Source organism: Felis catus, chromosome C1, assembly GCF_018350175.1.
Source record: "Felis catus isolate Fca126 chromosome C1, F.catus_Fca126_mat1.0, whole genome shotgun sequence".
Taxonomy (NCBI): Eukaryota; Metazoa; Chordata; class Mammalia; order Carnivora; family Felidae; genus Felis; species Felis catus.
The window spans coordinates 162,076,524-162,137,471 of record NC_058375.1 but is presented as its reverse complement, the minus strand read 5'-3'; the positions used below and the strand labels follow the sequence as shown (position 1 = coordinate 162,137,471).

Sequence of the window (60,948 nt, the reverse complement as noted above, 5' to 3'; positions counted from 1 at the left end):
GACTATGGAAGAACGGGATGAGGAGTGAGGAGAGGAGGTAGAGTTTGATTCTGTGCCACCATGAAGACGTTAAGTTTCATATTATTTTATCAAGACCAGATGTTTGTGGGAGTCAAATTGATTCAAATGCAAAAAAAAAAAAAAAAAAAAAAAAAAGCCAGATCTGAGATGTATTAAACTCTTTGGGAAAGCTTTGGGAAAACTGGAAATTTTACAATCTATTGATTTCAGTGCCTCATTGATGTAGTAATCTTATGGAAGAAATGTGTAATATGAAGTCTATTTTATCTTCTCATAAAACTTAAGGATGAAATGTATGAGGGAAGACAACATAGGGAATCTTTTTTGTAGAACTTGTAGTAAATTCAAGTTATCCTACTGCACAGCTGGCTATATTCATTGGCTGGACTCCAGAAAGTTATAAAGGGAATATGAGCAAATGCAGCTTTTGCTCCTCAGAGTTCATCAAACTCCAAATCTTTTACAATTCTTTTTATGTTGGCCCTAAAATGTTACTTGACTCAAATAATCTTCCCCTCGATGGCAAAGAATGTCTCACAAGCTACAGATTCATTGGTCAAACTTGACATTCCAGGTTCCCAATAGCTAATGTTACCCCCCCTCCCCCTTTTTCTAGAACACGGATCTTGTGGGTGATTTATAGGTGGGAATGATTTAAGGCTCAATTACCCTCCTTTTAACAACTCCTATAGTGCCTCTTACTCTGAATTGTATAGCATTTCTCATTTGGTTCCCTGTGCTCCAAAAATTTTTCCTCTCCGTTTTAATGTGCTCACTCCTTCCTTGACTTTAAGACTCACCTTGAAGGAAAAATGAACATTTATTGATGCTTCATATGGACCAGACACCGCACCAGCCATTAATACTGCTTATCCATGTGAAATCAACAGCTCTTTGAAGAAGGTATTACTTTTGTGCCCTCTCCCAACTTGTCCTTTTTTTTTTTTAATTTTTTTTTTCAATGTTTTATTTTATTTTTGGGACAGAGAGAGACAGAGCATGAACGGGGGAGGGGCAGAGAGAGAGGGAGACACAGAATCGGAAACAGGCCCCAGGCTCTGAGCCATCAGCCCAGAGCCTGACGCGGGGCTCGAACTCACGGACCGCGAGATCGTGACCTGGCTGAAGTCGGACGCTTAACCGACTGCGCCACCCAGGCGCCCCCCAACTTGTCCTTTTATAATGAGAAACCGAGGCTCAGAGATGTTAAGAAACTTGCCCGTTGCTGGATATCGTGGTAAATGTGAATTAGGGTGACCGAAGAGCCCTCTACGATTTCCCCTCTTCTGAGCAAAGCCCCCAATATTCAGGGATGGGAGTAAGGACCTCATCCTTGTCAGACCAACTGAATCATTCCCTGGGAGTTTTGCAACAGGAACTGGGGAGAGGGAGCTAATCTTTCCCTGATGGTTGAGGAAGAGCTCAGGGTTTCCCTACAAGGACAACATCAGCGTGGAACATCAGAAATAATGCTGCCTCAGAGACTGATGCAGAGAAAAGAGAGCATGCTGGGGGTTTGTGAGTCCCTGATCCCAGCTGTCTCTGATGTTCAGTGGCATTCTTGCTTTTCCCGGATGGGGAGGGGACACTTCAAATAAGTTCGTCTTTTTGCTCAAGCTAGCTTGGGTTTCTATCTTTTACAGTCAAGAGTTCTCATTTTCCTGGGGAGGTAGATGGAAATTCTAGAACACATGCTTTTCCTCCCTGCCGTATGATATGATCAGAAGTGGTCTTTATCAGACCTTCTGTGGCCTAGTCTCATGGATAACCTGTAAGTGATTTCATCTGGTCACTCCCACCCCATGGCCCTCTTCTTTGGGAAACAAGGAAGAAAGGCAAGGGTTTGACAATGCAAAACCAAGTTCTATGCCATGACCAGAACACGTGCTATGTTCTGTTCTCTGTAAGTTACCCGAGCACAGAGACCAGGCCTACTGAATTATTGTATATGGTAATAGAACATTTTAACTGTGCACACATTTAATAATGTGACTTTGAAACTGAATCCAAATGAAGTCTTCTAAGAAAAACTGGAATCGAGCGAACAAATGTCCAGGCTCACAGAATATGCACAAGGCCGCGTTCGGTTGAGAGAGAGAGAGAGAAAAAAAAAAAAAAAGCACAGTCGTTGGAAAGGAAGTAAGCAAAGACAAGAGTTTACGGAAGAATGTGTGAAAACCCAGTGCTACTCCATGAACGTTGATCTGCCTGGTACAGTTACCTGAGAACTAAGGAAGAGAATATGGAAGGCAGGGGTCCCACCTGAAGGAGCTCTCGGTCTATTTTGGTTATTAGGGCGGCGGAGAACCATGGATTCAACAGACGGGCTCAGTGTTTGGAGGGTGGGAATGGAGGGACCTGAGCACGCCACACCTTCTCAGTCGCATCCCTTAACCTCTTTTGGCCCGGGGCTCCTCCTGGGGAATATGGAGGTAGTCATAGAAGTCCCCCGCCAGCTCCAAATTGCAATCATTCTGTGAGCAGGAATGGAAAGAAAGAATGGCATATGCAGCTTTCTAATGGAATCCCAGTAGACATCTGTTTAGATAATGTGTATCTTCCAGAAGAGGCAGGGGAGACTCGATTAGCATTGTTGCAGCTCTGTTCAGTCGAGGCTGATGGCGGAAATGCACGATTGGGAGCCCGAGAGACAGTGTGACTGAGTTGTCTTTGTCATCTGCTTTTAATTAAAAAGAAAAAAAAAAAGTTTCTCCCTTCCCCATCCCTGGCCCTCTGGAAGGAGTAAAATCAAATCTAAAAATAACAGGAGGGGGCAGGCTTAACAGACAAGGAAACCCTGGAGATCAGAAGTGGAGCACGGAGGAGCTCTAGCTGGAAGCATCTGCATGGGAATTGCCTGAGCTGGAATGGACAATACGATATATGAGATCATCCCTGTGGCCTCAGGCCTACATTTCAGATTCGGGCTTCTGGCTCTCAGTAGAAACTGGCTGATTCCTTCCATGGTAGAAAAGAGAGAAAATGCAGAAATATGAGGGTTCGTCTGTGAACAGAGGGAGAAAGTAGCATCTCTGGCAAGCCCTGAAGCAAGTCTTGGTCTGCTGTTTAGAGAAACCAATGGGGCGCCTGGGTGGCTCAGTCGGTTGAGCGTCCGACTTCAGCTCAGGTCGTGATCTCAAGGTTTGTGAGTTTGAGCCCCGCGTCGGGCACGGTGCTGACAGCTCGGAGCCTGGAGCCTGCTTCGGATTCTGTGTCTCCCTCTGTCTCTGCCCCTCCCCCGCTCACACTCTCTCTGTCTCTCTCTCTCTCTCTCTCTCTCTCTCACAAATAAACATTAAAAAAATTTTTAAAGAGGGGCGCCTGGGTGGCGCAGTCGGTTAAGCGTCGGACTTCAGCCAGGTCACGATCTCGCGGTCCGTGAGTTCGAGCCCCGCGTCGGGCTCTGGGCTGATGGCTCAGAGCCTGGAGCCTGTTTCCGATTCTGTGTCTCCCTCTCTCTGCCCCCCCCCCCCGTTCATGCTCTGTCTCTCTCTGTCCCAAAAATAAATAAACGTTGAAAAAAGAAAAAAAAAATTTTTTTAAAGAAAAACCGAGCCGTGAACTGAATTCTTTGAGTGGATTGGCGAGGAGCCGGAAGGCCAGGATCGTACCCGGAGCGAGCTAGCTGGTGGCTGGACGGGAGCTTCCTGGGAGCAGGGTCTGGGAAGTACGACCTGGCTGCACAGGGATTACCGGCAGCTGTCTTCCTGGAATGCCCATGAATGTGACTGGGAAGACCAGGGGAGGTGTGCTAAGGTAGGCCAGAAGAAGGGGTGCTTCGTGAGGGAGAAGTCACCTCCTGGAGGAATTCTGGATCTGTGCAATTAAATTTGTGTGTCCTTCCCCAGGGTGGGGAAGTAGGATCTGCTGGAGAATGGAACATTGATAAGGGAAATAGCTGGTTCAGATGGCTCAGAAGCAACGCCAGCTAAAGTTATTAGGTTCACCAGGAGACCGCAGAAACAAGTGATGTCAAACTCAGTGTTAAACAACACAGCAATGTTCGTTTCTCGCTCCTGTTGCATGTTCCCCACAAGTCGGCAGGGGGCTCAAAACCATGATAAACAGGGGCCCCCCACCATGTAGCCGTGCCATCTGGAAATGTTGCTTTCTCATAGCCCTGCGAGAGCCCAGAAATGACACTCCCTTCTTCTCATAGCCCGTCGATCAGGACAGTCACATGGCCATGCCCAACTGCAAGGGGGCTGAGACTTGAGAGGTCTTCTGTGCACTGCAAAGAATCGTGAGGCTTCACAAGGCATGCATGCAGCTTCGGTTGCTGGGGGTGCTGGAGGTGTGACATATTAATGGACAGCTTAGCATCGTGTCTGATAAGATAGAAGAGAAGGGGGGATGGGCAAGCAGTAGGAATGTGCACTTACAAATACAGTAGAGTATTCCCAGACGTTCCCTGGCAGGCATCAAACCGGCTGCTTGGCAGGTGACATAAACTGGTTGTGTGTGTGTGTGTTAAAACAGCAGGGATCCAGGCTAGAATAATTCAGATGGTATTGTTTTGGTGAATACTCCTGGAAACTCACATAGTTATTTTGTAAGGCATTACAGCATTTGTCTTTTGTGTTTTTGTGTGTGAATGCTTCTTCAGAGTATGAAGAGTAACAGAGACCTGTTTGTATGAAGAACACATCGTTTACATTATCTTGGGTTGATATTGATTGCATATCCACATGACATGACACTCTGTGGACCTCTCATTTCCCCTCCCCCCCCCCCCAAATAAAGACATAGAGGAGAAACTTAAGTACAAGAGCAGAGATGAAATCCTGAACTAGATAACTCTCCGAAGAAATCGGGTACTCTGTGCGCAACTGAAATCCCACAAGAACACACAGAAGTACAAAGTGTGTGAGTTCATCTAATTTATGGTTGTGTATTTCTAGCCGGAAAGCTTTGGCAAATCTTAAATGTTACAGTAATTTCAATGTAGTTTACATTATCCTTGGATAAAAAAATAAAGCAGTGATGGAGACATTCTATCATTTGGTTGTTTTGGTTGTTCGGTGGATTCTTATTAAAAATTTCTTTTTATGTTTATTTTTGAGAGAGAGAGAGAGAGAGAGAGTGCAAGTGGGGGAGGGTCAGAGAGAGGGAGACACAGAATCCAAGGCAGGCTCCACACTGTCAGCACAGAGCCTGACATGGGGCTTGAACCCATGAACTGTGAGCTATCAGATGCTCAACCGACTCAGCTACCAGGTGCCCCTGTTTGGTGATTATTCAGCAAAGAGTCTATATATTTCCTCCTACTATTTTAGTGGTAATGCATTGCTGGTACCTGGTGAATTTGGTGTCAGTGAATCTAGGTTTTGAAAAACATAATTGGCCATTTAGCAAATCTTTGTTGGTTTCTTTTGCTGAATAAACCCATTTGCTGTTCATTTCTACTAAGGAAAGTCCTCTGTAACATTCAGTTAAACTGACAATGAACATGATCGCTTCTTATTTTTAAAAATATTTTTTAATGTCTATTTATTTTTGAGAGGGGGTGAGGGGGAGGAGAGAGAGTGGGAGACACAGAATCTGAAGCAGGCTCCAGGCCCTGAGCTGTTAGCACAGAGCCAGACGTGGGGCTCGAGCTCACCGACCACAAGATCATGACCTGAGCCGAAGTCAGACACTCAACCGACTGGGCCACCCAGGTGCCCCTTTATTTATTTATTTTTAATGTTTATTTTTTTTTGAGAGAGAGAGACAGAGAGAAAGTGGGGGAAGGGGAGAGAGAGAGAAGGAGACACAGAATCGGAAGCAGGCTCCAGGCTCTGAGCTGTCAGCACAGAGCCCAATGCGGGGCTTGAACCCACGAACTGTGAGATCAGGACCTGAGCTGAAGTCAGATGCTTAACCGACTGAACCACCCAGGCGCCCCTGATTTTCATAAATGTTTAATAAAGAGATTTCCAACTGCCAAGAATACTCAATGGGGAAGGTATAATCTCTTCAATTTTCCCAGTGTTGGGAAAACTGGGTATCTACATGTAAAAGAATGAAACTGGACCCCTATTGGCTCCACTCACAAAAATTAACTCAAAATGGATTAAGGATTTACCCATAAGAATGGAGACTGTAAAACTCCTAGAAGGAAACATAGGGGAAAAGATCTTTGACATCAGTCTTGGCAATGATTTGTTGGACAGGACAGCAAAAGCACAGGCACAAAAGCAAAAATCAACAAGTGTGACACATCAATCTAAGAAGCTTCTGCACAGCAACGGAAGCAATCAAAAAGATGAAAAGGCAACCTACCGAATGGGAGAAAATATTTGCATACCTTATATCTGATAAGGGGTTAATATCCAAAATATATAAGGAACAGCGCACCAACAAAACAACAATGACAACGACAACAAAACAAACAATTTTTAATTGCTCAATCAATTAAAAATGAGCAGAGGGAGCGCCTGGGTGACTCAGTCAGTTAAGTGTCAACCTTCGGCTCAGGTCATGATCTCGCAGTTCGTGGGTTCGAGCCCCGCATCGGGCTCTGTGCTGGCAGCTCGGAGCCTGGAGCCTGCTTCGGATTCTGTGTCTCCCTCTCTCTCTCTTTCTCTCTCTGCCCCTCCCCCGCTCACACTCTGTCTCTCTTAAAAATAAATAAGCATTAGAAAAGTTTTTTTAAACGAGCAGAGGACTTGAATAGACGTTTTCCTAAAGAGTACATACGTATGACCAACAAATACATGAAAAAGCGCTCCATGTCATTGATCACCAGGGTAATGCAAATTGAAACCATAGTGAAATATCACCTCACATACCTGTTAGAATGGCTACTATCAAAAAAATAAGAGCTAACAAATGCTGGCGAGGATGTGGAGAGGGAGGACCCAGGCGCGCTCTGTTGGTGGAAATGTAAACCGGCGCAGCTGCTACGGTAAATAGTATGATATGTCCTCAAAAAATTAAAAATGGAACTACCCAGTGATCCAGCAATTCCACTTTTGGGTGTATATCTAAAGGAGATGAAATCACTGTCTTGAAGATATGTGTGCACTCCCATGTCCACTGAGCGTTATTCACAATAGCAAAGGCATCTAAACAACCCGAGGGTTCAATGATGGATCAGTTGATAAAGAAAGTGTGGCATATTGGGGCGCCTGGGTGGCGCAGTCGGTTGAGCGTCCAACTTCAGCCAGGTCACGATCTCGCGGTCCGGGAGTTCGAGCCCCGCGTCAGGCTCTGGGCTGATGGCTCGGAGACTGGAGCCTGCTTCCGATTCTGTGTCTCCCTCTCTCTCTGCCCCTCCCCCGTTCATGCCCTGTCTCTCTCTGTCCCAAAAATAAATAAAAACGTTAAAAAAAAAAGTGTGGCATATATATACACAACGGAATATTATTTAGCCATAGAAAAGAAGGAAATCTTGCTATTTACCACATGGCTGGAACTTGAGGCTGAGTGATATAAATCAGACAGGGAAAGAAAGACAAATATATGATCTCCTTCGTGTGCGGGATCTAAAACCATCAACCTACGGAAACAGAGTGGAATGGTGGTTGCCAGGGGCCAGGAGGTGGAGGACATGGGGAGATGCTGGTCAATGGGCACAAACTTTAAGTTATGAGATGACTAAGTTCCAGGGATGTACAATGTATAGCGTGAGATGTATCTACGAGAGTAGAACTTTACTGTTCTTACCACAATGACAGCAACAACAAGATGGTAACTGTTCTAGGAGAAGGATGTGTTAACTAACCTTATTGTGGTAAATATTTCACAATGGAGATATGTGTGTGAAATCATCGCATTGTAGGCCTTAAACTTATACAATGTTATAGGTCCATTAGATCTCAACGAAGCTGGAAGGAAAAGAGAGGTCTCCAAATGTGAATCAGGCGTGGCCACATGGTGACCTGGACAGGTCTTCTCCTGGCCCTGCTGGTGGCCCTGTAGGCAGAGAAAGGCCCTGCTCAGTGGTGACTGAAGAAGCCGAGAACCAAGTAGCATTCATTAAAGGGTTCATTCTGAGAGAATCTAGATGGGAGCCAGGGGCGGGCCAGGAAGCATGGCCGCTAGTGGTAACCAGATTTCGTGGTTACGTCCAGCCCTCGGTTTCCATCGCAATGAGCTGGATCTTCACTGTTTGTGCTCAGGGCGATGTACTGGCCCAGATGCGTTTGGTGCCAGCTCACTGTTGACACTTGGCAAAGTCTTGGTAATTTGATATTTTCGTTTATCCTCTTAAGTGGGGGAGGAGGGACCACCTAACCACTTTTTCCAACTAAAGCTAAAACACCACTTGCTCTTAGAACATACGAGATGAGGACATGACACATGTTTTCCCCGAGCGCTGCGCACCGTGCTCTATTGCTCCAGACTTTTTTGTTTGGCCTGCTCTGCCTGCAGCCTTCCCCGTTTCAGATGAGGGCAACTGCGTCTTTCCAGTTACTCGGGCCAAACACCCTGGAGTCCTCCCACAGGAAATCCTCTTGGCTCTACCTTCTCTCAATATCCAGAACCCAGCCTCTCCTCATCACTGCCACCTGACTCCGGGTCCCCGTCCTCTCTCGGCTTGACTCTATCAGCAGCCTCCTCACTGCTCTCCCTGCTTCTGCCTCTCCTCAATACAGCCACCAGAGCGATCCTACAACATAAGTTGGGCCACATCACGCTTCACTGTGAGGTGCCATGTCACCAGTGGCAAAAGCAAAACTTTTGGGTTCTGTAGGGTTGACAGGATCTGCGTCTGTGCTGATTCTGTGAGCAGTTCTCCTCCTGGTCTTGTTTATTCCTCTCCGACCACAGATGGCTCGTTGTTTCTTAAGCAAGCCAAGCACACTCCTGCCCCAGGACCCTTGCACTGGCTGTTTATTCTGTCTGCAATGCTCCTCCCCCAGATAACTGTCTAGCTTGCACACTCATCTTCTCTGGGTCTTGATGTCACATTCTCAGGGGGATCTACCTGTGCCCCACTATCTAAAAGTGCAAACTACCACTGATATCATCCGCATCCTATCCTGCTTTATATTCCTCTGTAGTACTTACACCATCCAGCATGCAGTGTATTTTCACCTAATTTATTTTCTTTTCCTAGTAGAATGAAAGCTTCTTGGAAGGACTGATCTTTGCCTGTTTTATTTGCTGTGGTTTTTCCCTGCAGCTGGGATGGTGCTTGGCTCATAGGGGCCGTTCAATAATGACTGGATGGATGGTGGGGGTGGGATGGGACACACTGCCCCCTAGGCCACAGAATATGTGACAGGAACACTCTCCTGCACAAGGCTTTGCATTCAGTTCTGCTCCTTTCAGGGAACATTGTGGAATCATCCCGTTCCACCTGTCTTCTGGACTTTGATACCTAGACCATGCCCAGAATTGCTGACCCAGGCTCAAACATTTCTGTCTCTTCCAGAGATTTATGTTTTGAAGAGAATCAAAACCGTGTCGCGGCCGTAGACCCTTGACTTTGGGGCTCAAATTGAAGCTTTGGGCTTGGGTATTTTGCCTTCCAGAACAGTGCTTCTTGCCCTTTAAGGTGCACATGCATCACCAGGGGGGGTCCGGTTAACATGCAGATTCTCAGTAAATCTGAGTGTGTGTGTGGGGCGGGGGCAGAGTTCCCTCCCAGGTGCTCCTGCTGCTGAATCGGGGTCACATGATAAATAGCAAGGTTCTAGTATATGCCTTCCCCACAGGCCACACCACAATGGGCTCCTTCCAGAAGGCCTCATGCTCCCCCACCATCACTCCACTCCCAACTTTTCTACACAAACCAAGCCTGGCTATTCAGAGAAAATAAAGGCTGTTAACTTCCTTAGCCCATTATTTAACCTTCCCCGCATTCCCTCCAGTCTCAGAGGAAGAGACTTGGGCTTTTATCTCCTCTCCGTCACTGCCCCTTGCTTCTCCACAACCTGGCATTTTGCCCCAGTGGGGGCAGGTGGTTCAGGGGGTGCTCCTACACTGCACAGCCAGGATCTCACTGGCTGGATGACCTCACCCCGGTCACTCACCAAGTCTAAGCCTCACCTTACTCCTCTGTAAAACGGACATGATGACTGTGTTTACCTCAGTGTCAGGGGAAAGGATTAAAACAGGAAAAACTATTAAGAACAAGGCTTTGCAAATCAATGAAAAGTTCCTATTTTGTTCAATGATCTCTTCCCTCATAGTGTCAGTGTTGGGTAGGAAGGGCATTGAGGACTGAATGTTTTTCCTTTTACCTGGAAGGTTTCGGGGGAAGGTTTAATTGTTCTTTTTCTGGAGAGCAGAGAGATTCTTCACAACAAGGTTGTTCTTTTGTTGGAAGGTATCCTCAAGGTCATTAGTGGGTGGTGGTCAGGGATATCTGCTCCCATCCAGCCTGTCTTTTAAGCCATTCTGACCCATCTGGGCCACCCACACCCTGGGCTCTGGGCTCTTCAGTCCTGTTCTGGACCTTCTTTCCTTTCTCGAAACCTTGCTTTCGGCTTCCTACTTAGTCCCCACATCTCCCTGCCTTTCTTGCCTTTGGTTCTCCATTCTGCCTCCACGCTAGGGCCAGGTTTTAACCTAGATGACGGATTCTGGCTTTTGTAGCTTTGACCCTTGGTACCCCAAACATACTTACTCCCTCATTTTCTGGCTCTTTCTACTTTTGATGACTCTGGGTTCCCCTGCCCACTGAGCCCCAGCCTGCACTGATCTCACGGCAAGGTTGGGTGGGCCCGGCCATCCTGGCCCCGTGCCGTCCCGGAGAACCGGATAGTGGTGTGTGATAACAAAAATGATGATGATTTATGCTTGTTGAACACTTAGTGTTATCTTGAGTGGTTCAAGTGGATTGTGTCATTTCATTTTAGCTGCAAATCCGCAAAGTTTTATCCTCATTTTGGAGGTGAGGAAAGTGAGGCTCAGGGAGGTTAAACTCTGAGCCACACATGCAGTTGAAAGGGAGCAGAAAATGCCACCCCAAAATGTGCCGATTCGGTGTAAGGGTTATTCTGAGCTGGAGGCAGTTGAGAATCAACAGATGGCGGGAAGAATTCTCTGCCTTCCTTTAAAATCTGCCTAAAAGCAGGGCATAAATTTCCCTTTTTGAAGGTACCCTCTCCTCCCACCAGGAAAGGAAGAGCAAGACGGGGAGCTGACACTGAATTAAGTTTGCATAAACAGAACTTCGGAAAATAACTTATCTCCCATTAGTTCACCTCTATGTTTTCTGGTTACTACCCCCTGATGTATCTGCCTCTGAAACACAACCCCGCTTGCCTTTGTTAAAGTGGCACATGATCGCTGGGTCCGACGGCTTTTTTGAGTTTCAGTTCTTCTCTCCTGTGCACGTGAATCCGAACAAAAGTCCTGTGACTTTTCGCCTGCTAATTTGTCCTTTGTTAGTTCAATTCAGGGGCCCCCTGTGTAGTAAAATTAAGAAGGTCCAAGAAAAATTTTTCTTCCCCAACATGGTAAAAAGTAGGTAGTTCGTGGGCCCCGGGGAAGCTTGTCCTTCCTAGGCAGCACCTGTCCTGTCTCTCCCTGCCCCACCGCACCCCCCAAAGTCATCCCCGCCACTGCCTTAACCCAGATCCTCGCAGCTGGCTCAGCTGTTGATGCAGGAGATCCCCAATGGCCCGGTGTCCCTGTCCTCGGGCTCCTTTTCCTTAACTCACCCTCCACATTGCTACCAGGGAGCTTTCTGTGAGGCAGATCTGAACGTGCCTAACTCCTGCGGGAAGCCCTTCAGGGGGTCTTCCCGTCGACAAGGGAGGTCCCCCTACCTGTCCACTTTCCAGATTTCCTTTCTCAGAACATTCTGGGCTCCTTGGGCACTTGCTTTCTCCCCTGCCCAGATTTTTTTCCCTCAAACGTGGCCATCTGCACAGACGATCTATTGAACTCACCTCTCCAGGCTCATGTTGAACAGCATCTCCTCTGTCAGGCATCTCCCAGGGTGGGTTAGTCACTTCCTCCCCCGCCCCTTGCCTGCTACTCCCCCAGAGCCCTCGGGACATTGCGTTCTAGTGATCCGTGTACACACCGGGCTCCCCTCTGCACCCCAAGACTGCGGACTCCCTGAGGACAAGGACTGCAATGTGCTTGCCTTGTGCCCAGACGGTGGCAAGGGGCGTAAACATTTCGGAAAGGAGAGGCTGACAGCTGGCTTTCCTCCAAGCCATTAAACAAATGGCTCCTTTAGATCCCACTCATGCTAACTGATTCGGTTGGAATTATGATATTTCAGAACCGGAAAGCATCTTAAAGTTTGTCCGCCCCAATCCTATCATTTGTGTAGCCGGGGAGAGGATGGTCCGGAGGGCTGAGGTCCCTGGCTGGTGCTAATGGCCACTAGCCTCCTGGTCCTCCGGTTCAGAGTCCTGTGCGTCTGTTGGTAGTGGTGTCGACACCGAGTGGAAAAATCGCCTTCCCGCTGGCTCCTACTGTTGCCCTGTTATGTCTGTGCGCTGGAGGAAATAGCCATTTCCACTAATAACACTTGTTTATGGTACTTTCATTTCGTGTCCTGGGCACTGCTGACGTTGCTGAATTAGGACAATTTTAAAACATTTATTTTTATGTGGAAAGATTATTAATGGCACTCTAAAATTATTAATGTAGCCTGTTGTAACTGATGAGAAAAAGAACCCTTCAATGTTTTGTTTTACCTTTCGAAAGACCTACTTGAATATCAGAGAATGCTAGAAATTAAAAAAAAAAAATCTTCACCTAATGTTACTATAGTATTTATTCCTCTGTGTGTGTGTGTGTGTGTGTAAAAACCTAAAAAGGAATTAAATTAATTGATTTTTTTCTAGATTTCTTGAGGTATAATTGATAAATAAAACTGAATACAGTTAAGGTGTACAACATGATGTTTTGATATATGCATATATTATAAAATGATCACCATAATCAAGCTAATTAACACATCCATCACCTCACATAGTTACCTTTGTGTGTGTGCATGGTGAGAACATTTAAGATCTACTCTCTTAGCGAATTTCAGGTACACGGTACCGTATTGTTAACTAGTCACAATGCTGTACATTAGCTCTCTGGAACTTATTCATAATTGAAACTGCATAACTAAAACTCTGTCCCCTCTGACCAACATCTCCCCATTTCCCTATGCCCTAGAATTATTCTTTTCCATGTTGCATCATTATTAATGATTCACACAATTATAATTTTATTTTGGGGGAAATAAGGGCTTTGGTATAAAATAACTTACGTCGATCTCTGGCATCTTAAGTGTCACCCCAGGGCAAAATCTTCCTGGTAAAGACTGTGGAGTCACGATTGCCGCATAAATGGCATTATTTTGTTTACTTAACATTTTCCTTTCCTTCTGAGACTGTATTTCGGGAAGTTCCTAGTCTAATATATGATTTGAAAGGGAGTTGCACTTTTTAAATTTGACCTCACCTCCCTGGCATTGTGCTTGTCACCGGACAGGAAGCTGGCGGGAGCTGGGCCAATCACAAGACCATATTCCCTGGCAACATGATTGGTCTGACAAGGGGCTTGTGTCCAGAACTAGACTGACCGGTGTCTTTCTGCAGCATTTAGGAAAACAGAAGCCGGTCAGAGGGAAGAAGAGGTTCTTCATGTCTTGCTTTGATGCTGGGAGTTTGCATATATATATAAATATATAAATATATAAATATATAAATATATATATTTATAAATATATATAAATATATATAAATATATATATTATATATTTATATATATATTTATAAATATATATAAATATATATAAATATATATATTATATATTTATATATATATAAATATATATTTATAAATATATATATATATAAATATATAATATATATTATATATTTATATATATATTTATAAATATATATATAAATATATAATATATATTATATATTTATATATATATTATAATTATATATAATTATATATATTATATATATTATATATAATTATATATAATATATATAATATATAATATATACTATATATTATATATTATATATATTATATTATATATATTATATATTATATATATTATATATTATATATTATATATATATTTATAAATATATAAATACATAAAACAGAAGCCAGTCAGAGGGAAGAAGAGGTTCTTCACTGTCTTGCTTTGATGCTGGGAGTTTGCATATATAAATAGGTGCACTAATCATATATATATATATATATATATATATATATATATATGCAAACTCCCAGCATCAAATATACATATGAACCGAAGTAGCTCTGGTTCTAGCCTGGAAGGTAAAGGTGATTTGTGAGAATGATGTGAGCCAGCAGAGAGAAGCAGATAGAAAGGAGGAGAGAAGGAAGAGAAAGCGATCTTTGACAGTGTTGGGGGTCCCGATTCAATTATTGGTGAGGCCCTCTTCTTGGGGTCTGGTATCAGACGAGAGATACTTTTTCTTTTTCGCTGGTTTGTGTTTCCAAGCTTTGCAGTGAACCATTCAAAAAGTTCTAACACATGCAGATTTCGTTTTGCTTTCTTAGATAAACAAGCTGAACAAATACGCCTCCTCTACCCTAGAACGTAGGTCACAGTCTCTGTGTGAGGAAGATACTTACAAGCTCACTACATTATTTTCTTCGAACTTCTCTCTTCCTTCAACATTTACTCTGTATCATTTGTGTAATAGGAAATTGGAAAAATAAAGTTTGCGAAATGTGGCCAGCCACCTGCCTAACCTCAGCCAACTGCCAGGAAGTCCAGTCTTCCAAGGAGACTTGAATCTGGAATTTTCTTTAAAAACTCACCAGTTTGATGCAAAAGTTTTTGTCGAAATGCTCTATAGTACAGAGAAGAACTGGGTCTCTCAAGGAGCAGCCTAGAGTAGCAGTTAGTGCCCTTGAAAATAATTGTTTTTTGTCTCGAGCCCATGATCAAAGGTAATGATTGAACGCTAAATAGGTGCACTAATCAAATCAAATCAAATCTTTACATTTTGTATGAAGGTCTGGAAATTTGAGAGCAGGACAACGGAAATGGATCTCACTGAGCATAGTGTGAATCATAGTCACAGTGTGCTTGTTGGGGAAGGGGACGTAAAATCCCCACGGTTTTGATTTCTCTGAGATTCTTCTGCGGGAAAGAGTTGCGGCCTGGTACGTGGGTAAAAGAAAACGAAAAGAAAAAGAATCGGTACAAGTGTCATAACCCCGGCACGGTGTGCACGGACACCTGAGAATGACAAGGGCAAGGAAAACCACTTTTTCTCAAGTCCCGTCTACAGGTTTTTGAAGGGATTCTTGCCTGACATGTTCTTTCCACGGGTGAAAGGGAAAAGAGTAGACAATGAGAACACCCCTCTCAAGTTCTGCAGAGCCAAGGGCAAATCAGACTGGCATGGTCTGGCTTTTGTATTTAAAACTCTATCTGAATGCATTAGTGTTTAGAAGGTGTACGCGATTTTGGAGACGGACACCGAATTGAAACTCCTCTGTTTGCAACCCTCCTCTTGTCCAGGATTCAACAGACGCCTGATGGGATAGCTGGCAGGAGGCTTGGATGAAGTCATCAGAGAACTCTCTCGCTAGTGAGTCATAATTTAAGTTTGTTTAATTGTTTTGGCAAAGCCAATATGTTGCTCATGTGTAGAAATAGAAATAATGAGGATATTTGGGTTGATGCTGTTTCTGATTTTTTTTGAAGGAGCTGCGATGGAAGTTTGGGTCTTAAACAAACAGAATGGAGATTGGGATCCAAGGAAGGAAGATGTTGGGAGACAGCATCCATCGCTTGACTATAGGTTTTAATGCAAACTGTCTTCCAGGAAAAAGAGAGTCAATCCTCTGGAAAACAGTGTGAGAGAGGAATTGGCAGATTTTTTGGTAACTGTTTCATTTGTGAGTATTAAAAATACTTTGTAACTGGAAAGTGTTTTGCTTGAATAGAAACTTGTTATTTTCTTCTCCTTTTTTTAATTTAAATCCAAGTTAGTTAACATATACTGTAATAATGGTTTCAGGAATAGAATTTAGTGGTTCATCACTTACTTGTAACACCCAGTGCTCATCCCAACAAGTGTCCCCCTTAATGCCCATCACCCATTTAGCCCATCTCCCCACCCGACACCCCGCCAGCAACCCTCAGTTTGTTCTCTACATTTAAGAGTCTCTTGTGGTTTGTGAAACTTATAATTTTCTTGATAACTATTCCTATTTATACTTTTATATTTGTATATATGGTGACACCTACCCAATTTACCAATATTTCTCAGTTAGCTGTGAATCTGCTGAGATTTAGAAAGTGAGAAAGGTGGCCAAACTAGATGTCCCTCAAGCCCATTAACAAAATCCTTTGCACTTTATCCACAGATGTCCTTGCGAGCTCCTGGTATCTTCTGTCTTGAGTGAAACACTAGACCTTCACCGCCCACCCCCTCGCGGGAACCAGAGCGCTAGGAATGGTAAGGTGCCTTTCTCCATCCTCACTCAACCCATCCGGGCCATGCCACACTGACCTCCTAAATAGCTCTCAGACGGTCTACCCCCTTCACCCACGGGAGCTCTTCACTTACTTTGCGCACCGGAAACCTTTGGCAGTCTGGTAAAGCCTCTGGGCTCCTTTTCAGAATGAGACTTAAGTTCATTAAATAAAATACAGAGGATCACGAAGGAAACCCATCTTAAAAATATTGTTATCAACATATGTTTAAAAGTTGAGTCACAATCATGTATGGGCTTCTTTATAAACGCCTTGGGTCCTCCGATCTCGTGGCAAGCCCAACAGCTACAGTAATTTTCCAGTCGTGATGAGCGTAAGGGATAGCTCGATTTGTCTGCAGCAACTGTGATGTGATCTGAAAGTGCCCGAGGTTCCTCTTGGCTGGAGTCACAGGTGCTGCTGACACTGCTGTGGTTTGGCGTTGACGTTCATCGTGGAAGGAAGTACTGCATTTCACTCCGAAGTTGCTTGTTTTCCCACCCAAGTCCACGGATGTCTCCAGCGCCCTCACTGAGAGCCCCCGCTTCTGTCCAAGCCACCATCCCTGGACGGTGCCACGCTCTCCTGTTGGATATACTACACACGATTGCCCACATCCAAACTGTCCTCCCCTTTGCAGCCAAAGTAGTGTTTTCAAATTGCAAAATTGGTTGTCACCTGCCCCCCACCCCCACCCACATATACATCCTTTGCTCGTAGAATGGATACCAAAAGGCCTGGGTGTAGCCACGGGGGTCCTGTGTCACGGGCTGTCTTCATTCTCTTCGACCACAGAGCTTTGCATGTGTTCCCTCTGCTAGGAATGCTCCCGAGGCCCTTCCTTGTGACATTAACTCTTCAGATCAGCTCAACCATCACTTGCTCAAGGAAGCCTTCTCTGGCCTCCCTGGTACTCTCAGGGCCTCTTGCACCATAGCTCCCTCATTCCTAAGAGGTGATGTTGCATTTATTTCTGTGATCCTTTGACTAATGTCTCTGTGCACTCACAGGCTGTGGGTTCTACAAGAACCAGGTTCTATGCTATCCCTAGGACGGTGCCCGGCACATTGTAGAACTTTAATAAATACTTGTAGAATGAAGACATGAGTGAATGAACCATTCTCACAGGCATTTTAGAAGCAGAAAGTGGTGGGGGTGGGAATGAGGAGGAAAGAAAAGGGTTGGAGGCAGACACCTGACAGCAAGGAGAAGTGATCATCTCGGGTTCTCTGGTCTGAGGAGACAGAGATCCTTGAGCAGGTGAAGAAATAACCCCAACTAGACACTCCTCTCCCCAAATTGAAGCCCTTCAGTATAGCAAAAAAGGGAGTCCTAGGTACATTAATAGGCCCTGAGAGCACCACTGTGTTACAGGAGAGAACATTAACTTGAATTTCTAAAGTCAATCCTAAATATTAAGAAAAGGTTAAATTACATTATCGTAGTCATGCATTAAAAAGAAATGTCATAAAAATGATGAAAATTAAGATTTGCTCTTGAAAAGATGATTTGGAAAATAATATATGAGGTTGGATTGCTATGCTGTGTGTGTGTTATATATTTATATATATATATATATATATATATATATATATATATATATATGAATGCTGTGTAGGCATATACATATATTTATTCCTTTATTTTCTGGGTATATATTCTTTGATGTGGATACCTAGATATTTAATTTCCTCATTAGACCTAAAACATATTCCTTCAACAATATAACTGAGAAATAAACTATTCCGTGGGTTGTTGATAGGAGTGGAGAATGATACTAATGAGGTCAAATGGTGGGTAATTTGCTCACAAACTGACTGATGATACTGGGTTCTATGACACAGATTTCACGCCCACCTCCAGCTGGACATGGGGCAAATGTGGGTCTAGGGGGTTGGATGAAAGTTTGTGGATGAAGGCTAAATACTCATCCTTGATAATTGAGAAATAACCCAAGGTTGACTTGAGTAATATAGATTTGAGTACCTACCATGTTCGAGGCTTAGTAGTAGGTACTGGGATGTGTGGTGATCCTATGACGACGGCATTGGATCTATTTTCCTGTATGAATGGATGCATTATTACTGAGGTTGGATTGTCGTATGGGGATTCTTTTAATGGGGAAAGATGTATGACTATTAATCCTTGGCTGGCAAAAGGCAGCCTGTTTTTATCCTGAACACTCATAGCAAAATATGATCGTTAGGCTTTCACCCTGAGACTGGAGCAGGGACTCCCGAGAGACTGCACCCTCCAAGCTGTTCCAGGGAACACTTCTTATCCTTTTGGGGAGCACCCCACAAGCACTGCCCAGAGTTTGGATTCAAATAAAAAGTTAACTGATTGGGTTATTTCTACAACAACTGGTCATCGTTTACTTAAAGCAAAGCTACATAAAATCCTCCTTCCCATGGATCAAGTTGGTGAGCCCAATCTAGAAAACTGATGGACTGTGCTGGCTGGGGCGAAGAACTGGGGTCCAGCCATCAGTGACTCGTTGGGCCTAGTTTCATTCCCTCTTTTCCACTGAGTTTGGACTCAGCGGCCTGAAACAATGCCTATGAAGCTGTCACACTCTGTTGTGTCAAAGCGACTCAAGCACCTTTGGGCTGGGACCATTGAAATGATGGACTGTTATGGTCTTCCCTCTTAATGCTCGCTTAATGCCTGTTCAGGGAGCACTTCATTTACACATCATTTACATGCTAGGCTTATGCAATTTTGGGTGAAAATTCAGCATTGCTCTTGCACAGAGGCCATGTTTTTATTTAAATAAGATGAGCCCCAGGTACCCTAAGTGCAGGCCTGCACGTGTATTTCTAAACTATTTGCAGTAAGCCTTATCACGGAATTACATGACAATTTTTAATGAAAATAATGCTCAGTTTGCAAAGGAGGAAAAATAGGCTGAAACAAGGAAACATTCGTATTTTGCTTACGGTAATTCTTAAGAAGAATTGAGAAGAATTACAGTCCTGTGTAATAAGCTTTAGCTGGAGGTTTATTACCTTATCTACATCCTTGGTTTGATAGATAGTAGGAGTACAACTGCCTGTATAATACAGACCTTGGAGCAGTCGGTCAAACCATTATGCAGTATATTCACTGGGCACTTTGAGATTATAAAGATTGTTTCTGATTTCCATGTCATAGAATTAAAAAGCAAGGAGATGGCATTACATATACACAGAAACAATCCAGATGAAAGATCAAAAAATATAGGAAAGACTATAATGGTCCACGGAAATCTCATCATACCCAGATACTGAAACCAGAAAATTCTTTTTCAAGTCTGAGCTCTATCATGTTGAAGACATGACTGGGTAACAAACGAGGTCTCTTTCCTTAAAGATTAAATAAAGACGCACATTTCACTTACTTATGGTGATTATAAATAAACAGGGTGAGAATTGTAAAGTCATCGCCAGAAGTAATAGTATCAATCACTTGTAGTCTATTTCTGTTCTTTTTTTAAAAATTTTATTTATTTTTGAGGGACGGAGAGAGAGTGTGAGGCAGGGAGGAGCAGAGAGAGAGAGAGGGAGACGTAGAATCCAAAGCAGGCTCCAGGCTGTCAGCACAGAGCCGGAGGTGGTGCTGGAACCCACGAACCATGAGATCATGACCTGAGCTGAAGTCGGAGGCTTAACTGACTGAGCCACCCAGGCGCCCCTATTTCTGCTTTTTAATGGGTGTGTGAAGCAACAAAACATACAATTTCTCAGACTGTTCCTTTAACTAAAATTGGAAATGAAAGCGTTATTTGGGGGATGTTTCTCTGAATGAAGAATACTGATATTTCTAATTGAACTCCGAATTGAATTTCCGATAAACTGGAATTCAGGGCTTTCTCTCCAACTACATGGAACACTTTAGCAGATTAATGACTGATCATTTCAAGAGTCAAAAGGACTTGAACTGGCTTTGGGTGTGAGAAAATGAATCACCGTATTGCCATTTTAAGAGTTTATTTGGCTGTGGTTTGAGGTACATTAAGAACAGATAGATTTCCAAGGCAGAGTGTTGATATTACTCATTTACAGTGGGTGACCAGTTGGCGATAATGTACCCTGTGTCACAGCACCTGTCCTAGCCAACCTCAGTTCCACACCTACGGTTTAGAAATGCCGCTTCCCTTCAGAGATCATGAAGCTGCAAATGACTCTGTGTACCTGACTCGCAATTCTTTTTCCTTCTCACGGCCTTCCATGCCTATAAAACTTTGGGTTCGGCCGATTTGGGCGAGTGTTTTCTTTCTGGCCTACACATCTTGACTTAGCACGCGTGGATGGGCCTCTGTTATACACATGACCGGGGTCCGCGAGATTCTGCGGTCCCTGCAGAAAAGGTATTAGAAGACAGCGGAGGAAAAACGGAGAATACGAACACCAGAAGACGATTCCCCAACCAGCATGAACAAAAGATTTCCTGTAGCCACGGAGAGCCCTCCAGGACCCCACATCCCCCCGGATGGGGGTGTTCACACGCCTCACGAGCAGCAAAGGCAGCGCTGGCCGACGGTGAAACACTGACTCGCCTCTGATTTGCCTTTTGCCTGTTGAGCCTCCCCAGTCGGCAGCCTGTGTTTTTCCCCCAGCGGCTTCGCTCCCTGTCTGCTTCCGCTTCAGGTGCTCGGCAGCCCCTTGGCTCTTCGCCGGCTCTTTCAGCTGGCAAGCAGCTGGCCCCGCGGACCCGGAGCAGCTATGGCTCAGCCGGGACACGGCGGGTGGAAACGCCACAGGCCCGATCGGTTGTGTCCTTGGCTCGTTTAGGCTGCGACTTCGAATACACCCGCCCGCCCTGCCAGCGCACAGAAAGCACAGCACCTGATGGCTGCGGGTTAGAGATGGGCGGACTGAGGCCACCAAGGGGGACGCAGGGATGAGATTTTGTGTCATCTTGCTTGCTCATCTTTTGTAAGAGCCCGATTTCACAAAGAGTTTGTTTTGTTGCTTTTCAATCTTACCATACCACCAACACTTGGCTTTGTGGATCGTCCGCCTTTTACTTTTGTTTTCTATTTCATTCACTTGTGTGTTTATATTTTTATCATCTTTTTTTGGTTTTTCTTTTAATGCCCTGAATTGGATGCTTACTTAGCTCATTAGTTCTTAGTTTCTAAATTATCTAACTTATGCGTTTTAGGATATACATTTCTCTCTGAGTACAATTTTTGCTATATCTGCAAGGTTTGGTGTGTAGTTATTTTCATTATCATTAATTTTTTTAGAAGCACCTTATTAATAATTCTAATATTTCATGTTTAAATGATATTTTGGATATGTTGGGTAAAATAAAATTCATTTCATCTATTTCTTTTTACTTTTATAATATGGCTACTGCAATTTAAAAAAAAAATTTTTTTTAACATTTATTTATTTTTGAGACAGAGAGAGACAGAGCATGAGCAGGGGAGGGTCAGAGGGAGAGGGAGACACAGAATCCGAAACAGGCTCCAGGCTCTGAGCTGTCAGCCCAGAGCCCGATGCGGGGCTCGAACTCACAGACCGCGAGATCATGACCTGAGCCGAAGTTGGACGCCCAACCGACTGAGCCACCCAGGCACCCCTGCTACTGCAATTTTTAAATTAGATATGTGGTCTGTATTTGTGACACTATCATATTTCTTTTTTTTAAAATTTAAATCCAAGTCAGTTAATATACAGTTCAATAATGTCTTCAGGAGTAGGATTTAGTGATCCATCACTTACATACAACAGCCAGGTGCTCATCCTGACAAGTGCCCTCCTTAATGCCCCTGATGCATTTAACCCATCCCCCCCATCCCTCCAGCAACCTTCAGTTCTGTGTATTTAAGAATCTCTTATGGTTTGCCTCCCTCTCTTTTTTTTATCTTATTTTTTCTTCCCTTCCCTTATGTTTATCTGTTCTGTTTCTTAAATTCCACATATGAGTGAAATCATGATATTTGTCTTTCTCTGACTGACTTATTTCGCTTAGCATAATACCCTCTAGTTCCATCCAGGTTGTTGCAAATGGCAAGATTTCATTCTTTTTGATTGCTGAATAATACTCTATATATGTATATATATATATATGTATATATATCGCTGAGTATATATCAATATATATATGGATTGCTGAATAATACTCCATATATATATATATATATATATGTACACACACACACACACACACACACATACACCACATCTTCTTTATCCATTTATCCGTCGGTGGACATTTGGCTTCTTTACATAAATTGGTTATTGTCAATTTTTGAATATATCTAAATGTCCATGATTTTTTTCTTGAGTTTCTAAATGTTTCTTCTTAAAATTTCCAAATATGTGGGTTTCCTCCTCATCTTTTTGTTATTGGCTTCTAATCCCCCCCCCCCCCCCACCCCATTGAATTGTTTTGTGGTTAAGGACAGGTTCTATTTGACGTGGATTTTTTTGAAATTTGCTGAGACTTGCTTGTTGGCCTAGAATTGTGGTCAGTTTTTGTAAACAGTCCATGTTTTGTGCTTTGGAAGGTACATATTCTCTAAATGTTGGAGCCTGGGTTCTGCTGTCATCTGGCACACTGACCTGTACATGATGTTCAGGTCAGTGATCTCCGTGTTGAATCTTCTCCTTTTGCCCCTTCGGATTTACTTTCTACGTTTCCTCACCCTGATTTGTGCTGTGGGAGGCTGACCTGTATGAACTCTATCAAAAACTCCCCACCCTGGGCTTCTTTGGGCTCGGCCAGTGGAGATATGGGGAGGAGAGTGGGAAAATGCAGAGAGAAAGGTCAGAATAATAACTCTTCCAGCTTCCTCCTGCTGAGCCATTTTGGCAAAGACACAGTCCTCTGTCAGAGGTCTCAGAGCTTGTCAGACACCCTTCAGCCACAGCTCTCACTGGTGTTGGTGACCAAGTCTTCTTCTCGGCCGTTTAGCCCCTGTTGCCCTGTGGCTAGCCCTGGATGTGCTTCTCCGTCCATCTTTGGTGGACCTTGCCCATACCTTGTGAATATTTAATTAAACTCTCTCTCTTCATTTCATATCAGTATGGCATCATCTTGCTGCCAGGACCCAACTGATGCAATCTTTGGACCCATTTTTGCTTGCTTGACCTAACAATAATTGAGAGAGATACAATTAGATCTTCCTTTATGATGGTAGATTTGCCAATCTCTATGCTTTATGTATTTTGAGGCCATTTTTTTTTTAAGTGCATGCAGGTTTGAGATTGTTGTATCTTCCTGGTGAAGTGATTGTTCTATCATCATATAGGGAGGGGCCTTCCTTCTCTGTACTTTTTGGTCTCAGGATCCCTTTATATTATTAAAAGTTATTGAGGGGGCGCCTAGGTGGCGCAGTCGGTTAAGCGTCCGACTTCAGCCAGGTCATGATCTCGCGGTCCGTGAGTTCGAGCCCCGCGTCGGGCTCTGGGCTGATGGCTCAGAGCCTGGAGCCTGTTTCCGATTCTGTGTCTCCCTCTCTCTCTGCCCCTCCCCCGTTCATGCTCTGTCTCTCTCTGTCCCAAAAATAAATAAACGTTGAAAAAAAATTAAAAAATAAAAAAAGTTATTGAGAACCCCAGAGAGATTTTGTTTGTAGAGATTATATCTACTCACATTTGCCATGCTAGAAGTTAAAACTGAGAAAAGATTAAAATATTGATTTAATAATTCATGAAAAAATAAGAGCAATAGTCTTATTGCCTGTTAACACAAGTAACATTCTGAATTTTTTTTTAAGTTCTATTTTCGGAAACAAAACATAGAAGAGTGCCATCACTTTATATTTTTATAGATGTCTTTAATATCTAGTTTTTAAAAAAATTTTTTTTTCAACATTTATTTATTTTTGGGACAGAGAGAGACAGAGCGTGAACAGGGGAGGGGCAGAGAGAGAGGGAGACACAGAATTGGAAGCAGGCTCCAGGCTCCGAACCATCAGCCCAGAGCCCGACGCGGGGCTCGAACTCACGGACTGCGAGATCGTGACCTGGCTGAAGTCAGACGCTTAACCGACTGTGCCACCCAGGCGCCCCTAATATCTAGTTTTTTAGAAGACCACTGGATTCTCACATCTGTTTTGGCATCTAATCTGCTGGGGTGTGTTGTTTTGTTTGAAGTTGACGTATAGACAAAAACCCAGCTTCCCACAGATACGGTTGGAAAAGGAAGCAGAACTGTCATAACTGTTTCAGATAATTGTGGGAATTCATTCTTGATACTACTCTCAAGCTCAACAAGTGGTGGTTCTAGATGGTTAATTCCAATATGAAGTTTGAAAACAGATCGATGAAATTTTCATATTCTGTTATATTGCAACCCGTTGATCTATCTTGTACTTTGCATGGATCACTTACCCATGCATGGCTTTATGTTATTCATTGTTCATTTGGACCATAATGGTTCACCGAGCTCTGTCGATCTTCTAAATGTTGACACATTTCATTATACAGTATAAGAAAATCACATTGTACTATGCATTGTATGTAATGAACTAACTCTAAAAATGTTTTTTGAGAGAGAGAGAGAGAGAGAGAGCACAAGTAGGGGAGGGGCAGAGAGAGAGAGAGAGAGAGAGGGAGACACAGAATCTGAAGCAGGCTCCAGGCTCTGAGCTGTCAGCACAGAACCCAATGCAGGGCTTGAACTCACGAACCGTGAGATCATAACCCGAGCTGAAGTTGGGCACTTAACCGACTGAGCCAAACTAGGCACCCTTGTAATGAACTAACTCTAGCTTCAACTCTGCTTCCAATTCACTGTCCTTAGAAAGTTATTTTGAGCTTTAGTTTTCCCGCGTGTAAAATGGGGGTGATAATTATACTTTTCTCTCATGGTGTCTTGGAGGAAGAAATTTGATAGTGGTTGTGAATGCATTTTGTGAATGTTCTGATGCAATTTGGACAGCTGTAAGGATTGACAGATTAGAAAATAGTGTCTTTATTGTCTCTTCTTTAAAAGTGTCCAGATATCAACCTTTTAAATAAAGGCATAGTTATATTATCATTCGTAGTCTCCTACCCATAAAGTAATTGATAGAAGATTCTTTTTATTTTTTTGCCATGGGGATCAATAAAGTCATTTGCATTTTGAGTGAACAAAGGAACACATTTAGTCCATTGATGTGTTTAGTTTTCTTGAATTGGGCCTTGCTAACGATGAGGTTCAACTTTTCCATTGTATGGAAAAAAGTAGCTGAAAACCTGATTTCAGTGACTTGCCCAGGGAGGGACATAGGCCATGTGAAAGGCAGACTTGGGTCAAAGTCTTCATTTTCTGATGCCAGTGTTTGTTCCATTATACCGCCTCTCAAATTTCTATTGGTGACATTTTGGGTATCTTCACAGGGAGGAAGAGAATGTATAGGTATTATTTTTGTTTTTTAATTTCTAGCTTTCTAAAATCAGATCATCCTTTTCACCGATTCTTTCTGAATGCCTGGCAACCTTCTGAATACTTGAATTATTTTTTTTTTTGTCAGTGCATTTGAAGGTCAACACCTCTTCCAAGGAAAAAAAATAAGAACGTTGAAAAAAGTTTTCAATAGCCATCACATCATTTATTTGCTGACTCTGTTTGCATAGAATTGCTAACCGGCAGGGTACACGATCTTGTAAATTCATAAGGGCAAAGGTTTAGTGAGCTGCATTGAACGTGGAGTCTCTTTTTCAGGCTGGCTTGACATTACACTAAACCTGTTTCCTTCTATTGGCAGGAACTTGTACCAGACCCCAGGCTGCACACTGTGACCCATTCAGCTCAAGATTTTATCGGGCAGACATTGCCAGTATGTATTCCCTATTACGGCAAAAATATAGTTTACACATCGATCAAACTTTGATGGCACCCCTAGCAGGGTTCAAAGTTCACGGGGGTACCATGCATGGAGGGGAATGAGGTGGATGGGAGCAGTTGCCATAATGAAAGCTCTGAGGATGTTAGGCCCTGCTTCGCTGCCTCTGCCTCTCCCAGCTCCTTTCCAAGGGATCATCATGCCCTCCCCGTAGAACCTGCGCTGCCCTCTCTTCTGAACTAACCAGGAAATGCAGCCAAGGTTCAGTATTACCCACCTCTCCTCCACTCCCTTGCTTATTCGGTGGGGTTTGGGATGAATTTTCTCCTTCCCTGTCTCAACAGATAGAGGCCATCAGTCTTGTTTGTTCCTAAGTAACATTCACTATCAGTGAACCTCATGGCCCAAAGAAAGGATCCCAGGAATCCGAGTTACTTTTGGATTATCTTCTCTTGTGTTACCTCCTGCCTCATCCCCAGCCCCTTCCCATGATGCTACTGGCTTCCTCTGAACCCCAGAGTGGTGTGTAAGGGCCTGTCAGGGGTTTCTGCCTTAATTTTGCTGGCGTTCTTTCCCGGGATGGAACCCTAATCTTGAGAGTGCGGCAGGGCAAGGGGATGGGACTGGGTCGGGTGGGGTTGGGGGAAGTGGAATTGAGAAGTTATCCTCAAGTGTTGATCGATTCATGGAGAAGATGTTGGAGCCTCTGTTTCAAATCCAATGAAATATCCTCTAGAATCATTCCCAGAACACACACACACACACACACACACACACACACTGAGCTTTGCCTAAGGGGCAAACTCTATAAAGATATAAAGAACATAAACTTTGAACAAAGGAACACATTCTAAACTTTAGCCCTAAGACTGGACCCAAAATGAACGTCCCTTCCCCACAGAAGAGCGAACAAACAGTCCCCCCCCAAACAACAAATCAATAAAACAGAGTCACAAGCAGCACAGCAACTGTCAGGTTCACAGACTCATTCTGCAGTTAATGATACAAATACCAACCGAATGTGCCTGAGTCTCGAGCCGTCCATCCAGATGCAGGAGACCATCTACGGTGTGAGAGACACCGAAGATACAATAGGCACCAAATTAGTCGGAGAGAATATGAGCCAAATACCCAACCGACCAAACAAACAAAAAATGTGGATGAGAAAGAAATGGCTGAATATACTGAGTTATGTAAGAGTCTGAGAAAGAATTCATAGGGTTTCTGGAAACACAATTTCATCAAGAGCTGGAGGAAAATGAAAAGGAAGACAGCAGGCGTAATTGCCATGAGCAATCGTTTCCTGCTGAGACAGAAGAGTCTTACTATCAGCTCTGTAAGAATACATCCAGGCAAATACAGAAAACATGGAAATAAATACTTCTCATAAAATCAAGACGGGAGGACAAAAGGGCACCCCGAGACATGCCATGTGTAGCAGAAAAGAGAGTGGGCAAAGGCCAGATAAGGTGATAATAGAAAAAGAGAAGTGAGAAAATTACATCTCTGTGGGCATCATTAGGGGGAAGGAAAGCAGGCAAATAGAAAGTGCTTAAAATGTAACAGAGTGAAGCATCTAGAACACCACAGGTCAAATCCTGTTAGAGCCAATAGTGTCACAAAGGAAATCTCTTTATAACGAAAAAGGGAAGCGAGTAAGTGCAGGGGAAAAAGCGGCAGCCAGAAGGCAGGAGAATGGGGTTGCAATTCAGGTTCTTTTACCACCTTGGCTCTATTTCCTTGGGGGGTATTTGCTGACCTTTTCTGGGTCAGAGCTTCCTGGTCTGTAACTTAGCCCAGGGTGGTGATCTGTGACTTTTTGACAGCATGACCCCTTTAAGAACCTGAGGAAATGTACACATTTTCTCAGCAAAGTTAACATGGCTTATACTAGATCTTTCATGCCCCTTCCAGGGGGGTCTTCTCTATTTTGGAAGGGGACACCGGACATGAGGGTCAGAATTGCAACCTAGCCTGGGCTTTTCCAGCTTGGCAAACCTGTGGGTCTACGATTTCCAGGTGGTAAGCGTCTGCTGACTGCACACAGTATTGAACTCAACGCAGTGAGGCACAGCGCAGACAGCCAGAGCTGTGCAAAGGGGGTTCTTCTCTTAGCAGTGGCACCTGAAGGAGAAAGGCAGTGGGGGGCATTGGTAAGCGGGCTCACCGTGCTTGCCTCTTCTGCCTTAGCAGCACTGGGTCTTTTTTTTTTTTTTTAGTTTGCTTGTTTTTATTTATTTATTTATTTATTTAGAGCAGGGGAGGGGCAGAGAGAGAATCCCAAGCAGGCTTTGCCAGAGCAGAGCTCGACACGGGGTTTGATCTCATGAGCCGTGAGATCATGACCTGAGCTGAAATCAAGAGGCAGACGCTCAACTGACTGAGCCACCCAGGTGCCCCATCACTGTTTTTTTGTTTTCTTTTTTTAATCCACTCGATACTTCGGTGAAATGTAACCTAACCTACTGTCGGGGCGTGTTTGGGCTCAGTTCTTTTTATTTTGGTTAGCTCATGTCCTTTGCCTTGCCCCACCCTCTCCCTCTTTCCTTTCTCTGACCTCCTTTCCACGTCCTCCCTTTTCCTCCCTTTTGATGAAGTGATGAAGTGATTAAGGCTGGTGCCTTGGAGGTGGGTGACTTTAGAAAGAACCTTCCATGTGCTGGAGGTGGTGCCGGGACAGACAGAACTAACAAAAAATATAAGACGCGTCTCTACTGTCGAGAAATTTATAGGGTAGCTGGGAAGGTGAGCTGCAAACAGGTAAAAAGTACAGGCGCCATCTAGGATTGGCGCACGAGAGACTGTACAGTAAGGGAAGGGTCCTCAGAGTGTGTGTCTGCCGTGTGGATGAGCCTCGTGGGCTCATGCTACAGGTTTCAAGTTGTTGAGTCAGTGGGCCCGGGAAGGTGTCGTGGAAGAGAGCCACCTTGGTGCTGGGTGGGCTGGGCCTGGAAGGGTGTGTTTGGTACTGATGGTTGGGGAAGTTCCCTGGAGGGGGTGAGAGGGCATTTGTCTTAGTCTGCTTGGGCTGCTATAACAGAAGACTGCTGTCTTCTCCCTGCGTCCTCACGTGGTAGCAGGGGCGGGAGAGCTCTCCGGGGTCTTTTCTAAGGCCACTGTTCCCTTCATGGGAGCTCCGTGCTTGTGACCTAATCACCTCCCAAAGGCCCCACCTCCAAATATCCACACACGGGGAATTAGGTTCCGACGTGAGTTTTGAAAAAAGACACAAACGTTTGGTCTGTAGCAGCATGCTTATCCAAGTTCACCTTTGTTCTCTCCTTTCCCTTCCAGGGGTCTCTCGGTCTCTGACTCAGATTACAGTTTAGAACACAACATGGCAGGCCACGTCAAATGGAGCCAATCTTTGACCTAAGGAGAAGAGCGCTTCTGCACCTACCAGGAAATGAAAGAAAAGCAGGAGTGCCTACTTTTCTGGAAAACCCATTCATTCATTCAGTAAATATTCATTGGACACCCGCTATGTATCAGGCATTGTGCTACACTGTGGGAATACAGCAGTGGACAAGACATAGGTGGCCCTGAGCTCTTGGCCTTCAGTGAAGGAAAGCCAGATACCAACTTGCACCGTGACCGGGAGCCCTGTACTCAGAGGACATCTGGCTATAGCACTGTTGACCTTTCTGGTTTCAGGTCAGTTTAGAAGTCCGATATATCCTACCTTTATTCTATCAACGCCTGTTCTATTATTCAGTTGGGGGTTGGTTGGTGGGGGCCACCATGAGCAGCCACTTACCCAGGAGCAGAGTCTCTGATTCACGAAAATGACAAACATACTGAGAGAACATATAAATCGAAACAGTACATGGAGTCCCAGCATCCAGTTCCAGATTAATGAAGCTAGCAGTGTGGCAAACGCGCCGCATAGAAATCCTCCTGAAGGTTGGGAGAGGTACATTATAACGATTGGTGGTTTTACCGAGAATACAAATAGCAGGTAGGAACATGTCGAGCTTTTGAAAAAATGCCAAAAACTAGGCAGCACAACAGAGATAAATAAAATACACAGTAAAGAGGCAAAATAATAAAATACTGTAATTTGGCCTCCCAGCATGAAGGAGGGAAGCTGAGACTGGAAGAATGGATTAGAATTCATGAGTCATTTGCTTGGTTTTGAACTGATGGAGCCCCAGCTGGCTGGAGAGGCCCGAGCAAGCGGGTTGTTCTTGCTTGCAACCCTGAAATCCCTGTAGAGTGGACTGGCTCTCCCAATCTTTCTTCTATGAGGCTAACCATTTATTTATTTATTTATTTATTTATTAGCAACAACTTTGGGCCCAGTTCTGTGCTAGGCATTCATACGAATTACCTTCCGTTGTCACAAAGTCCTGCAAGGAACGTATGAGGAAGCCAGGGCTCAGAGATGTGAGTGACCTACTCTAAAGTAACTCAGCTAGTGTGGAGGCCACAGCTAATCCCAGTCTTTCAGACTCTGCTGTTGGCATCCCCCTACTGTGGCCTCCCACCTCCCCTGTCCCATGGCTTTCTGTGCCCCTTGGCACTTGACAAATGACGTCTGGGTGAGAGGCAAAGCAAGAGCTTCATAAAAGTGAACACCAGGGAGCCATGCAGGCTAGAGATATCTCCGTCCATCGATAAAAGGCCGGGGCAGCCTTTTAATTGCCTACTTCTGGGGTTACCTTACATCAGGGTCTGCTACTGGCGTGATTTAAGAAACAGGTCACATCTTGTAGTTCTGAAAAGTAGGAAAGTGCTTAAAACAAACAAAACCAAACTCCACTTGATTGGAGGTATGTCAAAGGGAGACAGGAGCCAACTAGAAGAACTCTGGGTGGCCAAAGGTGGACCAATTTAAGTGACAAAATAAAATAGAATTGGATTATAACCCGAAGTGTAAAATAAATATCCCAGAGTCCATACTGGTTCCAATGACTGAGCAAATAAATAAACGAAGGAGAAGGCACGAATGTCTTGTGCAGAAGAATCCCAAATGATTTATGTAGATACCTCCCTCTCGAGGGGGCACACACAGCTTCCCATCCCTTAAATGGAGGCAGTGACTTCTTTCCAAAGAGTACAGTGTGGATGGGGGTGTAGTGGTGAAATCTGGCAAATACTACCTCAGCCAGATACTCAAGGCCCACATCTACTGTGATAAGTCATGTTGACGGTATGTACTCTTGATCTCATGTGATGACAGTGACACTTTACCTCTATGACCTTCATCCCAAACCTCCAAAATCCCAGTTAGAAGAGCATTCTATAGAGCGATTGCCCAAACCATGCAAAACTGGTCAAGTCATCAATAACAAAGAAAGTCGAGGGGTACCTGGGGGGCTCAGTCGGTTTAGTGTCCGACTTCGGCTCGGGTCATGATCTCACAGCTTGTGGGTTCAAGCCCCGCATCGGGCAGACAGCTTGGAGCGTGGAGCTTGCTTCAGATTCTGTGTCTCCCTCTCCCTCTGCCCCTCCCCAACTCGTGCTCTGTCTCTCTCTCTTTCTCTCTCTCAAAAATAAACAAACCCTAAAAAAATTTTAAAAAATAACAAAGAAAGTCTGAAAAGCTGTCAGAACCAAGAGAAACCTAAGGAGACACAATGGCTAAATGTAATGTGATGCCTGGATGAGATCCTGGAACAGAAAAAGGACATTGGGTTAAAAGTGAGGAAATCTAGTAAAATGTGGATTTCAGTCAAAAATAATGTGTCAGCACTGATTCATTAATTGTAACAAAGGTACATATTAATGAGGGATGTTAATATTAGGGAGAACTAGGTATGGGGGTATATGGGAATTCTCTGTACTCTCGTCAATTTTCTGTTAATCTGAAACTGTTCTAAAAAGGAAAGTCTATTTAAAAAACAGGTTAAATTCTAATAGTGAGATATTTTGAGCATGAATTTAAGCTGTCTCATGTGGACAGGGAATATTGCCTTATTGCAAGTCCAGTCCTGTACTTGACCTTCAGCTCATACCAATGGCTGTCTGGGTGCCCTTTTGGCCTTTGGAAAGGTTTGGTAGAGGGGGCCGCCCACTGGGAAGCCAGTGGGTACAGGAAACTAAGCCTCACACCTCCTTTGTGACTGAGACTCCTGCAGGTGAGGGCATTGATGGGCCGTATGTAGAGGAGGGCAGTTTAGTGGCTTGAAACTGAATTGGCTGGGACAAGGCTGGGCTGGGAGAGGGGGTATTAAGAACAGCCTCCGAGGTGAGGGAGGGCTCCTGGCCTTAACCCCCACACACCGGCAGGCCCACTTTTACACCAAATCCTATGTTTTGATCTTCCCTCCATTCACGTAAGTACATTTTCACCAAGCACTCTTACGTGCCCTACATTGTGCTCTGTGTTGGGTCTGTAATACTTATATTCCAGTAGGAAAGATAAAAGTAAACTGATAGATGATTTCAAATCTGATAAGCCCTTGAAAGAAACAGGGTACTAGGACAGGCAATAAGGGGAGGGGTCCTAATTTAGATGGGATAGTTAGCCAAGGCCTTACTGAAGAGAGGACACTCAGGCTGAGGCCTGAAGGATAAAAGAGAGAAGTCACGCAAAGCATGGAGTTCTGGTAAAGGGAACAGCATGTGTGAGGGCTCAGAGGCAGGAATGAATTCTGCATGTTTGAAGAACTGAAAGAAGCCACCTATAAAACAGTTTTATTTTTATTATTATTTTTTAATAAACCTCTTCTTTTTAAAATGCTTATTTATTTTGGGGGGGAGCAGAGGGAGAGGGAGAGAAAGAATCCTAAGCAGGCTCCATGCTCAGCACAGAGCCTGATGCAGGGATTGATCCCAAGAACTGTGAGCTCATGACCTGGGCCGAAATCAAAAGTCAGACGCTTAACCAGGTAAGCCACCCAGGCACCCTATAAAACAGTGTTTTTTACACAAAAATGATGATCTTTAGATGCAAACAAGACAGAACGTAATTTATATTTTATTCCGTTTCGTCTTTTTCTTTACACTTCATTCCAGTCATTGAAACATATAACTTTGGTATAGTTGTCATCCTTTGTAAAATGGTGTTTTTTGACCTTTGCTAAGTAAACGGAAGTCATACAGGCTGACTTCTCCACGTGGTCTGGATGTAGCATGACACATTTTTCTTTTCTTTTTGTCTCTCTATTGTTTGGGATCCTTCTCATCTGGTGGGAGCAGAGTCTTTTAATAATCAGTAGTGCAGCCAAGCTGTGCGAGGTGATTGATCTGAGCAAAGAGGAAGTCTGTCTTGTTCTACTCTGAAGATCAGGACGGTCCTAGGCCTGCTTGCACGGAGTGCGGTCAGCATGGCTGGGGGGCCTCTAACTATCACCTCAAAGGTCTTCAACTGATTTGTTCCATCTACCCCCCAGTGGGGATGTCTTGTCACCCCGTCTTCTGTTCTTTAGCCTACAGGTACCCCGGGGTGCATTGAAGGAGGTCGTTCATGCGCAGAAGGCTGATGGGTCTGCACGAAGACATGGGCCCTGAGTCTCTCCTGATGAAGGGGCGGTGGGTTGCATGTTGACCACATGCACACCCCCCGGGGGCAGAAGGAGAGTCAGCTGGTTTGGGCTCGAGTGCCAGAGGGGGAAGTTTCTTGCCTGCAGGGCGGTCAGGGTGACCCATCCTCTGTGGGCTCCCTTTGTGGGTAGCTTTCCCAGGCTCAGCCCCCAGTTCAACCTCTCTTAGTCTTGAAGAGATGCAGACATGCTTCCCCTTTCCTTCCTGCATCTCTCAGAAGGACAGAGACAGAGAGATGAAGACCCATCAGAGGCTGACTCTGTACAGACTACCAGGGGACTTGGTGGGAACAGAGCAGGCTTAGACCTCTCCCTGGGCTCCAGTGGGCTTGTGGTTGGCAGGTAGCATGTGGCTGCTGTTTCCGTCGCAGGCCTGGAGGGAGTCCCTGCCGGGTTGAAGAGTGGGAGAGCCCAGCCCTCCTTCTGGCTACCCCGAGGTCCATCTCTGCAGCCTTTAACAGGCTTCCACATGTTTCTTTTTTCCGTCTTATAAGCCCTTGGGATTTGGCCCACTTGTGTCTCATTTCCAAATTCTCCCTCTCCTGGAGCTGTCTTCAAAGGCGGCTGCGTCGTTTCCATCAACCCTCCTTCCTTGTTCTCACTGAAATAAGTGCACGGTGTTTTTCATTTCTAAGAACTTTTTACAGTTAGTGTCTCCATGGAGATGACACAAGTAACAAATAGGCGGATAGGAACACAGACTCAAGAAATAGCAGTTGAGGGGCACCTGGGTGGCTCAGTCGGTTAAGCGTCCGACTTCAGCTCAGGTCACGATCTCGCGGTCCGTGAGTTTGAGCCCCGCGTCGGGCTCTGGGCTGATGGCTCAGAGCCTGGAGCCTGCTTCCGATGCTGTGTCTCCCTCTCTCTCTCTGTCCCTCCCCCGTGCATGCTCTGTCTCTCTCTGTCTCAAAAATAAATAAACGTTAAAAAAAAAAAAAAAGAAAAGAAATAGCAGTTGAGCACTGTTCTGAGTTTTACCCTGGGATAGAAATGGCCTTGGCTTTTCCCAGCCCTCCCCTCTCCACCCCCTTCTAGGTGGTATTTGTAATGATTGTCCTGTACTGCCTTCTCCAGGTTAGGAGCTGAACCAAATACCTTAGATTTTACGTATTTTGAGGTAGGGGTCACTTCCGGGATTGCCAGTCATATCTTGACCATAACCGGCTCCCTGCAGAGGGCACTTCCTGTGGCTCTCCTCAGGCCATCTTGCCTGCCCCCGGGCAGCTGCTTTTGGTGTTTCTTGGTAGTCACTGTGGTGGTCTGCCTCTAGGTGTCCTCCCTGGGGCCCCAGCCCTCTTCTCTCTTCCCAGTTTGATTTACATCTACCTTAGCTATTGGCAAGTTGTTGCAATCTTAAATGAACAGGCCTACTTCTTCAGCTATTGCTTTATAACACTTTTGGGGGTGCAGTGGGTCTTATGAATAGTCACTGTTGCCCAGTGACCGCAAAAGGGAGGTGAGAGAGCTAACTGGTTTAACTGGCGGGTTTTGCAGTCCAGTTCCCTGGCCTGTGGTGGGGCCCCACCACTTGACAGCCCTATGACCTTTACAAATTTACTTAGCTCCTTCCAACAGGGATAGTAATATACGGACACAGATAGTTGTTCAGAAGGCTAAATATAGAGCTCTCAGAACAGGAGCTGGCTTGTGGAAGACGCTTCATCAATCAACGTTGGCTGAGATCATCTCCACTTTGGAAGCGGGGAAACTGACACCTGGAGAAGTCAGGTTCCTTAGCCAAGGTCACCCAGCTGGGAAGCGGAGGAGACAAGTTTTACACTCATGGTGGGCTGGCTCCGGAGCCCTCTCTCACAGGGTCGCTATGCAGCCCTGGCTGACAGTGAGCTCCATCCTCTCCCACAGCCTGACTCACCTGTATCAGCCCCTCTGACAGTTCCACGTGGCCATTTCGCTCTTTTACACGCCCTCTGGACGTCATACCTGCGTGCTGCTCAGGCTTTACTGAGCCCACTGGCTACCTAGTGCCTGCTGTAGCATCTGGTCCATCTGGCTGATCGCTCCCTCCACACATTTCCTTTGTTCTGTGTGATCCCTCACCCAGGTCCATCTCTTGCCCTCAGGGGAATGCTCTTGAATACGACCAAAAAGCCTAAAACACACAGAACAATAACCCATCCTATTTCCACCAAGGGCAGGGCGGTTCCCTCGCGCAGGTATGGGCAAACCAGTTCAGGTGCAAAAGACAGCGTCTTGGGCTTTCATCCAAAACTCAAACAGAACACACAAGCGCTAATTTATTTTTAGGTTTCAAATTGTTCAGGAAACAAGGTTCCAGTTTTCCATATCCTTGGTTGTTCGTGTTTTATCCAGGTTCATAAGGAAATGTTTTGAAATACCACAAGAAAGTCTGAGGTGGGGGAGAGAGCGCCGAGAGGAAGGAGTGGGGGAGAAGGAGCTTTGCTTTTTGATGGTGAGCAGGAAGGTCGGAAGATCTTGGAACGCAGCCGGGCTTTGTCATATTTCTGGCCCCATTGTAAAGCCTGAGGTGGTTTGGCTAAACATCAGAATGTGGGGGCGTTTCTTTGAATCAAGCTTTATTGCATAGGGCACATATAGGAGAAATTCCATTTTGATGAATTTCAAAAGTGTGATTTTTTTTTTTTTCTTGTTGGTAAGAGAGTTCAAGCGTTTTGCTGGAAAGGCGGTATGGAAAAAGTGGGAGCAGTGACCCAGGAGGCAAAAAACCTGGGTCCCTGTGTGGGCAAGGCCCTGGACTCCCTGGGCCTGGGTATGTCTTACATAGCTGGGCGCAGCAGCCACATCCGAAATAGTAGCCTTCTTATTATCTCCGTTACGGGGTCACCATGTCAGGAACCAGAGCTGGATACAGTTTAACGACTTGGAATTCTTTCTTGGCGCTTCGTAAGGAGAAACGCTTTTAGAGTGGGATCTGGGCCTTTTCCAAGTTATGCACAATTTTACTTAAATGAATTTGATAAGAGAGGACAATTGCTATTTCAACCTTTTACATGGGAACCTGTTACTATAGGGTACATAAGGGGTAGAATGTATTATTTATTGCATCTTAAGTTTTTCACACAATATTTTCTCATATTTTAAAAGTAGAAATTGGGAGGGGTTGCCTGCATGGCCCAGTTGGTTGAGCGTCTGACCCTTGGTTTGGCCTCAGGTCACGATCTCACAGTTTCGTGGGTTCAAGGCTGGCGTCGGGCTCACTGCTGTCAGCGCGGAGCCTGCTTCAGATCCTTTGTCTCCCTCTCTCTCTGCCCCTCGATCACGCTCTCTTTCTCTCTCTCTCTCTCTCTCTCTCTCAAAAAATAAAAAAATAAAAAATGAAAGAATATGTAACGCAGTATTTTTTTTTCACTTCGAAAAATTTCTTATTACGGGGCTTTCAAGCATATGCACAAAAAGTAGAGAGAAAGTAGAGTAAAATTAACTCCTGCTGTGGAATGAATGTTTGGGTCTCCCCCACCCCCCCACCTCAAATGCATATACGGAGACTCTAAAACCCAATGAGATGGTGTGTGGAGGGGGGCCTTTGGGGGTGATTAGGTCATGAGGGCAGAGCCTCCTGATAGGATTAGTGCCCTGACAGGAAGAGACTGGAGAGAACTTGCTTCCTCTTTCTCTCTCTACCCTGTGAAGACACAAGAGAAGACGATGCCCGCAAACCAGGAGAGGGCTCTCCCCAGCCTCCAGCACTGTGAGAAAGAAAGGTTTGTTGTTTAAACCACCCACTTTATGGGATTGTGTTATAGCAGCTGGGACTAAGACAAGCCCATGTTCCCATTACCCACTTCAACAACGAAGATCTCTTAGCCAATCTTATTTCCTCTATTGTCCTCACACTTGTTCTTCCATATTATTTTGAAGCAAACCAGACATTGTATAATTTTATCCGCAGGTATTTCAATACATATCTCCGAAAGATAAGGACTCTTTCTCCAGCGTTTTGTTAGGAAAAATCTCAAGTATACAGCAAAGTTGAAACCTGCTGTATGCTCAACTGCCTAGATTCGACTGTTAACATTTTCCGATCTACCTTGACAAAGACATGTGCCCTGTCACCAGTCTATTCATTTATCTATCCTTCTATCCATCCATCAAGCCATCTTGTTTTATTTTTGATGAATTTAAAGTAAGGTGCAGACATCTGTACACTTTCCTTTCAATACTTCAACATGCATATCGTCAACTAGAGTCCAATATTTGCTAGTCTCCCCCCTCCCCGCCAACTGGATATGACCTTTACATCTATGAAATACACGCATCTAAAGGACCTATTTGTTGCATTTTGACAAAAGTAACCCACACGCCCATCAACACTTAGAATATTACCCTCACCCCAGAAGGTTCCCTCAGTCCCCACCAATATCCTGCTCCCTCTCCATTCTGATGTTTTTCCACCACAGATCAATTGAAACAATACTGTTGAGAATTTACCTTGTCTGTTGTAACTGAAAATTAACATAATACAAACTTTCTCAGGAAAGATGTGTTTGCTCCTCCTCACCTCCAATGTCTTGGGTTTTTAAAGAGTGCTTCCCAGGTTTTGCTTAGGGGACTTTGTATTTCCAGCTTCCTTCCCCTGTGTGGTCCGTGGAAGGTTTTGTTTGAGCAGAAGGATATTGCTGAAGGAGGTTTGGAAGCCAATGCTTCAGTTATTTCAGTTCCAAATTTATGTGTATTTGCAAACATTTTGGCCACAGGGTTCCGTGGGCAGCTGTTAGTAGTGCCCAGAATTAACTTGGTCATGAGAGCCATCTGCCTGATGTCTCCCTTGCAAAAGAGTCTGAGGGCTTTGAAGGTTCTTTGGAAGTGTAGCCACGGGGCATTCTGTTTAAATTATCTTCTTATTCTCATTCCTAGCCAGTAGAACTCCAAACTGAAAACTTCTCCCGAATAACAAGCAAAAAGGTGTCTTAGACTCTACCTTTCCTCAAAGTACCAAATCACTTTGTTATCCATACTAGCCTTTGCTTGTCCCCTGAATTTCGGGTGACGTTGGGTTGAGTACCATCACAAGTCCCCCGTGCAGGCTGACAACCTCTCTGGGCATCCTGGGTGTGGTTCATTTTTCTTGTCACCTCTGCTCTGAGCTGAACCCTTCCGTGTCTGGTCGCCTCCCACTTGCCTGCGCATGTATTCTCTTGGGTTATTGTCAACCTTGAAGTCATGTTTCAGTTCCTTTACTTAGGTTTCTACCAAAACCTATGCACACAAGGATTTTTGGGTATATAGCAGATATTTCTAAAGTTTTAGGAATGCGGAGGAGGTTTGCATCAAAGAAATGTGAAGATCTTTAAACATTTTCATTCCAGAGATTCCTATTTCTAAAGAAATGTCCGCTTTTATCTACGTGCTCATGTTGCTCTGCCACGTGCTCTCTTCTCTCCTTCATTAAAGTCCTATTTGTTTTTCATGCAAAACAATTTTCTTTTCTCTCTTTTTCCTTGTCTTCTCCCAAGCTGCCCTCACCCAGCAGGCTTCCCGGGACCGTTCTTGGTTGTTGCAACAAGAGAAAGTGTAGTGTCGGCACGAAGATGTTAAATGTATGTAACCTTGGTTTGACCTTCAGACAAGCAAGGCACATGACCTTTCCGCCTCCATATTCTTATTTGTAGGATGGTGCCAGCCTTTGTGAGCATCACACGTGCTGATGTACGTGGAAACCTTTTGTAAACAAAAAGGTTTTTGTGCAAACAACCTAAGTGTCCATCAACAGATGAACGGATAAAGAAAATGTGGTCTACACCCATAGTAGAGTACTATTCAGCCATAAAAAAAAAATATTTTACCATTATCTTAAAATATGCCAGGTAAATGACAGATGCTTGGGGGTTGGTTGTCAAATCAGAATTATTATCTGTGTTTGCGAGATTGACAAATACTATTGTAAGTCTACCGACTTACAAACCCATCCGTTGGATTTCTTGTTCGCATTTAATTGGTAGTCTCTATGCACCTGAAGCCAGTTAAATTAGGAACTGGTAGGAGGTATCCCTGTTATTAGGGTTAAATTTCATACCAATTTTAAAATTAAGATGAAATTTAATAAGTTAAATTTGTTAAGCAAAAATTTGGAGTGATGATAACATTAACTGCCACTGTTTGAACATTTCTTCACTGCCCAGGGCTGTGTTAGCATTTTGTACACGTCACCTCATTTCATCCTTACCCTAACTTTGCAAAGTAGGTGTAATTGTACCTGTTTTCTCGATAAAGACACTGAAGTTCAGAGAGGTTAAAAACTTTGCCCGCTGCTGTAGGGTCAGTGGCAGAGCCGGAATTTGAGCTAAGCCTTAAGTCCAAACCCTTGTGTTAACCACTTAGGGTGATACTAGCCAATCTACGCTCGTGTTTACGGCTCCCCGCATGTGTGTTACTGGTGTGGGGGACCACGCCCTGACTCGCATGGTCTAACCTCATTGCTGCACTCACCATTCACACCTTGTAGGTGGCTGTTTCCTGAAGTTATGTTTTACGATAAATCTGCTTATCCTATTGAACAGGGTAGATGATATTTGCTAAAAAGTAGGATCCTGCCTGATCTGTGGTACAGCAAGCATATAGGAGCCTCCTCTGTTGTGCGAGGGCCTCAACTAGTGACTGGAGGTTGGCTCCTGTCAGGCCCTCCTCTGAAAGCTGTGGAGGAGGAGACTTGGGTGGTGAGATGGGAAGGAGGCCTCACTGAGGTCAGTTGGATGCAGCTATTTCTGGAAAACAGGCTGGCAGGAGATCCTTGGTGGAAGGAAAGCAAGAGTGGACCTCGTCCTTCCAAGGCACTAAAGAAGGCAGTCCCCAGCAACTCCAGGGTCAGTCCTAATAACAGCGGTGGCATGTGAGTGCTGTGTGTGCCTTTGCTGTCCCTGGCTGTCTCTGGCCAGGAGACTAACCACAAGCCAAGGAGGCAGCCATGGAACAGGTTCCCTCAGGGAGGAGCTTCCCAGCTGATGCCTTGATTGTGGACTTCCAGCTTCCAGAACTATGAGACAATAGATTCCTGTTGGTAAGTCACCTAGTCTGCAGTACTTAGTTACAGCAGTCTTACAGATAGGTCGGCTTTTTGGGATTTGCGTGTGAAGGAGAAGTTCTGAATGTTAGAGTGGGTAACATGCATTCGGGGCCACCTCTGCTGGCTTCCTCTCTGTTTGGAGGCAGCTTCCTCGTAGGGGCTTTGCAGGCTCAGCTGTACCTGACTTCTGACCATGATGCTTATCGTTGGTAGGAACTGAGCAAATGCTTTAGCCTCTCTGGTCTTCAAGCTCTATACCTACGGAATGGGGGTAACAATGATGACCTCATCAGGGCTAGTGCAAGGACATGTAAAACGAACATGTAAGGTGTCATCCCACCCCTAGACTCACTTAAGGGGAATTACACTGCTCACACGCCCTGGGCAGCCAAGTCATATATCACATGATATCAGTGATGTCTGATTCAAGGGCAACGCATCCACAGGCCTGGCCAGCTACCTGTTACCGCTGTACCACTCAGGCACTCTCTTGGGGAATTTGGCCTATTTGGAATATTGGGATGAGTGGCCAGAGGTGGGATTTTTCAGCTGAAAAGTCATGAGGTAGAGTCAGGGCCCAAGAGAACATGTGAAAGCTGGGGTTATCAGGGCAAGCATTTGTGGGTGATCTGAGAGGCTGGGGGGTAAGAGAGAAAAGCTTCAGCTGAAGCAGAAGTGCTGGGAGAAGAGACTGAGCAAGAGAAACAGAGTGCAAGAGAAAGAGAGCCAGCGAGCCCAGGAGAGCAGGCATTCTCACTCCAGGTGCTGTCCCTGTCCAACCCGGGTCCCACGGCAGATATCATGGGTGTCTGCTTCTCTCACCCAGAAGATTCTAGCTGGGGGCGCCTGGGTGGCTCAGTTGGTTAAGCGTCCGACTTCAGCTCAGGTCACGATCTCGCGGTCCGTGAGTTCGAGCCCCGCGTCGGGCTCTGGGCTGACGGCCCGGAGCCTGGAGGCTGCTTCCGATTCTGTGTCTCCCTCTCTCTCTGCCCCTCCCCCATTCATGCTTTGTCTCTCTGTCTCAAAAATAAATAAATGTTAAAAAAAAAAAATTAAAAAAAAAAAAAAAAGAAGAAGATTCTAGCTGAAACAAAGGAGAGTCTATGTATTAAAGGACCCGCACAGACGAGGATCTTTTAGCAAGTGCTTAGTAATGTTAATTATATTCTGTTATCTCCCTCCAGGTTTTTCTTTGATCCCTACCTATCAGGATAGATCTGAGATCCCGGGAAGTACAAGGGGAAATAAGGCAACTAAAAATAGATGAGTGGCTGTCGGAGAGCTGGGGATGAACTACAATCAGTGGTCTTTCCCTCCCTCCTCTTTCTTTTCCTCCTCCCTCCCTCCTGCCCTCCCTTCTCACTGTCCCCTTCTTCCTGATAACTGAATGTCTGCTGTGTGCCAGCATGGATGCTAGAGATACAGTGCTGGATAAGATAGACAAGATCTATGATGCTTACATTCCAGTGGGGAATATAGATGGTAAACAAGAAAACAAAGAAATACACTGAAGAAAGAGAAGAAGATGTTGAGTCAGGAAGGACTGAAAATGGGCTTGCCAGACCTCTCCGTGTTCTTCCCCGAGGTCAGTCACGAGGGGCACTGCTCTTGGTTTAATGATCTGCTGTCGCCATCTTGAAATTCTCAATAACGTTTTTAATACGGGGCCTTGCATTCTCATTTTGTACTCCCTAGTGCTACCTGAGGGGTTGGGGGTGATGGGGCAGAACAGCCTGGACACATCATGTTGGAGCACAAATCATCTAGGATGCAGAGTCATTTTCTAATGCAACTGGTTGATAAACCAGAGGTTTAGAGGAGGTTGTAGAAATTTTTTTTTTTCTGACGTGTTTTCAAAATTGCATGAAACTTTGCTTTTCTGCAATATATAAACCTGTGGTTCCTAAGTGAGGGGGACCTGGGTATTATTCTCGAAGGACCTGCCTGCCAGTCTACAAATCCTTTGTGAGTATAGAGAATTAAAAAAAAAAATTTTAATGTTTAATTTTGAGAGAGAGAGAGAGAGCAGAGGAGGGGCAGAGAGAGAGGGAGACAGAATCCGAAGCAGGCTCCAGACTCTGAGCTGTCAGCACAGGGCCCGATGCGGGGCTTGTATTCACCTAAGCTGAAGTCGGACACTTAACCGACTGAGCCATCCAGGCACCCTTGTGAGTAGAGAATTTTAAGGAAGGTCAGGGAATCCATGTGGCATTGGATTTTATCTTTTCTAGTTGTTACATAACAGTTCTGTGAAGAACCATTTCCCCCTTTTATATTTATTTATTTATTCATTCATTCATTCTTTTGAGAGATAGAGAGAGGAGCACATGAACAAGGGAGGGGCAGAAGGAGAGGGAGAGAGATATCATAAGCAGACTCCATGCTCAGCGTGAAGCCCAACATGGGGCTCAATCTCACAACCCTGGGATCACGACCTAAGGCGAAATCAAGAGTTGGATACTTAACCAACTCAGCCACCCAGGTGCCCCTAATTTCCCCCTTTTTAAAGACCCATACTGCATGTGTAAAGAGGAATTCACAATGAGGTTGATTCTGCCCTTCAAGAAGCGTCTGGGTAAAAGAAAACCATCTGGTTTTCTAAAACTATTGGAGATGGTTTTTTATTTGCTGTAATGAGGGAGATATAATATATTCCTTCTAGAAACAGAAGTCCTAGTTACATTTCAAACAATCAATTCCGGAAGTCATGGGTGTGGATTATACGATGCTAACTTTAATTCAGAGTCGAGTTGGATCAGTGTTTCTGTATGTTGTCATTGTTATTATTTTAGAAACTGTCCTCTCCATGTTGAAAAGGATGGGGGACGCAGAAGAGTGAAGAGGTTTTTTTAAGTGTGCTCAAACCAGGCTGGGGGGTTGCTAACCCATGAAACAAGTGTTTACTCAATTTCTTACCTTAGTGATATTTTCTTCTACATATCCATTGTTTTGCTGTGCTTAGATGTACAGATACTTCTTATTTTTCTAATAGTTTTTTTTTGGTGGGGGTGGTGGTTGAGGTTTTTACTTCCCCTCATCTCAGTAGATTTGAGGTACACATGATGAAGGAAGAAAAATTACTAGACAGAGCTATAAGGGAAGTAGCTACTGACAATTATAGAAATCATGTTAGGGAAAAAATTACGTCTTCAAGAAACTCCACCTCTTATCTGGGTGGAGAAACAATTAGGGAACAATACAAGGCAGTATATAATCAAGTGCTAAATTGTGTGGTGCGGATAATGAGTGCTATAGGGCTTCAGAGAAAGGGAGCATAAGACTATGGAACAATTCACAGCGTTTTGTGCCGACAATCCCACATCCAGGGAGAGATGTCTGCATTTTCCCTGAGAGTTGATTGTGAGGCTCATCTGGCCCACTTTGTGAATCTATCATTAATGGGCAAGATCAGGTCTTTTGTATGTTCGATTGCATATTGGTTATGGTGGAGCCCGGGTAAATGGGATGTGGAAACCAATACCTTAGAGCGAGTCGTCCGGTCTGGGTGAACATGCCGACAAGATGGTCTCTGCATGACAAGCACCCGCTTCAGTCTCCCTGACAACAATTTCTGCAGAGTTGAAAGCCATTAAGGGGTGGATCTCTACAGTGATAGCCTACATTTTCCAAGGGATAAATCTTTTCTGCTACAGAGGTTGGCAGCTGAATTTCGGTTCCCCTTGCCCCCCTCCTTCACACCTTTCACAGAGCGGCTCAAAGGCTAGCAGCAGCTGATGGGGATGGTAAATATTTCTCTTGGAGTGTGAGACGGTGAGTGGAAATCTCCCCCGATTTATAACGCGACATCGCCTTCTCAGTGTGAAGGGTTAAAATCAGTCAGGCTGTGAATGTTTGCAGCTTCCAGCTGTCCCCTAGGAAGTGCAGTACCTAGAGATTTTGAAAGATCCTGACGCACTCAAAGTTTTGACATGCTTACATCCTAAAAGAGGAATTCTCCATAAGGTAAATATGGACCATTTTCTCTGACAGATGTAGGTGAGAACAAAAAGCTTCAGGAGAGCTGAACTAGCCTGAGCAATCGGGTTGAATCTATATTCAATTCAAGCTCCAACCAAAGAATGCCGATGAATTAAGACCTGTTTAGCCTGTCTGCCAACAGAAGTGTTAAAACTGTACTCCAATGCCTGTCCTCGACACCAGTTTGGTTGAACGTGTTTGTCAATCATGGTTTGCAGTGGACGCGATCTCATGAGATCCCCTCCCCCTTTTTTGTTTCAGGTTTCTTTTTTCTCTCCTAAGCATTGGCACATGGATGCCCAGCAGGGCAGATTTTAATGTGTGTGTGTGTGTTTAATTAAGTTATTTTTGTAGAGAATTATTTTCTACCTCAATGAGAAAAAAAAAAAAACGTGATCGAAAAAAGATAATTTCATGTTTACTGTCTGCAAAACCAGTTCTGCTTTTATATCAGGGTCTGAATTTAGTCACTGAGTGGAATTAGACAAGGAAAGAGCATTTTGCAGTCAGGACCTCCCTGGCCCACCCCTTCCGGCAGCCAAAGTGAAGAACATTAGTTGGCAACTGAAATAACAATGATGGCTCATATTTCTTGAGCCCTTCATGTGCAGATCCTATGGTTTCTCATAATCCTCCTATCCATTAGGCTCCTCATTTCACAGATGCAGAAGCCAGACATAAAGGATAACTTGCCCCAAGTTACCATAGCTAGAGAGTAGCAGGGCTGGGCTCCGTTCCATGCAAATTAAAGTCAAATCGGTTCACTTGACCATCATGCTATTCTGCACAATGTTGTCCTGGTCTGGCAGGTTTTGCTACGCTGTGGAAGAATCTCTTGTGAGCCTGAACACTGTTGAGAGTATGGGCAACCAGGTCATGCTTTGGTGCTTTGGTGAGAGCAATGCTGACGGAGTGATGGATGTATTAGTTGGTCTGCTTGCCTTGGTAGTGAAGCGTTCATGGTCTGAGTTCTTCGTCCCCCAAGAATCTGAGAAGATTATAGCTGGCTGGTTCAAGTGACAGTCCTCTGAAGTTTGGCACTTACCATAAAGACAGAACTTGGGTTAAGGAAACTCTCTATGAGTGAGAAAAGGTGAAGTTGGAGATTTTTTCAAAGGAGTTGGTTACATACAAGTGGAGGCTGGATAACTACTTCTAATCACTGATTCAGGACCAGTGAAGTCACTCGCTTGATCCCGTTTACATAGTCAAAGGAGGTTACTCACAGGTCAGTCAATCTAGGCCCACCACATGCTTGAACATACAGCACCATTATGGTAAAAGTCCGATTTGCCCAGCTATTAGCTGACTTGCTAAATCTGCATTGGTCCTTCCCACATATGCCCACAACACCCCATCTTCCCTGTGAACATGCAGAAACTTTCAGGCTTTTCAGACTGGCTAAGCAAAAGCCACCAAATACTGATTTTCCTTCAGTGAGTGTACCACAGAGGTTTCTCTTAAGGATTCAAGTGAAAACGGTAGAAACATTATTCAATATATCATATTTCTGGAAAGGTTACTACTGATTTTCATTAGATACACAGGCTGAATTCCTTTAAGCCCATTTTTATTCTTCTGACAGGATTGGATCTGTTTAGTGTTTACTTTCACAGCCTCTAAAGGATTTGCATGGCATGGCAGGAATGGATGTGAAACTCATTTCTAAAGAGCTTAACACAAGTGTGGTCTAGCTGCACCCTAGGAAGATTTCTGGTCTAGGCAGCCTTGTAGTGGCTGAAATGAAAAACTAGTTAAAAGAAAGCCACGGCTCCTTTACAAATGAAGTGGCCAATTAGTTGGGGTGAAAAGGAAAAGTCTTTCTAAGTGCTCATTTCACTAACTTATCATTTTCAAGTCATTATCAGGACAAGCAGAACTTACTCCCGTCTGATTTTGATGAATGGGAGTCGTCACTGCAATTACTTGGTTTTATGTGGGTTGTCCAGGATGCTCGAGGGTTCATATAAGATCAGTTAGACCCAGCCTCCGATGGAAAACGTTGAGACCAACTGTAAACCCAACCCTTTATTTGGGGCCCCACTTGTCCTGAATGGCAATGAGATGACTTTCCCAACTTGCTGGAACCATGCTGTCAGTAAAAATGTCGCTGGCAGGAAAGAACTGCCTCATCAAGATTTCAGTGTTGCCTCATTTGTAAAGGGAGTTGCTAAACATTTTAGAAAAGATACCTGTCAGGTACAGCTTTTCTTGAGAGCTCTCCCTGGGGCATTTTCCAGCAACTGCCTTTTACCCCCTTCATCCAAGACTTGCCAAAGAAGCTTGTATTTAGGCAATAACTCATTCTTGTCTGGCTTTGTTTTCTTGTCCGTAGGACTGGAGGGAGTGATCAGCTTGAATCTCAGAGACATTCCCAGTTAATTCCAAAAAGCAATCAACCAATTCATTCCATTGGTGAAGTATAGGAAATGGGGACAAATGGCTACCTCTCTTCCCTCATGTTTTGGAATGAACTCCACTTTCATTTGCCTCATGTAGAATCTGATCCTGTGCCCCAAATATGTGGATTCATTTTTGAACTCCTTCTCCTCCACTCAATGTCTCTTCTTACTGTGCTGTCTAGAACTGAGCCAAATCTGTGAACAATTCAATAAATATTTATTGGCTACTGATCAAGTGCAAGGTAATGTGGAAGATTAAAGATGGCTGTAAATACTTTCACATACCTTCCGCTGAGAAGTGGGATCTTTGCTCCCTCCCCTGGAATTTGGACAGGCTGTGGGATTACTTTGACCAATAGAATATTATAGAGTGTTGTGGTAGTTTCAGGGCCCACATCTTAAGAAAGTGGCAGATTCTCCTTCCTGTCTCTTGAAGCATTCTCTGGGAGCACTGAGCTGTCATTTGATGAGTTCTATTGCTCTACCACTGACATTCTGGAGAGATCACATTTAGGAACTCAGGTCCACAGTCTCAGGTTAGCCCAGGTTCCAGACATGTGAGTGAAGCTGTCCAGAACCTTCCAGATGAGACCATCTGCCTCAGCTGAGCCTGGCCCATGTTTCTAATCCACACAATCATGAGCTATCATGATTGCTGTTTTAAGGCACCTAACAATCCCAAATTAGGATAAATGTTTTGCTAAAATCTGAACTCTAATGCTGCTTTGAAAAATTGTAGTGGCAAATGAGCTAATGTGAGTAAAGAGCTTACCACAGTGGCTGACACAAAGTAAACACCCAGCAGGAGGTAGCTTTGGTAAGTATTACTGTTATCCTAATTCTCCTTGTTCTTGGCTTTTGCCCCTTGGTTCCATATTTGATATCACTGCTATAATCAACTTTCCAAAGTATGGTTGTATATTTAATATAGCAGATATTACTAGTTGTCCCACCAGTAACAAATCCTGTCTTCTTTGGCAATAACAGAGCTTTTGAATATTTCTTAGGCATATGGAAGCATAGACTAAAGACTACATTTCCCAGCCTCCCATGCAATGGGGTGGGGCCACACAACTAAATTTTGACCAGTGATAGGTAAGCAGAAGTAACTGTGTGGCTTTCAGGAAGTGTCCATTTAGGGAGAGCCACATTCTCTCCTTTGTGCTACTTGGAGTATAAGTATGTTGCCTGAGCCCAATTGCCATCTTAGACAAGGCTAGCAAGGGTCACATCCTTATGGTGGCAGGCAGTAAAGCTAGAAGGAGCATGGGATCCTGACTCATTTGTGAAATGGCCTTAGTAGCCCTCGATTCTCATCTCTGGATTTTTACAAAGAAAAAAACCTTTGTGGATTTAAACTCCTCGTGTGTGTGTGTGTGTGTGTGTGTGTGTGTGTGTGTGTGTGAAATGTAGCTCTACTTCAGTTTAACTAAAACATCTACTAAATATTAGATGAAGGCTCTGAAGATGAGTAAAATGAGGCTCTGACTATTCTGGAGTTCAATCTTCATGGAAAGATATGAATGAATAGAATCATAAAGGGCTAGAGAATCAATGGAGCAAATATTGTTTCACATTTTCTGTGTACCAGTGGCACTCTTTCATTCACCATCTCACCTTGTCTTCACAATGGTCCTGCAAAATAGAGGTTGTTAAATTCATTTTAGAGAAGAGGAAAAAGACTCAGAAAGTTTGGATTATTTGTTTAGGGTCATGTTAGTCAGAGGTGAACCCTTCCTCTGGCTCCAGTCCCTCGCTATCTATACCACATCCCATTGCAATAAGGAGGGTGCTATTGAGGTTCAATCACTGAGGTGACTTTTATGCTGGACTTTGAAATACTAGTAGATGTTTGAAATACACAGATAGGAAAGGGAATTCTTGAAGGAAAGGACAGCATAAGCAGAGTGGTATAGCACAAGCATGGCATGTTGGGAACATGGCAAGTTCTAGAGGGGCTGCTGGAAAACTGGCTGGGGTCTGATTATGAAGGGCTGTGAACTTGGACTATCTCTGCTATTCTACCATGCTTTTCTAGCTTCTTGCATTCTTGTGTATGCTCTTCCCTCTGTGAACTTCGTTTTTCTCCCTTATAAAATGAAGGTTGTAGGAACTCCCTGTATTAATCGGGCCACTTAATGCTAGCTGCTATAGCAAACACTCCCCAAACCCTGATTGCTTCACACAATAAAGATGTATTTCCTGCTCTTGCAAAAGCCTAAAGCCATTGTCAGGGGCAGCAACTGTGTGTGTGTGTGTGTGTGTGTGTGTGTGCGCACGCGTGCGCACGCGCGTGTGGTGAGGAGAATTCTAGCATAAGTAATGACACAGGTTCCCATAGGTACATTTCATTTGTGATATCCCAATGGTCTGAGGCCTCCTTCGCATTTTCTGGGGATTATTTGCATTTGGCTGGCTGATAAGTAAGGAGAAAATGTGGAGGACTACATGGCATCTGATGCCCAGGCATGTCTCCTGTCTACATCTCATTGACCAGACTGAGTAACTTGGTTCTAACATAGCTGCAAGGTAAAAAGAAAGGGATTGGGGACTTCTAGTGAGTCTCAGTCACACAGCTTATCTTCATGGAGGTGAGGTAAGGGTTTCATGAAATAATACATTGGAAAGTATTCTACAAGGTTCTTTACATTCAGGTTTTCTTTCCTTCATGTTCACATGTCCAAACCCTACCCATTTCTCAAGTGTCACTTTCTTCATGAAGCCATCTTGAATTCCATCCTTTTTCTCTCTTCCCGCATCTCACTAGTAGAAGGTTATCTTTGTCTTCTAACATTTCATCGCGCTATTTGAACCTTTCCAATCTACCTTACACATTTTGTATCTCTAAAGAGTCTGGCACAGTGTCTTGTACATATAGAGTGCAAGTTTTGATAAATGATTGATATATTGGAATAAAATCGGCAACTTAAAAGAGTCGATCTCTAGGGTATATTTGGTGTATTTCTCCTAAACAATACTTGAGTCTCTCTTCAGTTCTCTCTCTCCACTTTCTTTTTAAGGATGACATAATGGTGAATCAAGCATGAAAATGGAAGCCAGACCTTACAGAATGACACAATGGTTGGTTTAATAGGTATTTATCCAAGAGAGTAAGTAGGGATTGTTAGGCAAAGAAACCCATTCTCAACACTGGATAATCACCTCTAATATGGTTTCATCTTCCTCAAAATATCAGTCTCCTGGTTGCTTGAGGGTTGGGTTGCTTACAATAAGGACATAGGGGGCTTTGGAAATAGTGGCAAATGGGATTCTCTTGCCTACCTTGAGCTCCTGTGGTGGTAAGGAGATGCTGCTGCTAGAGGTGAGCCTTTCCTTTCTATCTGCCACTCTGTTGGTGTCTAATTCTGGTGGTTTATGAATGTTCGTGGTGAAAAAATTCACCTCCCATTTATACAGACACTTAGTTGCATATTTTTCTTACTTTAAGAAATCCGAAATAGGTTCTGGTGTACCATTTTACTCTATTTCCTTGTGAAAGATACATTAAGTGTATAATTTGTCCCTTTCTAAAAGAATTTTCTACCCTACCAAGTTATTTACAATATATTCCCTTACATAACAAGATCCTCTATTGTATTTAAAGTGAGACTCGCTTTACAAAAATTCAGTTAACATACAGCATTTTGAGAACTCTTGTGTAACATAAACTCTTGCTCTTACCTTCTGGGGTACTGGTTGGACTTTGGAAGGTAGAAAGTTGAGATTCTGGTCCACCTCTAATTCTTCCTGGCTTTAAATGAAATCATCAACCATACATACTTTTTTCAATTTATTTTCCCATTACAAAAGAACATGGTTCCGATGCGTGTGCTAGAGGAAATGCTCCAGGAAATCCCGAGAATGTTGCAATTAGTCACTATTAATGCTCTTAAGTATCAAAGCCACTTGAAGAAATACAGCTACTTACGGGATGGATGATAAAACTGAATTCATGAAGTGGTTCCTTATCCATGGTCAATTTCTGGCTGCTGAAAAACTAGAACTGCATGCACACTTTGAGTGTCAGGCTCCACATTGTAGTTAGCACACTTTATTTTATTTTTTTAAGGTTTATTTATTTTTGAGACAGAGAGAGACAGAGCATGAACAGGGGAGGGGCAGAGAGAGAGGGAGACACAGAATCCAAAACAGGCTCCAGGCTCTGAGCTGTCAGCACAGAGCCCGAAGCGGGGCTCGAACTCACGGACCGTGAGATCATGACCTGAGCCAAAGTCGGACGCTTAACCGACCAAGCCACCCAGGCGCCCCAAGTTAGCACACTTTAAAGAACAGGTATTGACTTTTAACTGAGTCTAGCATCATCTTTTTCAATTCCAAGGACAACTGTTAAATCATAAAACATTTTGAAAGATGAAGCTCTTGCCTCTCAGAGATCTTTTTCTTTTTCTAGGAAATATAATGGGAAAGAGTTGACAACTTTAAAAATCAGAGGATGTTTAGAGGCTAGCTTCAAGCTAATATTAAACCTTTAAAAAAATCAGTGACGAATGTTATAAAAAAAATGGGGTTTGATGTTTAAGGAGCATTTGGTTAACCATGTAACCAGCAGGTAGAGTAATTTGAATCTGGTTGATTGTGAAAGGAAATTAAAATAACGCAAATCATTTGATGAAGCCATCCTCATAGAATTCTAATTTAACTCAAATAATAAGTATTTTAATGGTTCTCCTGTGTGCTTATTTTTAGTCACGTATTTTGTAAGTTACAAGAGAGTTGCTTTCATGCATGTGAAATGAAATTCTCTTCTTATAAAAACTTGACACAATGCTTATCCATTTGATTTGATTGCAAATGTGTGTTCATTAATATAATTGAAACATGTAGCTTCCCCTCAAGTTTTCACAGGCTTATCCCTAATTAACTGCTGGCCTTTTCTCATATTGCATGTTAGTAAAACTGAGGCCAATTTATTCATGAAATGGTAAAAAGTTGAGCAGAGGAAGAGAAGGGACAAGAAGGTTTAGCCCATTTAGTACTCATTGGGGGGCTGCAGGCACCCTTGCAATTTCTATTTTTTTTAACTGCTGAATTAAAGCTTCCAGAAGAGATTAATATGGACTCAAGAAAGAGAGGTTACCTCCAAGAGATAACAAATATCACTCTTCACCAACTGGGCCCCAAACCACAAATCAAAGGAGATGCTTAGTCTCCTAAGTATGTTCTGTGTATTTCCAGAGTGTTTTTAAAGCTTGGTAGTAGTGATGTGGTAGAAAGATCTATAAACTCGGAAGGAGAAAACAGAGGTTCTAATTCTTAGTTGGCCACTTTTGAGCACTGTGATCTTACATAAATCTGTGTTAATCTGAGTGCATTTCCTCACAAGACTTTCGCAGAGGTTTTAGTGCAATAATTATGCAATCAAACAGAAAATGCCTCTTGGAATACATGGCTGGGGGAGGCACATCAAAGCTAGGAAATAAAATGCATAAAGGAGGTGGTCAATAAAAAATACAAAGGAGAGTTAAATAGAAATAACCTTTCAAATGAAAAAAAAAGTTTTAAATCCTATCTTTTTGTCCTTTATAGACTAATGTACAAATATCTAACTGAAAAGAATTAAAGAACCCCTACTCACTTTTGTTCTTGCATATTATCTCTGTTTCCCCACGTGATAGTACTGGATTGGTTATATTAACAAAATCAGTGACATAAATCTGTAGCAATCAGGGGGGTTTTCATTTTAAAAACCCCGCTTTTTATTTAACGACACTAAATGAAAAAAATTTGGTTGACAAATTTAGCAGGCACCCATTTCTGATAAGAGCTCTATTCTTTTTTATCTTATAGTTCTGTCCCATGATATGCTTATATTCTTTTGGAAGGAGCCAACTTAAACAAGTAAGTAACACCAAAGGTCACTCAGCTCTCATCCCTACAGAAAGAAATAACCTGTGAGTGTTGCTGTGAAAACAGACACAGAGGATGGAGAGGTTGCAGGGAGTCTGCGGTCAAGGTGAAAACCTTGCCACGTGTCAGGACTGGGATTGCTTGAGGAAAGCCGTCAGTGCCACAGATAGAGTTTACTCTGTGGAAGCTAGATTCTCTTGCACAGTGACCATATCCTTATGTAGATCTCAAGTTGTTGACAGTCTATATTGGAATCAGAAGAGAGTTTTGGAGAAGCCATGCTCCCTAAGCAGAGACTGCCAAGGTCAGGTGCCAAGCCCAATGGCTGCCCCTTCTGTCAGATGGTTTCACCCCTACCCTGGAAAGCTTAACTAGACTAATGTCTTTTCCACACAGGTAAGTTGTGGATAATAAACGAAGTGCTGAATTCAGCCAAGTAATCTATACAGTATTAAATGATCTATTTGTTTCATATTTTACCTGTGTTAATATATATAAAACAGCAAGAAAATTTCTCCTTATGCCTAAGATCAATTACAATACATAATTTAAAAATGTGTTTTGAGATCTGCATCTGAACTGTGGCCTAGAACATTTGAAGGGGGTTTGAGGTTGAGACGAAGGTTTTCTGAGAGTTGGAGGAAGGAACTCTGGTATTTATTCAAGTATCTTCTAAAGTAACTCTAAATGTAATTGAAATTCATTAATTAAATATACTTAATAATTAATTACTATTAACAATTAACAGTGAAACATTCAGTTCATGTCGTTAGCCCCTCTAACTACTATCACATTTTTCTCTCTTCATTTGTTCTCAAATTCCATATACATTATATTGAATTAAATATTTATCCTGAAGAAAAATGCCCAGAGGAAGGTAGAGGTGAACTTTCGACAAAGATTGATAGGTCAAGCTGCCAGAATATCACGGATTATTCAGAAATTCAAACTCAGTTCTCAAATCTGGAAATTGTAGGAACTGCATTTTTTCCCTTTTCTGGTTTCCATTTTATTTGCTAAATTTGTTTGTCTCAGATTCACAGGAGCAGAAGCCATGGTATTATAGAACCCTAGAGTTGGTATTCTCAATTATTGTTTCACATGAGACGAGGAATATGAATAAGTTTGGATCACTAAAAAAAACGGTAATGAAGACTCAGGGTGGGGAAGAAAGGAGAAGATAAGAACCGTGGGCCCTTGGGTATCAGGAATTTAAAAAAAAAATTTTTTTTTTCAACGTTTATTTTTTTTGGGACAGAGAGAGACAGAGCATGAACGGGGGAGGGGCAGAGAGAGAGGGAGACACAGAATCGGAAACAGGCTCCAGGCTCTGAGCCATCAGCCCAGAGCCCGACGCGGGGCTCGAACTCACGGACCGCGAGATCGTGACCTGGTTGAAGTCGGACGCTTAACCAACTGCACCACCCAGGCGCCCTGGGTATCAGGAATTTTAACAAAGCTAGTGTGGAACACTGAGGGAAGCATGGAAAAGGAAGGGGTTAAGAAGTCTAGTATAAAAAAATGAAAAGTAAGACTGCCCATTCAAGAAAGAGCTGTGCTGATTGTTTCAGGGACTTCTGACTTGGAAACTGGAATGGGAGAAGACATCACCAGAACAACACGGGAGATAAATGGAGTGCAATTATATTCAGCTGCAGATCTCAATCTTTCTACAGGGTTCCCCTGCCTCCTGTGGGTATAAGGGAGTGAGTGATGCATGGGGTTCCCCTTGGCTCCAAGGTGGAATTCTGAATTCAAATGGGAGCTGTAGCTGAGTCAATTTGGAGATAACTGGAACTATGAATCTATGTCTCAGACTAGTTGCATTAGGGTTCTTCAGAGAAACAGAATCTATAGGATAAAAATACTCACACACACACACACACACACACTGGCTCACATGATCCTGGCAGTCAACAAGTCCCATGATCTGCTGTCTGCACGCTGGAGAACGAGGAAAGCTACTGGTGTAAGTACTGGAGTCGAAAGTCCTGAGAACCAAGAGATGGATGTCTCAGTTCAAGACGGGAGAGAAGAATATTCACTCTTTCGCTGCCATTTTGTTCGATTTGGGCCCTCAACTATCGGGTGATGCCCATCCACACTGGAGAGGGCGAATTTTCTTTACTCAGTTCAAACGAGTAATTGAAACTATTCAAACGACAATCTGTTCTGGAAACACCCTTATAGACACACCCAGGAATAATGTTTCACCAGCTCTCTGGGTATCCCTTGGCTCAATCAACTTGACACATAAAATTAACCATCACACCAGTGAAGACTTGGACATTGGAGGAAATAATACAAAATGCTTTGAAAGCTGGTGGATGTAAGAAGAGGTAAGAAGTCTCCCTCAGGAGCAAAAGCTTTTGAGCCCTTTGGTCCTGGGCTGGGAGGGCCAAGGACAGATCCCGAATGCAGAGAAACAATTCTTTCATGAGCCTGACAGCTGGCATTCCAATCATTTGTTTGTGAAGGGTTAGAAATAAAAAGCACTGTTTTGAGATCATAGATGTTGAAGTTGGAAAGATGTGGTGTTAAGCTACGTGGTTAATTCAAACCTTGAGGAAGTTTCCATCTCTGAGTCTTGGTTTCTGTTTTGCAAAGTGGGAGCGCTAATAGCACTGTAGGATTGTTGAGTGGGTTAAAAGAGAAAGTGTATGCAAAGTACACAGCTCGTGCTTAATTGTAGCTATCAGTAAAAAGAGTAAAAGCTTTCTTCTTGCTCTAGTCTGATTCTGCTAACCACCAGCGAGTGGGCTCATCAGTTTGGGTCTCGGTTTCCTCATCAGGATGGTAGACCAGGTTGATCTACTCTAGACTTTTGAGTTGGGGTGTCTCAAACTTGCAGGTGCAGAGGAATCTACTGGGGATCTTGTTTAAAGGAAGATCCTGGTTCAGTAGGTCTGCGGTGGGTGAGGTCAGAGAGTGCATGTATCCAGAGGGCTCCCGGGTGCTGTTGATCCACTGCTGGTGCTTCTGCTGCGTGGGCCTTGCTCTTCCCAATCAGGATCATCATCTGCAATGTTGAACCTGCTGTGAGTCTATAAAAAAAAAAACACCACAAAGCGAAGTTGGACCCCTGAGGCGCTGAGAAAATGAGCTCTTGTCTTTTTCAGTGAATGGAGAGCAAGGCAGAGAGGTGAGGGGGTCTAGGAGGTAGGGGATTAGGCCCAAGGAGACTGGAGTCAGTGACTGATGCTTATCAGGAGGGAAGGTGCCAGGTATGGAGGTGGGGGTAGAACAAAACCAAAGAGGGTTACACAAGGCAAATTGCCTCTAATTCCCTATTGTGTTTGGTCCTAATTGGGACTCAGCAGAATAGTACAAGCCTCATATTCTGTAATGCTTTTCAAGGGGAACCTCTGTGAAACTTTACTCTTCCTGAATTTAATCCATTACAGGTTCCTATACTTAATGAAATTACAACAATTTTACAAAAGATGTAATTGCCCTAAACGCTGCTTTTAATATAATTATGTGTAACTCACTGGAATGTGCTAATTGCATCCCATAATATAATTATGACATATAGTATCATCATAAAATTCCTCATCAAATGCACAGAAGTCATGCAGTCTATGTGCTACTCAGGTGTTGGTGTTTCCATCTGACAATGTCCAGACTTTAAAAAATAACAGGAATGTAAACCTATTTTTCAGACAGCCAGGCGTAACGAGAGAGACCAAAGTGAGAGAGAAGATCACGATCCTTGCTTCTAGAAGTTAGGCCTGCACCGGAACCCTCTGGGCACGAGTTAAAGTGCAGATTTCTGGGCCCCTTATAGATTTTACTATATCAGAATCAATAGGTCAGGAAATTAGGACTTTTAGTAAGCATCCCTGGGACATTCTTAAGTGCCCTAAAGTTTGAGACTTCCTGAACTGGATTTGGCCCCTCTCCAGACATTACCTGGAACCTCAGTAAGGGCAAGTCTGGTGGCAGAGGGAACCCTTGTGATCTCTGTGCTCAGCTGTCTGCCAGGTGCCTGCACTTGTACGTCCCTTGGAGCCCTCTCCTTCAGGATGTCCCATACCTCATACCTGCACCACTCCCTCTCTCCCTCTCTCAGGTTATGGCACCACCAACTCATCCTGGTGCCCAGGTGTCACCTGCTGTGTTGTTAGAAGGTGATAAGTTCTCAGCAGAAAAGAAGCAAGGGAGAGGTAAGGAGAGTGTTGGGGAGACTGGGGCAGAGGAGTGACCTGATTGGCAGGTTCTAAAAGGATCCCTCTGGCCGCTGTATTGAAGGGGGACTGAAGAGAGGAGAATGGTGAGGATTCTGTCTCGGTGTTCCAGGCACGAGACGAAACTGGCTTATAGCAGAGTCGTAACTGCGGACATGGTGAGAAGTCACTGGATTCCCACTACAAGCTGGGGATAGAACCAACAAGAGCACTTGCTGATGGAGAGGAGGTGGGAAGTGAGAGAGAGGAGTCAAGGAGTGACTGGAAGGCTCATCACCACCCACTAACCAAGGTGTGGAGGGTTCGGCAGCGGGGGGCGGGGTGGGTTTGCAGTGGGAGCGAGTAGGGAGGAGTTGAGGAGTTCAGTTTTGGACCTGTTCGGTCAGTTATGTCTCACTGGCCAACCCCATGGCCTCTGATTTGATTTCTGTGCCTTGAGCCTCATCCTTCATGGGGCTGCTGTTGTGTACTATATACACTGGAAAAATTTTTTTCTACTCCCCTGCATAGACTCTTCAGTGGCTTTCTGTTACATACAGGGTCAAGTTTAATGGTATGGGATATAAAGGTCTCTCTGGTCCCTGCCTCTTGAATTCTCTGGCTCTGCCATGCCCTATGATACTGATACACTAGTAATTGCCGAAGATGGGGATATCACTCCTCTCTGCCTTTGCACCCTCTGCTTAGAATGCTCTTCCCCCGACTGTTCCTTGAGAGCAAGCCTAGTGTCTTATTCGTTATTTTATGCCCAGCAACGAGTACAGTCAACCAAACTACAATTCTCACTAGAGCTTTCCGGGGGAGGATGATCATAGTTACCCCATTCCACAGATGAAGAAATTGAGGTTCAGAAAAGTTAAGTAACTTGAACTGAACCAAAATTGATTACTCCAAGGTCACAAAGTTGAACACGGATTTTTTTTTTTTTTCAACGTTTATTTATTTTTGGGACAGAGAGAGACAGAGCATGAACGGGGGAGGGGCAGAGAGAGAAGGAGACACAGAATCGGAAACAGGCTCCAGGCTCCGAGCCATCAGCTCAGAGCCCGACGCGGGGCTCGAACTCACGGACCGCGAGATCGTGACCTGGCTGAAGTTGGACGCTTAACCGACTGCGCCACCCAGGCGCCCGAGCACGGATTTTTAATACATAGCCCAAAGTCATTTTGTTTTCCTTACACGATGCAAAACTACGTCCATTTTCGCCTAGAGCCAGATCTACCAAGCTCCCCCTTTCCGGGAGCCAAGCCAGCTACCATTTAACTGCCACGTCTACACCTATATTTAAATCCCTTACAACTGAAATTCTTCCCCTGAGGAATTCTTTTTGGTTACTAGGCAAACTCTGGCATGGCCATACACCAACCCCATCCCCCCAACCCCTGGCTAAATGATGAGGCAAAAGAGACCACAAAACAATAACACACACGCACGAACACCCAAGTCATGTGAGTGTATGCACACGACTTTCTTTCCAATAGAAAAAACCCCTGGACTTCATCATTTCTTTCAAAGCTATCTGGGAAGCCACCCTTTTCCACAATTAAAAAAAATACAGTGAGAAACAGTATAGAAAATTTGGAAAATAAGAGAAAAATATCACCCACTCTAGGAACATAAAAGCAATTTGCATCTTTCTTTCCATCTTTGCTCATATTATATTTACTTTTATGAGGCTAGGTTATATTGTGCAGTAATCTAATAATAATATTGCAGCAGAAACATTTTCTGTTTCTACATGGTCTCTATGTTTACCACTTTAAATTCCTGCATTAACGGATGTGCCAAAATTTAGATATTGCATTAGGTTGTTGGGAATTCTTCACTATCAGCATCAGTATACTTTCCTAGGTCTATTATTTTTTATTGTTTCTCTTTTTTGGATGATTTCCTTCGAACAAGCTCCCAGAACGAAGATGAACACTTTGCAATGATTATATGTATTTAATGATTCAGGGCTGTCCACAGAGGACATGCTGGACCCCCATGGGACCACATTACACTCGGAGAACTGCTTCTCGGGGGGGGGGGGGGGGCTTTGCCAGAGAACAAGAGGAATACTGAGGCCTTCCAGCAAAGGGTGAGATCACTTCTAGCCCCAGGAAGCTTCATTGTTGGAGGCACTCTCTCTGGCAATTGACTGTTGCTTTTTCTCTCTCTCAAACATAATGCTCCGGGAGAGCAGTTTATCTTGGCCATAGGCAGATGGCCAGGTACGACCAGAGAGAGAATGGCTGGCTCCGCTAAAAATTGATGGGTGATAAATGCTTGCTCCGGAATGGCAACAATACTGAAATTTGCGACTTACCTCTCTCATTGCTTACAGATAGCACCATTAGAAAAAGTATTAAGTACAGTAATAGCAGCTAACATTAATCGAGTGTCTATTCCATTATCTCATCTTCAGTGAAAACCCTATAATTATCATGAATCCCATTTTATAGATAAGGAAGCTGAGTCGTGGGGATATTAAATGTTAAATGTCTTACCCAGGGGCACTCATGGCCAGTAAGCAGCAGAGCCAGGAATGTAGGACGCCAGCTGAGGCAAAGATCATAGAAGAGAAAATCGTCGTACCATAATATTAACAGGGCTATTGACATTATTTTATCTGGAACATTAAGATTTTTATCAAACAATTTTTAAATAATATTTTTATTTTTATTTATTTATTTATTTTTAAAATTTTTTTAACATTTATTTATTTTTGAGACAGAGAGAGAGCATGAACGGGGGAGGGTCAGAGAGAGGGAGACACAGAATCTGAAACAGGCTCCAGGCTCTGAGCTGTCAGCACAGAGCCCGACGCGGGGCTCGAACTCACGGACCGCGAGATCATGACCCGAGCTGAAGTAGGCCGCTTAACCAACTGAGCCACCCAGGCGCCCCAATAATATTTTTAAATAATATTATTTTTAATATTATTATTTTAAATATTATTTAAAATATTATTTAAATATTATTAAAATATTATTTATTTTTAAATAATATTTAATTAGAGGCCGTTTCTAAAATGTGGTTTCCCAAAATAAAACCCGAGGTTAGGGTTTCACTTCTATCACCAAGTCTGAGGCAGGGTGGAAACTATAATGCTCGTGGTCAGGAATCTGTTGTTTTTCTCGGGTTGAGCTTCTGAGAAATTTGCAGGCCTATAAGAGATGAAAATCAGGGACCTTTCAAAATATGATGGCTTACTTTTCAATTCCATCTTTCATGTAGCTTAATATTTCCTGGGACAAATAGGGTTTCCTATAGTAACGTCTTCTTTCAAGATGCAATTGAAAGACAGGTGTTTTTTTCCCCTCTCATTTAAGAATGCATTGTCAACAAATTGCTTCTATTTATTCAACTTGTCCAAATAAAAGCCAAATAAAGCTCATAAATAGATTTCTTGGCGATTTGACTTTCTGAGGCAAGGAGTACAGTGAAGAGCTAGTGCATATATTCTCCTTGGTTAAAACATTAATCAAACAAAGGAACATGAGGAAATTTGGGGCAGATGATGGACAGGTTCAGTATCTTGACTGTGGTGATGGTTTCATCGGTGTAGACGGAAATTAAAATCTGTTAAGTGGTACCTTTTAAAGAAGTGTACTTTACTGTATGTCAGTTATGCCTCAATGAAGCCTGCAGAACCAATAAACAAAACATTGAATCAAGTTATGTGTCCACTTATTTAATTTGTTAAATAACTTGACCATTTCCCCCTCTGCATCATATAAGGCTCATCCAAAAGTGGCCCAAAGATAAATCTATCTGAAAACTGTAACCCACCTTAAATGAACTTTACTGTTGTAAATGCTCTAGAACTTGAGAATCATGCAAAGTTATGTTAAAGCTGAGAAAATATAAAGGTAGCTGGATAGA

General features: G+C 43.8%; 1 long non-coding RNA gene across 1 annotated transcript; it reads left to right on the top strand.

The window, feature by feature from the left end:
• Positions 1-20,742: 20,742 nt before the first annotated feature.
• On the top strand, positions 20,743-34,456 carry LOC109503160. Its single transcript, XR_002745050.2, has 4 exons — positions 20,743-21,235; positions 26,082-26,153; positions 29,454-29,813; positions 33,533-34,456. It is a non-coding gene; the product is annotated as an uncharacterized LOC109503160 (long non-coding RNA).
• Positions 34,457-60,948: the final 26,492 nt, after the last annotated feature.